The 71113-nt window shown below is 39.5% G+C and overlaps 5 protein-coding genes, 1 long non-coding RNA gene and 1 pseudogene across 7 annotated transcripts in view; all 7 read left to right on the forward strand.

Annotated features, from left to right (window-relative positions):
• Positions 1-1322, forward strand: part of LOC148098851 (uncharacterized) — a 3549-nt gene extending 2227 nt beyond the window's left edge. The window contains exons 5-10 of the mRNA XM_087851505.1: positions 224-322; positions 443-628; positions 726-773; positions 869-931; positions 1042-1071; positions 1162-1322. Of these exons, the coding sequence (XP_087707631.1) occupies positions 224-322; positions 443-628; positions 726-773; positions 869-931; positions 1042-1071; positions 1162-1220 (485 nt within the window). The 3' untranslated portion in view covers positions 1221-1322. The remainder of the gene's footprint in view (positions 1-223; positions 323-442; positions 629-725; positions 774-868; positions 932-1041; positions 1072-1161) is intronic.
• Positions 1323-1706: 384 nt separating this feature from the next.
• Positions 1707-3737, forward strand: LOC148098852 (zona pellucida sperm-binding protein 4-like; annotated as a pseudogene).
• Positions 3738-14626: 10889 nt separating this feature from the next.
• Positions 14627-16173, forward strand: LOC118455300 (uncharacterized). The gene is made up of 3 exons (XR_004844089.2): positions 14627-14922; positions 15065-15172; positions 15425-16173. It is a non-coding gene; the product is annotated as an uncharacterized LOC118455300 (long non-coding RNA).
• Positions 16174-20595: 4422 nt separating this feature from the next.
• On the forward strand, positions 20596-29836 carry dhx40 (DEAH (Asp-Glu-Ala-His) box polypeptide 40). Its single transcript, XM_006804673.3, has 17 exons — positions 20596-20951; positions 21112-21257; positions 21378-21497; positions 24540-24776; positions 24910-24976; positions 25075-25206; positions 25307-25406; positions 25496-25582; positions 25657-25839; positions 25949-26029; positions 27760-27917; positions 28129-28243; positions 28366-28474; positions 28562-28656; positions 28762-28831; positions 28925-29153; positions 29646-29836. Exons 1-17 carry the CDS (start codon positions 20780-20782, stop codon positions 29765-29767), a joined length of 2223 nt encoding a protein of 740 aa, XP_006804736.1. The 5' UTR covers positions 20596-20779; the 3' UTR covers positions 29768-29836.
• A 272-nt stretch (positions 29837-30108) lies between these two features.
• akt2 (AKT serine/threonine kinase 2) lies at positions 30109-37694 on the forward strand. 2 transcript variants are annotated; one of them, XM_006804675.3, is made up of 14 exons: positions 30109-30515; positions 32072-32246; positions 32481-32612; positions 32711-32822; positions 33680-33833; positions 34658-34789; positions 34887-34952; positions 35057-35125; positions 35377-35499; positions 35780-35908; positions 36199-36413; positions 37070-37157; positions 37232-37334; positions 37461-37694. In XM_006804675.3, exons 2-14 carry the CDS (start codon positions 32201-32203, stop codon positions 37538-37540), a joined length of 1449 nt encoding a protein of 482 aa, XP_006804738.1. In that variant the 5' UTR covers positions 30109-30515; positions 32072-32200; the 3' UTR covers positions 37541-37694. The 2 variants fall into 2 exon arrangements, with proteins under 2 accessions (XP_006804738.1, XP_006804739.1); XM_006804676.3 differs by lacking the exon at positions 30109-30515 and adding an exon at positions 30606-30831.
• Positions 37695-41529: 3835 nt separating this feature from the next.
• On the forward strand, positions 41530-45579 carry ccnp (cyclin P). Its single transcript, XM_087851441.1, has 9 exons — positions 41530-41583; positions 42108-42239; positions 42471-42558; positions 42719-42891; positions 43053-43151; positions 43750-43905; positions 44622-44780; positions 44869-45047; positions 45185-45579. The coding sequence occupies exons 1-9, from the start codon at positions 41530-41532 to the stop codon at positions 45342-45344; spliced, it is 1200 nt and encodes a 399-aa protein (XP_087707567.1). The 3' UTR covers positions 45345-45579.
• A 1263-nt stretch (positions 45580-46842) lies between these two features.
• On the forward strand, positions 46843-57557 carry si:ch211-132b12.7 (uncharacterized). Its single transcript, XM_006804677.3, has 5 exons — positions 46843-47162; positions 48149-48287; positions 53868-54050; positions 54651-54841; positions 54966-57557. Exons 3-5 carry the CDS (start codon positions 53876-53878, stop codon positions 56007-56009), a joined length of 1410 nt encoding a protein of 469 aa, XP_006804740.2. The 5' UTR covers positions 46843-47162; positions 48149-48287; positions 53868-53875; the 3' UTR covers positions 56010-57557.
• The last annotated feature ends 13556 nt before the right edge of the window (positions 57558-71113 follow it).

Consider the following 71113-nt stretch of genomic DNA (forward strand, 5'->3'; position numbering starts at 1 on the left):
AGTTTAACAAAATAATTTGATGTTTTTAATCAATATCATTAAGTAACTGTTAGGTCAACTGTTAACCAACGTACTTTAAATGTGCAATTTCAACCATTTATTCACTCTTTGACAGTTATTTACATATTTAATTCATCCCTTTTTGGTTTGTGAATCTGTCTTCATGTTTAGCAGAGCCAAACAGAAGAGATCTTTCAGTTACTCTGCTAATGTTTTACTGCAGGTCCCAGTGCCCCACCCGTAACAACAATCAACATACCAGTAGGTGTGCATGTACATGTACCACAGGCAGTAAGACCCTACACTCATGATCTTGTTTATGGTGAGTTTACTCATCTTTTTCTTCTCTTCCTCACTATTAAACAAACATTTTGAAGTCATTGTATATCAACTGAAAAATGAAAAAAAAAGAAGTTCAGTATATAATGTTCTCAAACAATAGAAAATGATGACCAGTTCCCAACCAGTGCTGACCCCACCACAAGTAATCCACACGGAGCTGTGCAGTATCTGGACAGGACCCAGCCTCAACAGCCCGGTCAAAGCAGCGGTGGAATTTATCCAAATTTGGATCCGTTTCGTTTTGAAAGGGTGGAAAGTCAGAGAACCAAACATAGATTTCATTTAGGTGCTTAGAAAAAGTCAATATGCTTACTGCAGTTTGCATTATTGGTGACTTCTAAATTGTAACAGTGTGAAGTAACCATCTTCTCTTACCCCATTAGAGCTTTTCAGCAGATTACGGCCACCAAGTTTCAGTCAGCATTACTACGGTAGAATGAGCAATTCTAGTCGTCTTTTATTTTTATAATGATGCTATCATCATTTCAGTTCTGTCTGATTTTGACTCATCCATTTTCTTTTACAGTAAACCAACATGATCTCCGCAAGCAACATGCCAAGTCAAAGCAGGCGGAGAATCAAAAGAGAGGTAGTTTGAGTTCACTGAGTTTTCTCCAAATGATCAGAATTATTTGTCACTGTTTGAGAATAAGCACAAAACACTGACTTCTGTTCTTTCCTCACCTGTTTCTTTACCAGCAGGCCGCGAGAAGAAGAAAAGCAAAGACAGTGAGTGCTGACTTCATCTGTGGGCATGTTAGAGATGGAATAATACTGTGCACTGAACTACTCTCCCGATTTCCACTCTTTCCCTCTCAGACTGTGAATACAAAAACCCGATTTACAACATGAGCACCGAACAGCTCAGCCAGCTGTAGAGAATGAAGGAGTTTAAATCTCATTTGAGAATGAGGGCTACGAATTATTTCCTATTTTACTCCTTTAAGGTGATCCATGTCTTCTTGTATTTGTTTGTAAGTGCGCTGCATTCCACTATTCTCTTGAATGCTGTTAGAATAAAGTTCATCAGCGTCTTCACATATAAACTGATTGCATGATGATGATACTAAAAATGTCTTCTATTGATATGTTTACCGCTATGTACAGAGTTGTGTGACTGTAGAGATGTGTGCTGTTTAAACTTACAGATTGTTGTATTGAGCCTGTGTGTATGACATTGAAATAAGACTTTCTAAAAAATAAAAACTGTTTTATTGCCTTTCCATTATTTTAAAGAGAAAAATTCAAGATGTTTTTTCTTAGAAACAAAATCCCCCCCCCCCCACACACACGCACGCAGTGACTATAACTTTAACAAGTTGGGGGGAAACCCATCTTGAAAAACACCAGAGGGTGACCACGCGATGCTCATGTTGTGTGGGCACAGACACCTCACTGTCAACTGGCTGCATCAGTTTGCAGATCACTTTCTGATCTGCTGGGTTGCTTTTACCCTCCTGGTGGGAGAGGTGGCAATTAAAGCTAACAACAACCAGCCCTCGCACTCAGTCTCAGCAACCACGAGTGAAGATCAAGTTTATTCTGGTGACATTTACTTTCTTTTCACTGCCTATTCTGAAATGTGAAACCCTGGCTGTTTCAAAACTATTTCGAAACACTGTGAAAATCAAAAAGGCCACTTTGATTTGCTGTGAGGAGTTCATGTCTCTCTATATATCAAAGATTAAATTCACAGATCTATTTAATGGCCATTTACGTTTATGGTAAGTCATGCGCTGTCAATATATGCACAGGTATGTAGCTTTCAAAGTGCGTGGAGCTTTAAAATGTTTGTTGTGTCTATGCTTCTATTTCTATCGATTCACACTCAGATGACCACAGCGGATATTACCAAGTCACTGCTATAGCAAAGCAGCGCCACTACTTCCTGCAAGAAAGTAACAGCTTGGTTATCTTAACAGTTGCATCCTGGGGATGTTTTGTGAGAAAGAAAAGTAAGATAAACCCATTGTTTATTCTTCTATAATAGTAAAAGGGCTTTTATTTTCAAAACTTTTCTTTAACTCAACATAAATATAACACAAATCTAACCATTTTCATTGAAGCACGTGCCAGCAGTGGCAGAGTTGAGTCAGAAAAGTGTTGAGTCTTTGCCTCTAATCTGTGAAAGGAAGATGAAAGGTAATGCACAGAAATATCACAATATATTTTAGTTTCTGTTTATCAAATAATTCAAGCATGTTTTCCACAGAAGTGTCATCAAAGCAGTTTCTCTGCAGCAAAGATGGCTTCAACATTACCATACACAAGCATGCAACAATGACCCCTCTGAATCTGGATACAGTCTGGATTCATTCTGGCCAAAATCCCAACTGTAAACCCAAGAGAAGATCAGCTGACGCCATCACTTTAATCTTTCTGTTCAATGACTGTGGCACTCGGTCTATGGTAACCATCAGCCTTTAGAATGTAAATAATGTTATATATTTACAGTGTGAGTTATTGCATGTAAATTAAGTACTGCACAGTGGTGGATCAGATTGCAATATTACGTATTGGATCCCCATTGAAGTGAAACACTTCCCCCCGGAAAGGCTTCATAATTCATGACCCTCCTTTCCAGTAAGATTTGGACGATGACACACTTCACACTTTTTTTTTTTAAAGATAGTTGTCACTCATTCTAGTTTCCTTTTCCTTTTGTCTCACTGTGCAGTGCAGCTTTGCACTAACTCAAATGACTCAACTAGGCATCAGGGCTCAGCAAAAAAAAAGTCAAAGCGCCCACTAAAACTGAGGAGCAAAGGAACAAGAACTGAACTGAGGATTGCCAAAAGTTTCATTCCTATTTTTGTATTTGTTAATATGATTAAAATGTGGTGGGTCTTACTCAGATATGTTTATCTGCAGATTCCTCATATAGGTCTTTCTATTCCCATTTTTACCATCCAATAGTAGCTGAGCGTGGCCAGCCCGTGTATGTGGAGCTGTTTGTAGTCAAACGTGAGGACAGGGACTTTGTTCTGCTGCTGGAGGACAGCTGGGCTACACCGACTGAGGACTCAGATGGCCCACAAAGATGGAAACTGCTGCAAGTGACAGCCGCAAAACAGTTATGCTGCAAGTTTCCAGTACAGAACTAGCATAATCCTCCATTCACAAGTGGTTTGTGGTTAGACTTTTCTCTTTTGTGAAATCCCCAACAGCTGAAAAGCTGGTATGTTAAAGAGAATTTGGAGAGAATTTGTATCATTTTATCATTAAGCTTTGCTACAGTACTTTTTCTCCTACAGGTGTATTTCCACTAAAATGTAGAGATCTCTATGGGGCCAGGGTGCCTGCAGCCTTGCAATAGTGGGAAATCGACTTTTAAACTGTTCATCTTTTGTCTTAGAAATCTAAAAATAACACTGATCTCACACATTAACATGTAACACTGTGAACAAAAGATTGTTTTTCTTTGTTTTGGGGGAGTGCATAAATCAGGAAGACCTCCTGGATCACTATATGACAATCAAATCAACCAAGAACTGTACAATTTGTAATGAATATTAAATTGTACCTTGGCTCCCAAAAGAAAACGTCTTTATAATATTTGATCACATATTTAATTCTATAATCCTCCAGTCACTGCACAGCTTTATTGTCACTTTGGGTTGTTTGTGTCAGCGGCTGGACTGGGACAAAAAATAAGCCTGGGTATTTTGACTAAAAACCAGCGCACCAGGTAATATAGGAAAAGCCATAAAGCCTTTAAATGAACACAAACGCTTTTGTGACAGTGATGTACACTTATTGGTATATATATATGATTTCTATATATTTTGCATCAGAGGACCACTTTGATTGTAAGATTCTGATAATTATTTATTAAAAGCTAGACATTCTAAATGAGAATAAGAAAGAAGTATTTCTTTGTGCCCCCCTTTCCCTGTTAATGCCCTACCTGACCCAAAGCAAAACTTTAGACCCGCCCCTGTACAGTTACCAGCTGTCAGCTATACTGTCAGAAACGGTTCGTAACTTCCCTTCAACTCATTCATCACCTAAAAGGTAAACCTGTTTCTTCATCACCTGTTCAGCTCTGATGACTCAGTAAGGACATCTCCCGGTTTCATCTTCATGTTTCCCTCTCACCAGATATCCAAACCGATATCATGACCAGCAGCCTGTATGGCTGTAGCTCCAGCAAACATCAGCTGATAGAAAGTAATATTAAATAATTTCTAACAACAGCTTATCAAGCTTAAACCTGCTAATGTTGTTTAGCGCGACAACCGCTGGTTTCCTCTTTCTGGCGCAAAGTGGGCAATAAACAAACAAGAAAGACGGGACTTGCAACAGAAAAGCTCAGTTTCATGATAGCAACAGGAGAGGGAGACTGCGAGCAGAGACAGCTGCTCAGCGTAAAGACACAGAATAGCGTTCCTTTACGAGTAGTTACGATAAAAGACCAGCAGATGTCGCCCTATGTCAGCTAGCGCATTAACATTTTCAGTGTCTGATTGAAACAAATATAGATTTGCTGCAAATAAAAGGCTCTTTATGCAACTACAAAACAGTGTCAGCTTTTGTTCTGTAAATCTGTTTGACTCATTCAAATTGTATCAGAATTGATATCTAATGAACTACATCCGCTAACAGCTGACATCACGTGGAGCCAAACAAAAAAGTACAATTTGAAAAAATCCATTCAAATTCAATTAAAATTGTGAATCTTCACATTTGTGCACAGGTTTAAACAAACCAGCATTTTTTTGTTAATGGATAAAGTGCTGCTCATAGAGAGAAAGAGAGAGTGAGGGGGTGGGCAGGAAGCAAAAGTCACAGCAAGATACCAGAGATAACATCTTTCAAACAGGAGTCGACCTCAAAAATCATCTAAACATGGATCCCAGTATACTTGCACTTACACGAACACTTAGACAAAGAAAAGATCAGAGACGGAATAAGACTGAACAAACTACACTCAAGAGCTTCAAATTTAGAATTTAAGAGTTTAAGATGAGACACTTAATTGTGTTTACAAGCATTCTAACTCCCTAAACAACAAATGGTAACCAGAACTCAAATAAAGCAAGAGCCCAAACTCCATACCTCACATTGCGCAAAAAAATGAAGCGCAAACCAACACAAAACAAAACACCGGGGGAAAAACAACAACTTCGAAATAACTTTAAAAAATTATGTTGGTTTGATACCATTGATACAGACTCATTAATCAGACATATCATGCAGAATGATGATGTGTTTAAACTATAGTTTTAATTGTATTGTGCAGGGTCAGCGCTAGAGCAGTTGGACTGGATTGGTAACTTGCTTGAACAGGGGAAATTAGATTCAGCACACCTAAAAAATGCAAAAATAAAAACACATTTTATTACCAAATCTACTCAGTTTTACTTATAACTGTAAAAGTAGGTCAGTAGAATTCAGCTGAGGGGGAATAGTGACCTTTTTGGACAGCCTGGACCCCTGGAGCCCATCCATAATGCAGACGCTGGTGTAGATTATTATGATAACACTAATTGTTAAGAGCTCCCTCACCTTAAATTTAACACCACACATCACACACTGAACAAAGTGACAAACTGATGGTCTTTTCTGTCCTGCTAGCAAAAAGTAATTTACTGATTAATGTGTTTCTTCTGCTTTCTGTGTCGCAAAAGCAAGCTTGAATATGATGCATAATGAGATCATAACAGGATACACAAGAGAAAGTTAAGTTTAAAAAAAGAAGTTAAAACCGCCCACTAAAGGCTACACTGCATAACGAGTTCGTCTCTGTTTGGCTGTTTTCTTTGTACACATTGCACCAATGAAAAAATACCTTTATTTTGAAAGTTGTGTTTGAATTAGGCCCACCCACCCGTTTGTTTTGTCAGTGCCAAATATACTTCCGGATGGACCCTTTAAATAGAACCTGTGGTCTTGCGTGTTGTACCCTGATGCTCAAACAGGTTAATACACCATCACCAGGGTGCTGCTCACATTGTACTAGACGCTGAGGAAGATGCACGTTGCCAGGTGGACTCTCCTTTTTGCCCTGTGCTTCACTTGTGTGTCTTCAAATAGTAAGTTTTTTGTTTTTTTAAGAAATCTGAAAATATAATGTTAAAAATGTAAAAAAAATAATAAGTTTTAATGTAATGTTTAGAAAAACATCCAACTGATAAAAGACAATCAAACCTAAATCCAACAGTCACGAAACCTAAAGGAAATACAAAGGAAACTTCTGTGATATGTTTTACTGAAACATAACCAGAGATCTTTCTTGTAAAATACAGTGCTTGTGTCTTTAAAATACCTTTTAAATACCTACTACTTGCTTTGACACTTTCTTGTTTAATGTACTGAAACAGACATATGTTTAATTGTACTTTAGGTCTTTAATTACCTAGATATGATAAAATGATAAAAAAACGATAAATATGTTTAAAACTTCATTTTTTATCACTGTGTAGCTGGGTTGTATAAGATTGTTAGTGTCAAGGTCTGTGCAGGCAGACCATGATGAGTGGAAAGTAGTGGACCCAAATGCAGATTAACAAAACGTGGAAACGGAACTGGATTATAACAAAAGTTGCGCCTTTTATTGAGGCCGGAAAACAGAACATGAACCAAACACTCCTGCTTCTTCTTCCCTGTCATAATCATTCACTTTTATTGAAGAAATGAACATGTCATGAGCTCTGAATACCTGCAGTATGGAGGGGTAAGAGTTTGTTCTGTTGGCTCTTTCATCATCTGACCATGAGATGAGTAACCTAAACTTTCTATTTTGTTTCATTTTTCCCTTTATGATGAAGACTCCTGTGAACATTTAGGAGAAATTGGTGAAGAACACAGACTGAAGGCTCCATTTGGTTCATCTGTGCTTCTACCATGCAACATTCAAACAAGCAAGTTCAAATGGGTGACATGGAACTACAGTGGCTCAGGGCAATTGCTCAATCTCTCATCTGAAGGGCATGTTACATTTTTTGACCCCAGAAAGGGCCGAGTGAAAGCCTTTCCAAACCAGGGCTCAGAGGGGAACTACTCTATCAGAATTGATGATCTTGAAAAGGCTGACATAGGATTTTACCACTGTATACAGGAGGGAAAATGTGTTCGAGTAGTGCTGGATGAAATAGGTAAGTGGATTTTTACTTGTAGATTTTAAATTAATTTAATTTTGAGCTGTTGAGTTTCTTCATTTTGAATAACAAATCTCAAAGCCTGACAGGCAAAAGGACAAATCAATAATCTATTACAATGATGTACTCTGATACATATCTAGTAAAACCGCTGCTCTTCATGCAGGTACACAAAGAATCCTGTGGCTGGTGATTTACATCTGTGCTGGTGTGACTGCTCTATTTGTGATGGGTGTTGGTGGCCACTATGGCTACCAAAAATGCAAAGGTGAGAACTTGCTGTGTCTGACTGGATTGTCAAGTGATTGTTTTGGAGGGTGGATTGGTCACAGAACCACTGTACCAGACAAAAAAATCATTCAACTGCCAAACTGCAAGATAGCACATGTTTATAGTCCTGTAGACTTTGTATCACAGAGAAAATGTTTTGTTATTTTTATTTTTTTAATTAACCTATTGTTTAGTTTAAAAAACAAAGTTCCAAAATTCCAAAATAAATAGGATCTGTTGTCCGACAGCATAATGCTAAGAGCACTTTTAACACAAACAAATAAAACAATAAATGTCAGACTACTGGAATAACAAATGTGAAATCTAAAATAAAATGTATTGTTTGTTTTCATACAGGAGAAGACAGGTGAGAGGCCACAGAATCTTCCTTCTATAATTAATCCTCAGAAGAGGGAAAAGAGAAAAAGAAGAGCAAAAATGAAAATACTGAAAAGTTACTAAATTACAAAATTCTATAAATAAAATTATTCATTAACTAACTGCAATTAACAACATCTAAGGTTGCAAAGCCATTTCTAAAGCTTCAGGATTTCAGAGAACCACAATGAAAGCCTTTATCCACACACGGAGAAAACTTGGAAAAGTGGTGAGCCTTCCCAAGAGTGACCGCCTAACAAGAAGACTCCAAGATCACATTGACCTCATCTAAGAAGTGAAAAAGAAAACAGAACATCATCTCATGAACTGCAGGCCTCACTTGTCTCAGTTAATGTCAGAGGTCATGATTCAATAATAAGAGATATTGCTCCTTATCACAACTGTTTGGTTTGATTGAAAGTTTTGCTGCTGCCGCACAACCAGTTATTAGGTTTAGGAAGCAATTACTTTTTTCACACAGGGCCAGTTAGGTTTGGATCATTTTTTTCCTTTAATGAATGAAATCATCATTTAACGACTACATTTTATACTTACTCAGGCTACCTTTGTGTGATATTGAAGTGTTTGATCTGAAACAGTTTGACAAACATTCGAAAAGAAAAAGAAATCAAGAAGAGGGAAAAACACTTCTTCACAGCACTGTATGTATATATGCTGATTTTTTTTTTTGACACTTCCCTTTCACAACCCACTGTGGCTTATGGTTCTAATTTAAACTCTTACAGAAACCTGACATTTATGCAGTGTGTGCATCCACGTGTAAGTTGCATTGGCTTCTAAAAGAGAAGGTTTGCTTATCTGTTGTTTACTAAAATATAGCAAGTGACAGCAACCACCAAATAAAACTAACAAATAAAAGAAATATGCAAGTTATATATATTTCAAACTTTACTTGACACATGATTATATACTCAATATGTATGTTTTTTTTTGCAACAGATTATCCAGAACAAAGTTTACTGGGTTCTGTCAAGATCCTTCAAAAAAGGAAAAATAAGTTTTGTACACACCTATTTGCAAACCATCTATCAGTTTCTTAATTTGTAGGGGAAGCAGACATATACCAGAAGAGTTTAATCTGAGACATTCCTTAGCTGCTGCTTTTAACCATGTTGAATTACAATATTTCTCGCTCCTTTTTCTCATTGCTCTCCTATTACTATGCAAGATTTAGAAAAAAGGGAGAACTGTATAAGTCAGCTGGGTACATTAAAGTTGCAGGTGATGTTTCTGTGTGTGAGTTTCAGCAGCTTCGTGCAAACCACCAGTTTTTATTCATACACTGTTTTTTACCACAATGAGGACAGTGGTTTCCATCCTCTAGGCCCTGAGGTATTAGTGCTAGCAACAACCACCGTCTGCAACCGAGAGGGCTTCTTACTAGCTGTTGCTCCACCTTTAACCTCTGTTAAAGGTGGAGCTGCTAACATGTGACTTAATTTGACACATTTTGCCTTGATTACTATTTACTATTTCTTTTTCTCTGTCAGCTTTTTAGGTCTCTCTTGTTTTGCTTTTGTTGGTCCATTTTTATCAACCACTACCTTTCCAGTGTGCACAGACATGCAGGGAAGGGGAAGTGCTGATTGTTTTAAGAGATTAGATTGGGCAATCCATTGTCAGTAATGAAAATGAACCAATAGTGCTTGTGGGGCCAGTGGGCAGCAGCCCAGAAGCTGACTTGTAGCCCGCATAAGTATATTGACTTATACTAGATGGTATGCCAGATTACCACTCCAGCCATGGGTGTAAAGTTTTAAGTAAATAGTAAATAAAATTTTATTTATGTAGCACCCTTCTAGACAGAATCAAGTGCGGCACATAAGATAACAATTCATAAAAGGTAAAACAGACAATATAAAACAGGCAAAAATTAACCAAAAGCAATTTTAAAAAGAAGAGTTTTGAGTTGGTTTTTTTTGCTCTTAGTTCTCATAAGCTCCGCTGAATTATTCATGATTTTCATAAATCAAGATCTTCAGTGGATTCAGTCGATTTCTCGTTGAAGTCATGATTGTGTTGCTTCACCAGCAGTTCCCCTCTGTGATCAATGGAGATTCAGTTAACTAACGGTGGGGTCACTGCTCCCCCCATTCATAGCCCTCTATTAATGGTCCATGAATAACTCAGCCCAAAAAGGTTTTAATACCATAAGGACCTTCACCCTTGTTACGTGCCACCTCTTTGGTTCCATTATCTTTGAATCATTTGCTCTAATTATCAGCTCCACCTCAGCGTCAGAATTTCCACGGAGTTTAAGTGTGGCCAAGAATGTAATTCTTCCTGTCGTGGGATGTTATCATGAGTCACTGGCATCCTACAGTTCAGACAATTCCTTATAAGTGTTGCTGTTAAGTGGGGGGGTTGGCCTCCAATTTATAATTGTCTTCACACAGTATAGAAGATACTTTAATTTGCTTCTCAGGCAGATTTCGCTTTGATTTTATTTGAGTTGCAGCTCTAGAATTAACAATAGCCACAGAAGTAGCAAAGGAGTTTCATGCCTTCTGATGCAAACACCTGATGGAAATCAGACACCTACATTGATGATCTCGTTGGGCAGCTTTATAAGGAAGCAGCAGTGAATACGTGGGATCATTACCCTAACAGCAGTCACTAAGGGTCATCGCTTCCATAGAAGTTGTGAAGTAGAAGATTTATGAGTAAAACCAGTTTGTCCCTGTGCACCGGATTGGGAATTTAAAAAACATCCAGTGGTGAGCTGATGTGGTTGTGATTTCTGGAAGAAGGTTGTCATTGGAGAAGGGAGCCGGAGATCGACAGACGGATTGGTGCTGCACCGCTCCGTCATGGTGAAGAGGGAGCTGAGTGTAAAAGCGTAGCTCTCAATTTATCGGTTGATCTACGTCCCTACCCTCACCTGGGCTTCTCTGCTTAGACTGCTGCCCACGCGACCCGGCCCCGGATAAAGCGGAAGAAGATGGATTGATGGGTGTCATTGTCTGAATTAAGTTTTGAGGAGACTGGCCCTTCCTGCTGTTCAGACCTTTTTGAAACTGTGTTTCAGTCTTATTCTCTGTAAATAAAGCACCTTATTCACTTGGAGCCCAGAGTCTTGCCTGTAAATAGGTCTCCATAACAAATGCACACTTGTCTTTTAATGAACTGTAACTCATAAGCAGTTTCTCTCTAACTCTTCCTAAACATATCAGGTAACTTTAAGATTATGGCATTCATATTGGATGGCATAGTCATTTCTGAAAGAAAACCAATGGCATTACAGCATGCATGTCGAAACAAGACAAAAGCCTTCAAGACTTTAATATGCTCAGGCTTAATTGTCAGCCAACCAAGTGTTTTCTTCATATTTGCAGGGCCTTTTTATGCTCATTTCCAAAATATTCTAAAAGCATCTTTGCTCTTTGATATCCCGTATCAGCTGGCATGTGTTGACAACTCTTGAGAAATTCCTTAAGCTGTCTTCGGGTATATTGCTGCAAGAAAAACAAACAATCCACACTGCTTACAGCCGTACCTTCGACACTACTCAAAAATTCTGATATATGTTCTGTACTCAAGGTTTTCATCAAAGATGGGTATGTCTCTGTGCAGCAATGACAATGAAGACTGATGTTAAAATAACAGAGCTGTAATGCTCATTTCCATGATGTTCATTCATTTCATTCATTAAGATTGCTTTGATCAACATTTGGCTGTATAGGCAAAGGCATCCTTACAAAGACCCAAGACTGTAACGACAAGCTGACAAACATGTTTTACCAACAACAATGGAAATGCTGTCATTTGGTCCAACATCATCATTACCCACATTTATAGTTGGCAACCTTATTATCACAACATCCATTGTTATCACTATCATGATTATCATAGGCTTTGTACTGGTTTTTGACATCAAATAGCCACTTTCCTATTTTGCGCAATATCTCTTTATTGCTGTGCATTTGAGTTTCAAACCATTCATTTGTTTCAACATTTTCAGAAAGCTTCAAATGCTTTCTGTTTGGCTGACCTTTACCAGGTTCATTGTCCACTGTGAACAGCAGTTTTCACATCATTATAATAATGAATTACTGCAAAATCCTTTTTTAAAAGTTGTGATAGGATTTAAATGTCCTTGTTGTAAGAAGGTCAATCTCTTCCAAAGATCTTGAAACAACTTTAATCCTACCGTGACTCCGTGACTTCAATGGAAGTTCTAGGGAGTTACCATGTCGGACAGATCCTTCTCAAAGAATACGTTTTTACATTTGTCAGTGACACTTTTTAACTTGATAGATAAAGTTTATACAAAAGTCACTCTGGCAAAAACTGATTGCAGCTTCCATCTTGTCACAGGAATGTTGTTTGTGGCTCATGATGACTTGTTATCATCCATGCATTTGACATATGTTTCGCATATTATGGGCCAAAAAATCATTTACAGCAGTTTAAATACTGGAATTCACTTTCTGGCACAACACCTGTTGTACAGAGATTTTTAAACAGTGTAAAACCCATCTTCACAGTGACACCTGCTGGGCAATTTGGCAATGGGCACATCTTTTAAAAAAAAAAATCATACACAGATTTACATAAAATCTGTGTAAAGGTACAAGATGAAAACAAAAACTAGCAAGTCTCTGGGACGATTTTACCAAAGCGACAAAGGGTATCTATATCGCTCTTATAATTTTGAAAAGAGCTTTTCAAAAGGTGTTGATTGTTATACTCTTTAAATGTAATGAAGGTTAAGGTGTCAAAAAAATAAAAATAAGGGAGAGCGAGCAGCATGATGGGTTGGGGAGAACACACATGGAAGTACGAGGGGAACACGGGAACAGAAATGGGAGACAAGATATGGACATGATGCGACATGACAGACTCAAATAGGAAACAGGGAGTGACATATCTGCAAAAAACATGGAAACAGAAATATAATTAAACATAGAAGCAAAACCAGGACTAAACTCAATACTAAATGACAGAAAACTAAAACATTAACACAAAGAAATCACAAAACAGCATAAACTCAAAATGCCGGGTCAGTTGACCCAGAACAATGACATAAGAAGAGAAACTTTAGTTAGACTTGTATTTTTGACTGATCCACCTCATGTTGTGTAGCCTTCTGAATTTTATACTTATTGGGCTACATGCTTGTTTATTACATAGGATATACAGTACACAGAATCAACATTCACATTTTTTAACTGAAGTGTTTAATTATATGAGCTAAAGTCAATAAGAAAGTTACAAACTTCCCATATATGAAACGTACTTGCTGCATTTATTATATTTAAACCATACATATAACACTTAACGCCTGGATGTGTAAAGAAATGCCTCTGTTTTCCATGCCACTCTAAGCCTCGGGTATGCACAGAATGTTTTTGTTCATTGTGTGGTGGAACTTAGCGCGGTTCTAAGCTTCGTTTCTATTGGTCGCTTCGGAGCGCAGCGCTGCGCCCTTTCACCACGTGAAAGGGCCTTAGGAAGAAATCTAAAGCAAGGAGGCGGTCCAAGCCCAAACTTCGTTGTTTTGTTGTCTAAAGACGTTATACCATCACCAGCTAGATGATTTTATATAACGAGATGCAGATGAAGATGCACGCTGCAAGGTGGATTTTTCTTTTCGCCCTGTGGGTCGTCTGTGTGTCTTCAAATGGCAAGTGCTTCTGTGAAAAGTGTAAAAAAAAAAAAAAAAAAGGTCTAATCAGAAAACGTTTTTGATCAATACACGCTTTTGAAAGTTCTTTTGATTGACTATTTAAACTTGGTGAACAGTTCAGAAATCTGTTGATGAAAGTTACTCTTAATGTATTTACATCGTTAAACTATCAACTTAAATTCTCTACCATTTGATTAACAAAAAGCTCAGAGCAGAACTCTCAGAGCATAGCTTTCATTGAAATAAAGCACATACCATAAACTCAGTGAGAACTTTCCACCCGCTCCAGATGTTGTCACTGATAACATTCGAAGCGGATGAATTTCCAGGATTTTTGCAACCTGTTTATCTTGCGTCTTCCGCCGTTTTGCTTTCAAACATGTCTAAACGTGAATAGAATGTGAACAGACAAAATAAATAGAAACTTTTTTGTCCAATGTTGTGTGATCTTGTTTATTGTAGGAGGAAGTTTGCACTCTGAAGTATGAAGAAGCATTTAGAAAGCAAACTCAAAATCGTGACTATAGTCATGATATCCTGGAGAATCAAACCGAAATCTTACAGATTAGTCAGGAAGCTTGAAGAAAATACAGGAGAAACTTTTATCACTGCTGATACTAAACTAATAATAATACAAATATTTTCTCTGCATTTTTAACTATATATCCGGTACTGTCTTTCAAGATTTTTTTTAATACTGAGCAATACAGATAAATAAGATTTATATTTAATAGATTCACATCCTTTAATGCTTACTTGAAAAATAAAGTCTGGAGATCTACTGTAAGGAGGAGAAATAGGTTCTTCTGCTTGCTCTTTAGTCATTTGAATATGAAATGAGTAACCTGAACTTATTCTCGTATTTAATTTTCCCTTTCAGATGAAGAATCACGTGAAGATTTAGGAGAATTTTGCAGCATGAGCAGACTGAGCATTTCACTTGGCTCATCTGTGTTCCTACCATGCACTGCTCGGCCAGCCAGTTCCAACTGGGTGACATGGAGCCACATTCCCAACATGTTAAGTACCAGGACCCCAGAAATGGCAGAGTTAAAACCTTTCCATTTTGGAGCTTGGAGGGAAACTACTCCATCAGAATTGATGATCTTGGGTTAACAGACCTCGGATGTTACTCCTGTATACAGGGTGAAAACTGTTTTCAAGTGGTGATGGTTGAAATAGGTAAGTGGATTTTTTTATTTGTTTGAGCTAAGTTGAGCAGCACCCTGCAGTTTCTTCCTTTTTATGGTCACAAACCTCAGGCTCAACATACACAAAAGGACAAATGAATAAGCTACTGTTTCCTATGATTAATATGTTGTAGAACCACGTGCAGGTACAAGGAGGGACATGCAGACGATTTACATCTGTGTTAGTGTGGCTGCTCTCCTTCTGCTGTGTGTTGGCGTCTACACCTGCAAGAAATGCATAGGTGAGAACATGACATGTCTGACATTCTCATTCAGTAGAGATGGTAAAAGAATCTGGGTGGTTGAATTGCTAAGTGGGTAAAATTTACCTTACAACATTGATTATAAAGCAATATTGTAAGCTTCCTGTATATAATGATGTGACTGTTGACATATTTATGTGTATTTTAAATAATCTGTGTGACTCAGGCAGAAACATAATGATAATGATTGTGTTTGGGAAGTGTAAAATAAAATCTGTTCTTTGTGTACAGGAACAAAAAGGTAAAGGACAACAGAATTTTCCACTCCTACATGTTCATCTTCAGCAGAGGGGGGAAAACAAACAAAAACTAAAGAAGAAAAGCCTAAAAAGAACGCAAAGAATAATGATAAAATATATTCAACAAATAAATAAATTATTCACAGCTAAAAAGAAAAAATCATTGTTAATTCTGCTCTGTTACTTTTTCGTTTTGTATATAATCCAACTTAATTTGATTTCTTGTGGTTACTTTTTCCTTTAAATTGTTTTTTGGTGAACTGTGTGTTCCATCATTGTAACACAGGTCTATGCCTTACTTTCTGGTTGAATCATTATAATGTTCTGTGAACTGTTTTGGACTATTATTAAATAAATCAAAGAAGAAATTTGCAGGATGATGATCAATGGAGATACAACTTCCATTAAACCATAAATGGAATTTAAGGTTTAATGCATTAAATCATATTTGTATATAGCCTATAGTGTAGCTCCAACACCCTCGAGCTCAGGAGAAAAGTGAATGAGGGCACGCTGTTGAACAAAACATGCTTCAGAATTATTTCCATACCTCACCTGTACTGGCTGGTTAACGGGACAGACAACAACAATCCAAAATAAAGAATGAAATTCACACCTCTTTTGTTACACAGCATTTTGAGATCCCACTCTACTTTCTAGTCTGTCACTTTGGACTGGCTTCAGGTTTTTCTTTATTCAAGGATTAAAATGGGGTTTTGGCAGGCAAACACAGTCCAAACATCAGTGACAGAACCAATCAAAAGCTATTTTATTTTTTATTTTCTCTCTGTACTTGTTGTAAAAAAATAAAATTAAAAATAAAATTAAAAAAGTACTGCCTGAACTCACATCGACATCTGGCAGCTGTTGTGTGAAGGTTAATAGAGCAAAGCATTTTGTTAGATGCATGAAACTGTTGGTTTTGTGGTTTTCTTCTGTGAAGCTTAAAGGGTTTACTAAAGCATTACCAGGTGGCAGCTTACATTGTTAGAGATGCTGATGAAGATGCACGCTGCCGGGTGGAGTTTCGTTTTTGCCCTGTGTTTCATCTGTGTGTCTCTAAATGGTAAGTGATTTTTTCAAACCTTTAAAAAGTGTGAATACATGCTAATAAACTTTCATGTAAAAAATCAGTTTTGCTAAAAAATTAAAAGAAATAAATACTACAACACGAGCAACAACACAAACATCAGCTTTTTAAAAATATATATTGTACATTATTCTTTTGATTGCATATTTTTGGTTATATGTTTCCTGAGCTTCATAGCATCGTCTAACATGTCTAACATATTTTTAGAATTTAAATATATGTTGTCAAAATTAATGGTGACATCCAAAATCATTTCAAATTGTATTTCAAAGCAATAGCAAAATAGAGAACCGCATCTGCTTTGTCTGGTTTTTGATCTGATTTCCATCTTCATCTTCATCTTGTATTCACAGTTGATATACTTTCAAAATTGTCTAAACTTGATAGAAGAATAAACATGTAGAAAGACCAGTGTTTACAATTAGTCTGAAAAACATTTATATTGAGATAGCAGGGGTGTCTGACTTAATTCATATTAATTAATCAATTACTGTATTTTTTTACAGTAATGCATGCAAAGTTTTCTTGAGTCGGTGCACCAGGTGTCTTCATTAGTGTGAGCTCTGAGGTGTGCAGAAATTATTCGAAAATAATTTTTAACTGTATATATATTCCAACATTTTTCCTCAATAAAAAAAAGAAGAAAAAAATCAAAGAACAAAAAATACATTTTTTAAATATAGTATCATAGGGTCAGTTTTTTCCTGTTATGTAGGCAGGTCATATTAATGGCCTAAATCAGCTGTGTCATTGAAACATTTTATTTTAGCTCGCCTGCTGAATTCCTTCTGTCATAATAATTCATACATTTTAAAAATGTACTTTTTTAAAGTTATTTGAAAACATAAGAGTTGCGAATAGCTGCTGTAAGGATGAAAAAGAGGTTCTTGTGTTGGCTTTTTTTCATCAGAATATGAAATGATCATACTTGACTGTATTTCATTTTTCCCTTTAAGATGAAAAATCTTGTGGGCATTTTGAAGACTTCTGTGAGAAGATCAGTATGACCGTTTCAATTGGCACGTCTGTGCTCCTACCATGTAACCTTCAACCACACAGCTCCAACTGGGTGACATGGAGCCACGCTGCCACAAAGCAGGCAGAGATGGTCCAGCTTTCATCTCAAGGGCATGTTAAGTTCCTGGACCCCAGGAATGGCTGAGTTAAAGTCTTTTCAAACGAGCAAAGAGACGGGAACTACTCTATCAGAATTGATGAGCTTGAAATATCTGACCTTGGATGTTACCACTGTGGGCGGCAGTGTTTTCAAGTACAATTGCCAGAAACAGGCCTAAGTAAGTTCATGTCTGTTTGTTTGTTTGTTTTTTAAAAAACTATTCAACATGAAGGAGCAGCCGGGGTCACAAACTTCACAGCCTAACACAGGACAAATGCTGTTTCCTGTTGAAAACGTCTCATTAAACCACAACTTATCATGCAGGTTCAAGCCAAGGCTTCCAGCCACTGATTTCCATTGTTACTCGTGTGGCTGCTGTACTTCTGCTGTGTGTTGGTGGCTACTGCTGCTACAAATGCATTTGTAAGGAAACATTATGTCTGACATTCTCCATCAATAAAGAGGTAAAAGAATCTGGTTAGTTGGGGATTGATTAGTAATTTAACACCTGTCTCATTTATATTTCAGCTCACTGTAACAACAAAACAAAGGACAGTGCAAACAGTCCCACAACTGCAGGTAGTGAGGGTAAGCATTCATTTCAGATCTTGTAATGAAATGAAGGCCAGACAAAAGGAAATGTTCTTTTGTCCGTCCTGCTCTACAGAGAGAAAAATCTTTTTTCCTCAGACTTTTGTACAACAGATACTTAATAATTCATAATATAAATGTATTTTTAAATGAACCCCAACCAGTCTAAAATTTTCATTTTGTATTGTCTAATAGCCTGATGTAAAAAACAAAAAAACAAAAAACACACAAAAAAATGCAGGTGCATCACGGAAGAAAATAGGTTAGACTACTGAAATAATTTTGTTAGGCTGTGGCTTCTTGGGCAATATTGCAAGCCTCCTATATGTAATAGTACTTTTGCTGTGAGTTTCAAATAATCAACAATTATCAGTCAGGCAAGAAAATACAATGTGCTCTATATCTGGGGAATATATGATAAAAAAAAAACTTTTTTTAAATGTACAGGAGCAGAAAAATTAAGGGCTACTGAAAACTTCCTCCTTCTCACTTTCATCTTCATAAGAAGAAAAAAAAAACCCCAAAGAAGATGCAGAAGACAAAAGACAACCACAAAGAATTATTTAGCTAATTGTGCAGATAAAAAAAAAGAAAATTAGATTGTTAACTCTGTTGTAGCATTAAGTTACCCTGATCTCATTTCTTGCAGTTTTTTTCCTTACAAACGTCATTATGTTTATAAAAGAAATAGAAAATAAATCAGTGTAAATTCGCACAGGTATTTGTCTTCCTTTTTCCCAGTATAATTATAAAGTAGGCAAAGGTGAACAGCACTTAATGTCATTTTTTTTTCTATACATGTGTAACAAGTAACATATACTTTTTACTTCTGAAATGAGACATGGGGGTTGGTCTTTTGTTTCACACCTCACTGGTTTATGCATAGCTCTAACTCTTTGATATTATATTGAGACCCAACTTTCTTGCACTGTGTGTGTGTGTGTGTGTGTGTGTGTGTGTGTGTGTGTGTGTGTGTGTGTGTGAATTGATTGCAGTGGTTTCAAAAGAGAAGGTCTGTTGTAAAAATACAGCAATTATAGTTGACACTACAACTACAAAAAGACTAAGGTAAATAAAAGAAATGTATATGTTACATTCAATTAAAACATACACAGACCTTATTAACTTCACTATTCATTCCCAAAAATACCTAATCAAATTTGCAGTTTAGTGTCATCTTTTCACTTTTAGTTTTAAAGACCTCAGCTGCAGCTTGGAAATTGGAGGAGCATATATGTAATTATATACTCAGTATAATGTTAGCAGATAATACAGAAGCCAGTTTACAGGCTTCATTATAAGAAAAAAAGTTCTGCTGCTTATGAACGCAGACGGACATACAATCCTGCTGCTGTAGTATGCTGTTAGTCGTCATTTGTCACATGATGAACATCACACACTGATTTCATACCATCAGTGACTTCCCCATACTGTTTTGACTATTATTATATCAATTAAATAAAAAAAATCTAGTAGCAATAATCAGTGGAGGTACACTTTTCCTTAAGAATAACTCATATCTGTGTTTAGCCAATAATACATCTGAAACACTTTCAGGTTCAGGAGATGAATAGGGAGAGAAAGCAAGCTTTTCTCAAAGGGAGCTGCTGTGCCTGATTCTGATACCCCAGTTTGGGACATTCATGTCAAAGTCACAGTCATGGTATCTCCACCTTAAAGATCATCAGCACAGTAGCAGACTAGTCAATGGATATGTTTTATCCTAAATATTCAGAATTATCTATCAGTATGTGACAAACAATACAAAACAACAGTTCTGTTTTTCACTTCAACAGGTCACGCGAAGAGTAAATCCCAAGAGAAGTCCTGACTTGATCTGTAGATATATTAGTGATGGAATAATTCTGTTTTCTTTCTTCGTTTGTTTTTGACTTCTTTAAAGTGATACATGTTGCATCTACTAAATATATAAATTTTACTTCCCACAGGAAGTAAAATGCACTGTACGTGTGGGAGTTGTTTTTATTAAAGTTCATCAAATCATTGTCTTAGATAGAAATTAGTTACGTCATGATGATATCCAGAAATGGATCCTTAGAGCACTAAGGTAAAAATGTATATTGCTTACATTTAATAAGAGGTTGTTATAATAATGTGGTTTGTAAGAGATCCTGTTACTGCTTTTATAAAGAGTAATGTAAAGAGAAAATATTTTAATACATGGTGGGGTTACGGTTTTATATAGATTTATGGGTGGATTGGCAACTTTCCCTCTCATTAAGTTTTAATTTCAATAAAAGTAAAAATAGAAAAAAAAAAATCCATCTACTTTTATTGTGAAGGTGCCTAGGTCATGTGTCCAAAACAGGACCAATAGAAATAGAGAATGACTTTAGTTTGCGGAAGTCGAGGAAGTAGCGTGTCGCCTTCGAAACGAGAGGACCAAGTTTTTAAATTAGCTGAAGCTCTCTAAAGTTTTATAAAGACTCTGGCTACAAAGATTAATTTCAGTGTGCTCTGCGCTGTTAAGGTCAGTGTTTCACGTGTTTAACTGCTCGCACGGCTCACCACACGCAGTTTTGTCGGTTATGTCCAAATCAGCGAAATGGAGCCCAAAAGAAAACGAGTCAAAACGTCTGCCCATCTACCAGCACAAAAGCAAACTAATTCAAGCTGTCAGAGACTGCAGCTTCCTGGTGGTCACCGGTGAGACTGGCAGCGGGAAAACCACACAACTCCCACAGTACCTGCGTGAAGCAGGTAAGCTGACTTTTACTGTCAAACAGACATACTCAATAATTCTGCACGTAAATTCACCATATAAGTGCAGTGTACCTGAACTGAACCGTCGGAATAGTGCGACGTGTGGCGACCATTAAATGAAAACGATGACCAACTTTCGTCTGTTTGTTGTTTCCAGGTTTTTGTAAAGATGGCAAAATTGGCATCACTCAGCCGCGCAGGGTCGCAGCCATCACTGTGGCCCAGAGGGTAGCCCAGGAGATGCAGTGCACTCTGGGAAAGGAAGTTGGCTATCAGGTCCGCTTTGATGACTGCACGTCACAGGTAAAAATACATAAAAATCCAATAATTATACTACTACTACCAATAATAATAATTTATCCCCTGCAGAAAATAGGTGTTTTCAGTATTTTTTTGACACACACTTGTTTGTGCCTGAGCCAGGACACGGTGGTGAAGTACATGACAGACGGCTGTTTGCTGAGGGAGGTTCTGGCAGACCCTGCACTCTCTCAATACAGTGTTATAATCTTGGATGAAGTCCATGAACGCAGCCTTAACACAGTGAGTCACCCTCCTCACCGAGAGTAATTAACATCATGTTATTGAGACACTGACACACAACAAAGCTTATCAACTCCCTTAAACCAAAAAGCTAAATTACAGGTTTTAAAATATATATATATATATATATATATATATATATATATTTATACACAGACATAGAGGACAGTTACAAGTACCTGGGGATCCCGCAGGCGAATGGGAACCATGAAGAGGCCACTAGAAAAGCTGCTACCACTGAGTACCTGCAGAGGGTCAGGCAAGTCCTGAGGAGTCAGTTGAACGGTAAGAACAAGATCCGGGCCATCAACACGTACGCTCTGCCCGTGATCAGGTACCCTGCTGGGGTAATAGGCTGGCCAAAGGAGGAGATAGAAGCCACTGACATAAAGACAAGAAAACTCCTTACCATGCATGGAGGGTTTCACCCCAAGTCCAGTACGCTAAGCGGAAGGAAGGGGGCCGGGGACTGGTGAGTGTCAGCACCACAGTCCAGGATGAGACAACGAACATCCAAGAATACATCACGAAGATGGCCCCAACTGACAGCGTGCTCAGTGAATACCTCAGGCAGCAGAAACCCAAGAAAGAGGAGGGAGACGAGGAACCATTATGGAAGGACAGGCCCCTGCACGGTATGTACCACCGGCAGATAGAGGAGGTGGCTGATATCCAGAAATCCTACCAGTGGCTGGACAAAGCTGGACTGAAAGATAGCACAGAGGCACTAATCATGGCAGCACAAGAACAAGCTCTGAGTACAAGATCCATAGAGGCTGGGGTCTATCACACCAGGCAAGACCCCAGGTGCAGGCTGTGTAAAAATGCCCCAGAGACAATCCAGCACATAACAGCAGGGTGCAAGATGCTAGCAGGCAAGGCATACATGGAACACCATAACCAAGTGGCCGGCATAGTGTACAGGAACATCTGTGCCGAGTGTAACCTGGAAGTCCCGAGGTCAAAATGGGAAATGCCCCCAAGGGTGGTGGAGAATGACCGAGCTAAGATCCTGTGGGACTTCCAGATACAGACGGACAAAATGGTGGTGGCTAACCAACCAGACATAGTGGTAGTAGACAAACATGAGAAGACGGTCGTAGTGATCGATGTAGCGGTTCCGAATGACAGCAATATCAGGAAGAAGGAACACGAGAAGCTGGAGAAATACCAAGGGCTCAGAGAAGAGCTCGAGAGGATGTGGAGGGTGAAGGTAACGGTGGTCCCCGTGGTAATCGGAGCACTAGGTGCGGTGACTCCCAAGCTAGGCGAGTGGCTCCAGCAGATCCCGGGAATAACATCGGAGATCTCTGTCCAGAAGAGCGCAGTCCTGGGAACAGCTAAGCTACTGCGCAGGACCCTCAAGCTCCCAGGCCTCTGGTAGAGGACCCGAGCTTGAAGGATAAACTGCCCGCAGGGGCGTGCTGGGTGTTTTTTTTATATACATATATACATATATGTGTATATACATATGTGTGTGTATATACATATATATGTGTGTGTGTGTGTGTGTGACGTCATATCTGTGGTGGGCCAAGGTTCACATGCACCCATCATGGGCGCTAGGGCTGCCACAAACAATTATTTTGATAGTCGACTAGTCACCGAACAAGACACCGGAGGACATTCTAGAGCAGGGGTGTCAAACTCAAATACACAGTGGGCCAAAATTCAAAACTGGAACAAAGTCACGGGCTAACATTAATATTTATTGAAAAAAAAATCTTCCTCTAGATATAAGAATGAATCTTTTCTTATGGACTCAAACAAGTTTTGCTGAAAAACTGAATATGGAACAAGCAAAGCTTAATACTAAACAATATATATATTAGCTGTATAATACCAGTAGGCCAGCTCTAATAGTAATTTGGTATGGCTTTGCGGGCCAAATGTAATTAGGCTGCGGGCCAAATTTGGCCCGCGGGCCAGAGTTTGACACCTATGTTCTAGAGCATCTCACTCTTCTGATAATCAGTTGTCTGCTTGATGTTTATTAAGCTGTGTAAAAACTATTACTTTAATTTCAGCCAAACCAATTTCCTTAGGAACAAATAAAATACTGAAAAAATTCAAGTTATCTAAGTGACTTATATATCATGTTTAACCTGAGTAGTGAAAGACGGCGGTGGGTTTGAAAACGATTTGCCGGGAGTCCGGTGTTCTCACGGGCTCTAGTGAGCTTTGCCCCCGGCTAGCTATCGAACTAGTGGGTAACAGACGTCTCCGAAAACGTCGGAGCACTTTTGAAAATATGTGGTGTCTTGATAAACTGAGCAGATATTTGAGGTTTACACAGCTACATTCTTGCCTGAAATATGTTAAATGTTTATTTTGTGACCCAGAAAGAATAATAACAGTAATATTAAAACTAATTAGCTGCTGCCATTGTTGGAAACTGAGCAGGGCCGCGCTATGAATTCTGGGACACAGCTTCTTCTTCTTCGGGGTTTAACGGCAGCTGGCATCCTTGTACATGCAGTGCTGCCATCTCCTGTTTCAGTCCGTTATTACACTCTTAAATTCTACTACTTATTCCTGCGTCTTTTGGGATCTTACAAAGCTTCAAACGACACGTCAGCCATTAAATTAGACGTCGACGATTTTGATTGTTGACGTAATGGTGACTAGTTGACTAATTGTGGCAGCCCTAATGGGCGCTTCACAAAGAACTGTTTTTAATTTGGTCCAGTGAGTCAGTGTGTCACCCAGCCTTCCCCGATTCTAACATGGGATGATTATTCAAATTAGTCTCACCTCAGCATTTCCACAGAAGTCCTGCTACAATCGTACTCTGCAAATGTTTTGGTAGTTAGAGGAGCATGCACTGTGTAGTCTTTAAAACAACATAGAAACATTAGATTAGTTAGAACTCATCTCTCAAGATAGCAAATATACAAAATGATTTAAAAAAACCGCATAGGAGACTGAAACACTGAATGGGGTAAACAGCTGCACTAAAGTTATCCATTCAAATACTGCCACCTTTTGGTGAAAGTTTTGTTTCCCCGTCTAAGTTTGTTTCTCTGTGTGTTTTATTACAAGGACATTCTCCTGGGTTTAATAAAGAAAGTCTTCACTGACCCAGCCAAGGCCACCAAGGGCCGATCCTTCCCTCTGAAGGTGGTGGTGATGTCGGCCACTTTGGAAACGGACAAACTATCAGCTTTTCTTAGTAACTGCCCCGTCTTCGCTATTCCTGGGAGGACGTTTCCTGTAACCTGCACGTTTGGGTCGGCTGTTGGACCTAAAGATCTGGAAAGCACTGGTTATGTAAAAGAGGTACTCAGGGTCATCTGGAAATCAGGCACTGCTTTAGCCAATAATAAATATTAGTGATTAGGTGAGCTTAGATATGTTGTAGATTGATGTGTTTGGCTGGCGTTTATCAGATTTTACACCTTCTGCTCCACAGGTTGTGAAAGTGGCTTTGGACATTCACACTAGTGAAATGGCTGGGGATATTCTGGTGTTTTTGACAGGCAAATAATGATTAGTCTTCATCAAATATCAAGATTGCAATATACCCATTAAAAATAATATTGATAGTCAGCCACATTATTTCCTTTTTTTTTGACAGGTCAGTCTGAGATTGAACACGCCTGTGACATGCTGTTCGAGAAAGCCGAGTGCATAGACTATCGCTATGATGTAACAGACCAATCAGTGGATGGCCTTCTCATTTTGCCCCTTTATGGATCCATGCCGACTGGTAAACACACACAGTTGTGTCAGATTGAAGCCAGTGTCAGCTTTGTGTGGTATTACTGTGATGTCATCTTCTTTTCTTTCTTTCTTTTTTCCTGTCTTAGATCAACAACGGCAGATCTTTCAGCCACCACCTCCAGGAATAAGAAAGTGTGTCGTGGCCACAAACATTGCTGCAACCTCTCTCACCATCAATGGCATAAAGTGAGTAAAGACCGTGGGTCCAGTGGTTTAACAGTCTCTCTCACACCTTTTGGCAAACACATCGCCATGCCATTCTTGTCCACATTTAGGTACATTGTGGACAGCGGCTTCGTGAAGCAGCTCAACCACAATTCGAGGGTGGGCATGGATATCTTGGAGGTTGTGCCTATTTCAAAGTGAGTTTCCGAAAAAATTAAGTCATTTTAGACCTGCGTACAGCTTTAACTTGATGTATCTTATTTGTAATCAGGAGTGAGGCGCAGCAGAGAGCGGGTCGAGCTGGAAGAACTTCAGCTGGGAAATGTTTCAGAATCTATACCAAGGAATTCTGGGAGAAGTGTATGCCTGAATACACAATTCCAGAGATCCAGAGGACGAGTCTGACCGCTGTGATACTCACGCTGAAGTGCCTGGGAATTCATGATGTCATCAGGTATGTTTTTACCTCATTCTGTCTCAGTTTCTTATTCAGTGTAGTTTAACTAACTTTGCCTTCCTGTTGTCACCGATTTATTCATTAACAAGGTTGATTTGTTTTTAAGGTTTCCTTATCTGGACTGTCCAGAGGAAAGGTTCATACTAGAAGCACTAAAGCAGCTCTACCAGTTTGATGCCATCGACAGGTGAGTACAGTGGATTTAAAAGTCTACACACCTCTATAAAAGTTACATTTTTTGCAATGTAAAATAATGACAGCAAGATAAATCACTTCCAAACTTTAATGTTAACTATAAGATGTGCCACCCAATTAAAAAAAACAAACATGAATGCGTAAGTGTGTACACTCTTTTATAATAAGTGATATGACTATGGTCAAAACACATCAATCACCAATCTGCCATCAGTTAAAGTTCAGCTGTTCTTGTAGGATTTTGCTTACATTTACTTTAGTTGCATCTTACAAGCTGGTCCACAAAGAGCTTACAAAGCATCATCGTTGGAAGGACAAAACTTTAGGTCATTAAATACACCACAAAACACAGCAAAGATTATCATCAACAAGTGGAGAAAATATTGTGCAAATGTTACTTCTGTAAATATCCACTCAATGAGCGCTCAAAGTGCTTTCTACCACAAGTTTCATTCATCCAGTCACACGCACTCATACAGTGATTTTATGTATTACTTAAGTGCTTTATAACACTCACATACACTTTACGGATGCACTGAGGGCAACTGAGGGTTAGGCATCTTGCCCAAGGATACTTCGACATCAGGACTGGAGGAGTCGGAGCAATCCACCAACCATCTGATTGGTAGATAACCCACTCTACTGACTGAGCCACAGTGACATTACTGTGAAAAGGACTACAGGAGCATTAAAGGAGCTGCTGGAACTTCTGGCAAGAACTGGTTGTGCACTACATGTGACAGCAGTCCCTGTGGTTAAGGATGGCAAGATGGAAGCCTTTTCTTATAGAGAAAAACATCTGATCCCAGCTAAATCTTGCATACATTGAACAAACATGAAGTCTTCCAAAACTGTGTTGGAAAATATGTTATAGTGTGATGTGGCCAAGGCTGAACGTTTTGGTCATAATTCCAAAAGGTTTGTTTGGCAGAAAAAACAGCATTGCACATCACCAAACAAGCGCCATACCCATGGTGAACCATGGTGGTGGCAGGAACATGCTTTAGAGGCTGTTTTTCTTAAGCTGAGACTGGAATTTTAGTCAAGTGGGAGGAAATTACAAACAGTTCCAAATATCAGTCATTTTTGTCATAAAATCTTCAGGTGTCTGCTAGAAAGATAAAGAGGAATTTCACCTTTCACCACAACAATCCAAAGTATACATCCAAATCATCAAAGTAATGGCTTCACCAGTAGAAGATTGAAGTTTTAGAATGGCCCAGCACGAGCCCAGACCTAAATTCAATGGAAAATCTCTGAAGTGACCCGAAGAGGGCTGTGCACAGGATATGCTCTTGCAATCGGACAGCTTTGGAGCGCTTTTGCAAGGAAGAGTGGGCAAGTTACCAAGTTAACAATTGCTGTGCTGACTCCTACCCAAAAAGGACTCAATTTTGTATTAAAATCAAAAATGTCAACAAAGTGTTAGTGTTCATATTTATGCAACTAGATTATTGTACTTTAAAATTGTTTTTATCTAAGTTTATATTGTTTATCGGTTGAATTATATGTGTTCTAGATCACATTAACCGTGGAAACGATTCTGAAATTATTTATCTTGGTCTTGTGTTTTTTTTACATCACGAAACCATGGCATTTTATCAAGGATGTGTAGACTTTTTAAATCCAGTGTATTGTTGTTTTTCCAGGGGCACTAGTGGCAGTCTTGTGTAAATTTCATAAACTCTTATCCTCTTATCTCTTTGATGTTTGGTTCTGTAGAAGAGGAAATGTGACAAAGCTTGGGGAGCTGATGGTGGAGTTCCCCCTACACCCAGGCCTCACCAGGGCCCTGCTCAAGGCTGCCTCCCTCGGCTGCCAAGACCTGTTGCTTCCTGTGGCGGCCATGCTGTCGGTGGAGAACATCTTCATCAGGCCAGGTCCGCAGTAAATTTTAATGTTGATAATTTAAAGGAAATGTCTTCTAACAGAGACAATAAGCTATACACACAATACAGTCCATTTATTTACTGATATGCTGGTTTATTTGTGTATGTATTTCACATTCTACCAAATGGGGAAGGCAGGTGACATGGTATGAAATAAAGCTTTCGGCTCACAAAGTGTTGTCTGATCTCTTGTTCCCCTCAGGCCACCCTGATAAGCAGAAAGAGGCAGATAAGAAGCACCGAGCGCTGGCTGCAAAGACTGGCAGTATGAACGACTTTGCCACACTTCTCAATGTCTTTCAGTCTTGCAAATCCAGGTGAAGAAAATAATCGATTAGTACTAGAAGATGCATTTCTATTTTCCACGTCTTCCTCTAGAACTTCACATTGCATGACTTTATCTGTGAGCCACTGTGTGAGCCTCTTATTTGCTCTATAGTGATCGACCTTCAGCGTGGTGTAAAGAGAACTGGATCCACTGGAGGGCGCTGAAGTCAGCCTTTAGTGTGGAGACTCAGCTACGAGACATCCTCCACCGACTCCAGCAGGTAAAGCTTTTTGACATCCCTGCGACGCTCTGCTAATTTGTTCATATTGCTTCTCATTGTTTGTGGATCTGCCTGCTTGCTTTCTAGAAAAAAGATTTCCCTGTAGAAACATTTGATGGCAACAAGAGTGAACTCTTTAGGCGATGCCTCTGCACAGGATACTTCACTAACGTTGCAAGAAGGTATCTGAAATGATGCTATGCGGCCTCATTTGGGGATTTATTATATATAAAAGATAATAAAATCATGGTGGTTGTTGATGTATTGCTTTATCCCATCCCACATAGGTCTATTGGAAAGGTGTTTTGTACAATGGATGGCCATGGATCAATGGTTCACATTCATCCATCCTCATCTGTAAATGATTTTTAAAAATGTTTTTGGTTTAAATAATTCTCTGTATTCAAACTGCAACATAAACGTACTCTGAGTTTTTCTTGTGGCTTCAAGGTATTTGACAAGGAGGGAGAGCTGAACTGGGTCATCTTCCATGATGTGCTGGCGACATCACGGGTGTACATCCGGACTGTCTGTCCTATTCGATATGAGTGGGTGAAAGATTTATTACCCAAGCTCCATGAAGTAGACGCCTATGAACTGAGCAGTGTGGCGAGAGAAGAAGTTACAGCCGAGGAAATGACAAAATGGGAGTCCAGGGAAGCCGCCAAAAGACAATCAGGTTGTTAAAAGTAGAGTCTGAGGCAGAGCCTTCAGCTTTCAGGCCCCTCTTCTGTGAAACCAACTCCCAGTTTGGATTTGACTTCTCTCACCTCTTTTCATGTGTTATACACCACTCTAAATGTAATCATTCTGGTTCTGCAAGAGATTTATTCCTCTTAAAAGGGAGTTTTTTCTTTCCACTATGACCAAGTGCTTGCTTATAAGGGGTCATGGGATTTTCTCTGTATTTGTGTAGGGTCCTTACCTTACACTATAAAGCACTTTGAGGCAACTGTTGGTGTGATTTGGTACTATATTAAATTGAAGAGGATAAAACTGAATTGTCAGAATATGTATTTATGATGTATGTATTTATTTATTGTTATAAATATTGTGGTTCTTGGTCTGTACTCACATTACTGACAGATACCATCAAAAATAGCTCAAAGAGGGTGAATTTAAAAGGGTTAACCTGTGCGGTGCTTTTCTGTTTTTTTTTTTAATCTTCCAGAGGTTTCTGATGAGGATGCAATGAAAAAGCTGGAGAAGCGAAACGACGAAACCACAGTGAGCGAAGCTCGTGCTCGCTACTTGCAGCGAAAGCAGCAAAGGCAGCAGAGTAAAGCTCTCTGATGTTTTTAAGGAAGTGATTCATACGCTGGAATACAAAGGAGCAGTTTTAGAAGACATTTAAATAATAAAATGTGGTAATAAAATCGCCTCTGTCTTCTTTAATCCCTCCACTTTACATGCTACACTGCAGCTGTGACTCTGTTTGCTTTTAAAACTCCTAGCTGACTGACTTGAGATCCATTAACATTAATTTGGCTTGTTTCACACGACTGCCTCCCTGTCACTCAGTCCAGCTCTTTCAGGCTAAGGTTACAGCAAAGCACTTGATGTACTTTCACACTGACCGTTCAGGTGCAGTGGACCCCTCTGTGGTCTCGTACGTCACTTCCTTTTAGTGTGAGTCTGCGGGGCCGCTGTACTGTCTGGCTGGGACGGAGGGCTTCAGTGCTAACCTTATTAAACTCCAAAGAGGCGTTTTCTTTTCTCCTGGATTGTTCTTTTTAATTACTTGTCATCGCATTTAACTGCCCGGCACTTCGCACCTTAGTGGAATCTGTTCACTGGTCTGTTCACACACGTTTCAACAGAGCACTGCAGCAGCGACTTGAGCAAGCACGCCGCCGCTACCGCTGTTGTTGTCAGAGAAGAAAACAAGCTCGGCGAGCAGTCCGCTAAGCTGTGTGATCATTGACAGAGTTCAATACACACACGCTTCCAGCGATAACTGAGGGTAGCTCTGCGATAGCGTAGCTCCGAGCCTTTTTAAAGAAGCGACGGCTGGGACTTCTTCGTTGTCACTGAAGCCGAGGTAAGAACAACCAGAGTAACGAGAAATACCGCAAACGGCTAACTAACATGCTAACTAGCTGCTAGCTTGAGGGATATTTTGGCTAGCTGCCTTGTTTGGTCGTAATGCGGTCACGGTCAGTGTCCTCGCTGCTACCTGACGCGCCACTTGGCCTAGCTGCACATCGGCTATAATGTTAGCTGGGAGTGTTGTAACTACTCTACTCATAAGCTAGAGAAGCTTTGAGCCCGCTTTGGACTTGGAGGAGTAGCATTTGTTGACTTTGTTTCAGTTAGCTAGCTACACCACTGGAGGATGTGGACGTGTTAACGTTACGGTAATGTTTACGTTTGGCAGCTTGTGGTCGCGCTGAGTACGGTGCTTAGTTTTAAATTTGAATTAAATGATATTTTCCGACAGAGTAGCAGCATATGTGTCTGCTTGCCTCAGTTTCTTTAAGAGTTGCTGCATTTTAGGGCAAAAAACAACCTTAACGCTTGGCTGGTAGTGTTGGGAGGAGAGGTCACGTCTGTAAAAACAAAGGGGTGTAAGTTTACAAGGAAATGTCCTCCTTGTTTATTATCTCAGAGAGCAATTACCTATTATTCTGGCCAAGCTGTGATAACTAAGGATAGTCATAAAAAAAAAGAAAGTCTGAAGTCGAGGGGAGCTTTATCGGTTTCATCTTTGTAAACAAGGCAGTTCAAACAGTCTTTGTGACTGTACGCACTGTAATATTCAACCCCTTCATTTTCACCGAAACGCTGCGAAATTCCGGTAAACCTATTATCTAACATAAGCTGTTGATTCAGGACTGACCCTGGATCACCAAGGCCTCTCCACAAACATTTAACAAGAGCCGTTGTTGCTTTTTGACATTACACAGCGTTTCAGCCATTTCACTGTTAGATGAGCGGCATTGATTTCCTGATCACTTTCACTTGGCCATTGCTCGAATACGAGGATCTACTACGTTTGGCTATAACGTGACAGGAAAAAAAACAACCAATAAAACAAAACACCGGGGGGTGGTAAAGATTTGTCAGAGAGATTTGCATGAGATAATGATGACGGCACCCGGAGTGGTCATGAGTCAGTTTTCTTTTGTTGTGGAGTTGCTTTTCAAAGCGGCAGAAGGTGGAGAGTTTACTCAGGCACATTGCTGCAATGACAGCAGTCAGATAGGCATCAAGAGCAACACTTTTTTTTTCTTCTTTGTGCATGTGTGTCAGTTTCAGTTTATGTCTTCACCGTTTTGCTTCCTTTAGGCACCTTGTCTTCTCGTGTTCATTTTCGTTCCCCTGCACCTTAGTGAACATTAAAAACAATTACTTGAGGCTATGTGGTCCTATTCAAAGTGAGGAACCGAATTGTCCATTCAGGGAACGTTTTTAGTAGTTATCGATAACTAACATTACACTCTTTCCATAATCCTGTGCAGCTCTGTGTGTTTCTTATTTAAATGAATGTAGATAACCTATTTAACTTGGCTTTTTAACTGGCTTTGTTGTATTTTACCTTTCATGCTCTTCTTGGTTATTCTCAATTTAACTGGTGTGCTTGGTTCTTTCCTCCAGGTATTTCTTTCTTTTTTTATTGTTGTTATCTGAGCCACAGTGAGGCACTTGACCAATAAGAACAGCTTGCACAATTTCCACCAACCTGTCTGCAGCCCCCTCCCTACCCAGACAGTCTTCTGCCCCAGCATGAATGAAGTCAGTGTTGTGAGAGAGGGATGGCTCCACAAGAGAGGTAAGGGGACCTTTGTGTCCATCACCTGAGTCTGCATTAAATGACATAATTTTATATTTTAAGTATTAGCTACTTCTCGTGAGCTTGTCAGGGGTTCCTTTATTGACAGAGAACAGCTGTGACAGCCTTATTGGATTCCCAGTGTAATGATGTTCGAGTACATCTATAGGAAAGTCAGACATCACTGGCCTCTCTCTTTAAAAGATAAAAATAAATAAATAATCTGTTTTTCAGGTGAATATATTAAAACATGGCGTCCTCGTTACTTCATCTTAAAGAGCAATGGCTCCTTCATTGGCTACAAAGAGAAGCCTGAGGTGTCCAGTGACCACAACCTCCCACCACTCAACAACTTCTCTGTCGCAGGTCAGCTTTCCCTTCTGGCTGACAAACTTGAGTCAGTGCAATATCTAAACTCTGTTTTATTGTTGGTGCTTTCAGCTGAAGTGTCTGTGCTTTTGCAGAGTGCCAGCTGATGAAGACGGAGCGCCCCAAGCCCAACACGTTTGTCATTCGATGTCTGCAGTGGACCTCCGTTATTGAGCGGACTTTCCATGTAGACAGCAATGAGGAGAGGTAAGACTTATGCTCTCTGTGGGAAAAGTGTCGTTCACAGTGGCTTTAGGCTGGTGCATCTTAAAATTCAATTTACTTGTGAAAATGGCTTTTGTCTGTAATTTGTCTCTCCATACTACATAAATATCCTAAAAATGAACTTAAATATTGTTCAGAGATGACATAAACTCGGCTTGAGCTCAATCAACCTTGTTTTCTTTATCATCATTAGCAGAGTGCTGTTTCACTAGAGCCAGACTCCAGTTATTTATTATTTATATCCAGTTATTATTTAATTGCTCTGAAGTGGATTTTGCCCTTTCTTTTGTTTCAGATACATAACAATTTTAAATAAGTGAACTGATCATACATGTGCGGTCTTGGAGATTACAGATTTAAAACAACAGGAGAGTTTTATATAGCGTTGCCATGGTATCTAAATGTTGGCAATATGTTTTTTAATTTATATGATACAAAATCCTTTGTGTAACCAAGTTGATTTTAGTATGTAGTTTTGATCACATCTTAAAACAGCTTTAAAAGAATAAAAACGGAAAGACACAGAATGAACCAGAATTAATCCAGAGTCGATAAATGGGTCATTGTTAACCACACTCACTGAAAGCCATTTAGTTTCCAAGTATGAGCAGCCATCATAATCTAAAGAGAATTCAGGCCTGATTATTCACCTCTAACCCAAGCATTCGTCATTGGGCTTTGTTTACATCGTCTCTGCCAAGTAGCAAATCCCAGCAGCCCCTAGATGACTAGTACACGGATTATCCTCTACCTAAACTTAGCATGCTAGACTACAGATTTTCCCACTGAGATTTATTTAAATTTTGACTACTTTGATGCATGTGTGTTGCTCCAATCAGGGAGGAATGGATGCGATCGATCCAGGCGGTAGCAAACAGCCTGAAGAGTCAGCAGCAGGATGAGGAGCCCATGGAGATCAAATTTGGCTCCCCGAGTGACAGCAGTGGCATGGAGGACATGGAGATTGCTGTGTCCAAATCCCACACAAAAGTGGTCAGTATTTGCACAAGCAGTGCCTGGCAGCTGAGTGTATGCTGTGTTTGTCCAGCTAAGCTCATCTTTATTGAGCAAGTTGTTCAAACTTTAAGCCTCTTTCTCAAAGCTTTTTTTTCCCTTGGTTTTGATGAAGCAATCTTTAAATGAGTTCAGGGTAACATTTCATTATATATTTTATCCATTGCTAAGTCACTTCAATTGATTTTGAAGATTGTTGAAAATAACAACCAGTGAGGTTGTTATTGAGTATTAAAAACATATAACATGTATAGCTGTTAATGTGTACTGATCAAATACAAGTTTGTTGTTCTGTAAAGAAGTCTTAATTTATGGGGTAAAAGTGTTCCTATCATTTTATGGTCTTATCCCAGCTGAAGTGTTCTGCTTTACTTTGTGTTTGTGCGATATAATTCAAATTGTGATCTGCCTCCTTGTCACCTCCCTTACATGCTGTACACCAGAGGCCTGTACAAGTCTTTGAAGTAATTCTTTGAAATGAATATGAGTCCATCTTGTTGCTTTTGTTTCTCATGCAATATGAAAAATTAGCAATATTTTGAACTACATCATGGCATAACATGTTGCCTGTCATTAACACGAGAAATCAACATGCTAGGATACATCAGCAGTGTCCAGTGGCTGTTACTTTACATTTTAGATAGAGGTAGTTCTGATGTATTTATACATAAGAACACATCCTTCAGTTCGATCAGAGTTCGAAGAGGAAACATTGGTGGCATCTTTGAGAGTTGAGTTTCGTTCAAGAGCACTCGTAGACCCATTAATTTGTCTCGGCTGATCTTTGACCTCTGTTTTCTCAGACTATGAGTGACTTTGACTACCTGAAGCTTCTGGGCAAAGGGACATTTGGTAAAGTGATCCTGGTGAAGGAGAAGGCCACAGGGATGTACTATGCCATGAAAATCCTGCGCAAAGAAGTTATCATTGCTAAAGTGAGTCCTGTCACATCAATATGTGTAGTAGCAGAATTCTGAGCAGTTAGTTAGGTGTTGTTTACACTCCAAGTACTGAATGTGTGTTTATATTTAGGATGAGGTGGCACACACAGTTACAGAAAGCCGAGTTCTCCAAAACACACGGCATCCTTTTCTAACGGTGGGTAATGGTGCATCTATTGTTGTTTCAGTTTCTGCTTTCCTACAATGACTGGACTTTCATCACCATAACACAGTCAGTAATTCATCTTCCATCTTTTACAGACACTAAAATATGCATTTCAAACACACGACCGGCTATGCTTCGTGATGGAGTATGCAAATGGAGGAGAAGTAAGTCTTCCTCTTTCTCTTACTGTTGTGTCATTTCTTTGTGTGACCTTTTTGGAAAATGGCTAGTTGCAGAAGGGCAAAAACACAGAGGACACTGCAGTATTGGGTCACATTAATGAATAAAAAAGAATAGGTTTGATTTGAGAAATGTATTCCAATGTGCCTTTTTTTTTTTTTTCAGGAAATCCAATGTCTTGAGAGGATTTAAGAATATTTTTTTGAGCTCATTCCTGTTTTTAATTCTCTTGCAGCTCTTCTTTCACTTATCCCGGGACAGAGTATTCACAGAAGACAGGGCTCGATTCTACGGTGCAGAAATAGTGTCAGCACTGGAGTATCTTCATTCACGCAATGTAGTTTACAGGGACCTGAAGGTAGGATGATTTCTGGCTTTGACTGTATAACAGTAATGTATACATATATTAAGGAGGGATATATAGGGATGAGCTAGTAAGGGAGTAATGACTTGATAGCATCATTACTCCATGCAGCATCTCTGATGCAACACATCAAAACATCCAAGTTTTGCAGTCACACTGCAACAGGACAACAAATAAGCACTTTTAATATGTACAATAAGTATGCGATTTTAAATTAGTTTCCCAGCATGGCTGTGGGCTGATTTGCCTCTAATTTGAATTTCTCCCTGCACAGCTGGAGAACCTCATGTTAGACAAGGACGGCCACATAAAGATAACAGACTTCGGCTTGTGTAAAGAAGGGATCACAGACGGCGCCACCATGAAAACCTTCTGTGGAACCCCGGAGTACTTGGCACCAGAGGTAATTCAGTGGTTGCTTTTATTGTCATGTGGGTGGTTTGTGGACAGTATGATGTAAAAAGGCACCAGTGACACAGAGCTGGATGAGACAAGTGGGATAGATGATAAACAATATTACCTTGATAAAAGGACCAGTCACAGTATTCAAAGTGGCCATTTTATCAGAGGATGTCTGTTGCCACCTTGTTCCCAATTTTCTTTTGTGATTGAAAAAATGTTTACTGATATTCCTGCACCGCTATTTTCATTGTTTGGTTTCTTTCTCAACACTTTTCATTTCTATCTTGTCAGGTGCTGGAGGACAACGATTATGGTCGAGCAGTGGACTGGTGGGGATTGGGTGTAGTGATGTATGAGATGATGTGTGGCCGATTGCCTTTTTACAACCAGGACCATGAGCGCCTCTTTGAGCTTATCCTAATGGAGGAGATCCGCTTCCCCAAGAACCTGGCTCCTGAGGCCAAGGCCCTGCTGGCAGGCCTGCTTAAAAAAGATCCCAAACAGAGGCAAGTTGTCCCATCACAATAAGCACTACTTTATGAATATTATGAAGAATAATTAGAGAGAGAATTAAATGGCTAAGTTAAACCTTAAAGATTTTTACAGCCACTTAACCAAAAATAAACCGGCTAAAATATGTTTTTGATTAAAGCTTAAAATTCTTGAATGCATGAATATTTATTCATTGTTTTGAACTTTATCTGCAGCATAATGGATACTTGGCAGCAGTTCAGCTGCACTTGTTGCACTCTGTTAGTTTTCTGAATCGTCCACTGTGCTCAGGGGCACCATGTATTCAGCTATAAAAGGAGTAACCATGTTATTTAAGCCCATGTTCTTTCTTGATTTGTTTTGGCTCAGGATAATGGCCATAAACAGGAATGTGATTAATGTTGTTTTGACCAAGCACTGCGTTTCTGGTAATAGTTGGAGAACTGCTAATATTAGCACATTAAGGACTGCCTGCAGGCTTACTAACACATTGTATATGGTAAGGAAATGAAAAATAAATTTGTCTACAAATTGGTAAATATAAGTCAGTGGAGACCAACACAACAAGTATTTGTTGTGCCCATCTAATGACTGTGTTTTGTACATTTATTTGTAGCTGGTGAGTGTGTGGGTGGTGGTGACGATGATGGTGTTTTTGTTGTGTTTACAGGCTCGGAGGTGGTCCAGACGATGCCAAAGAAGTGATGAGCCACAAGTTCTTCACCTCCATTAACTGGCAGGATGTCATTGACAAAAAGGTGAGATGAAAACAAACGATGGGGGAAACTGGATGACCGGCATGCGAACTGACTGATTTCCTTCCTCTCCTCAGCTTATTCCACCCTTCAAGCCACACGTAACGTCCGAGACGGACACGCGCTACTTTGACGACGAGTTCACAGCACAATCTATTACAATAACTCCTCCAGACAAGTGTAAGTGCACTTAAGTGGCTGCTTTTCTTTGTGCTTGGATTTATTTTTCTAAGCAGCTCTGAGGATTTTGTTTTGTTTTTTTACGTCTAGTTTCATCTTTGTATCATCTTCTTCTCTCCCCTCCAGATGACAGTTTAGACGTAGAGGATTCAGATCAGCGTACTCACTTCCCTCAGTTCTCCTACTCTGCCAGCATACGGGAATGATCCCTCAGACTTTTGAATGAGCAGGCAGGCTGACACACGATCACAATCCCACATACACACTTGCACTGCTGAGGAAATTTGAACGACACCAACAATTTAAAAAAAAAAGAAAAAATAACAAAAAAAAATAAAGGAAAAAGAAAGTGGCACAAGACACATTTTCATTCTGTTTTTAACGCACACATACTGGCAAATCAGACAAGACACAGATCATAGTAGTAGGGAATGAACACACACAGACCCCGAATGACTGACCTCAGCAGGTTGGTGTGGATAGACTGGCAGCTTTGTCTCTGTAAGTCCTCTCAGGGCTTGCGTTAGGCTTCCCTGCGGGACCTCTGCTGCAACACATCAGAGCCTTGATACTTTGAAAACCAGGTTATGCCAGCAAGTAACACCTCTTTACCAGCTGTTCCATGCTTCACACACACAAATAAACACACACCAAAATCTACCAACTCATGCACAGACTGCATAAATGTACTTGATAGAGTTTTACAAAACTAGTATAATCAAGATTGGGAAAATCACAGCAATTTGATGATGGGGGAGACAAATTTTGATTTCATCACTTGTTACGGTTTTAAATGTAAAGCCATATTTCTGCATTTTTTTTTTAAATTTTTTTTTTAACAAGTGCTCTTTCTGGAACTTGCTGTTACAAATCAAGAGTGGGATTTTCCCTACAGTTGGGTTAAAGGGGGGCAATAAGGAAGAGGAGAAGGGTAAGGAGGGGTTGCCATTACTGTTTGCACTGCTTGTGTGTGTGTGTGTGTGTGCGTGTGTGTATGCAAATGGTCGAGCAGATGTGTGAACGTATGTGCATATAGGGTGCAAGAGAATGTATGAACAACCATTTTGAGTCTCAGCCATCCATTCGTGTCTGTTTTTATGCACGATGTTTTGTTTTGTTTTTTAACTCTGAACCTTTGCTGGAATATGGACAAGAGAGGACGCCTCAGAGCACACTAAACACGCTGGGTGTTTTGTTTTTGTTTTTTCTTAAGGGAACAGGCATGTCATTTATGATTGGCTGGCTTACTGCTAAGTTGAATCAGTCTGGATTATAAACTGGGATCGGGTGTATGGCTCACATTTGCTTTAAAATACTGCATTAAATTTATCTTGATGCAGCAGACAAGCTCTTAGCATCCAAAGTGTGCGACTAACTTGTAGCCAGTTGAAAGTCTAAGCAAGTTTTCCTTCAGGCTAGCCGAACTTCCATGTTGAAACAGTAGGAATAGAAAGGAATTCCCCCCCCCCCTTCCGTCTACAGAGACCAATCTAGAGGAGAACAGACATCTACTGCTCTCACTGTCTCACTGGAGAATTTGGCACCAGTCGTTTATTTTCAATCTGTATTATCAATTTTTTTTTTTTTTTTTGTGTGTGTGTGTGCTGTTTTGTTTTTTTAATTTAGCCCGTGGGTGTCTCCCCTGTATTTAGAGAATGAGCGTTCAATCATTGGTAAGAGGCCAAAATTTGACTGAGTTGTTAAACACTTCACATGATTCCACCTTTGATGTTTAGTCTTTGTGTTTTTAGGGTTTTTTTTTTTTTTTCTTAAATTCTGTGTTGAAGCACTTAAATCTGTGTAGCTGTACATCTGGAGCAACAGTCTGCAGGTTTACAATCAGACTAAAGGCTGCGTGAGCTGTTTGACCGACCTTCAGCCTGCGAAAGAGGAGGAACTGATGGAAACGCGAGCGCTGATGTTGAAATGATAAAAGCCCTGAACATGATATTGAAAGAGTACTCAAATTGATGAACGTGTATTCCATAATGCTGGAAGAGGATGCTGGTTGCTCTTTGAACTTAACTAAAGGAACATCAAAACTTTTTTTTTTTTGGATGTCATCATTTTTTGTTTTGTTTTGTTTTTTTTCCATCCCCCCCCTTCCCCCCATCTATTTCTCAAACCTTTGAAGACACATTGTCTTGTTTGAGTATACGTTATATAAGATATATATTAAACTTTTTTTTTAAACCACTTTCTTTTAAGTTCTTCATTTCAAGGGGATTCCTCGTGAGGATTGCTTATGTAGCAATTTGACTTGCATTGTCACATCAGACACATCAAAAAATGAACTTAATTGTTTTATTAATAATAATAATAATAATAATAATAACAATAAGCTGATATTAGAATAGCTTTATTGAGGGGAGGGAAAAAAATGGAAGTTTTTACTTAAAGAGACATTTGCCCCAAAATGGGTTAATTGTGAGCAAGCCAAGAGCAGCATTTGACTGAACTTACTGTGTATATAAATATTTTCTGCAACAAATCAGCATTCTCTGGGACATCCCTCGTGTCATGTCACATCTTTATTTCTTCAATTTTAAGTTTGTGTGAATGTTGTGGTGTGACAGAGCGTGCCTGTGAGTGAAAGTGGTGAAATGGACACGAGAATCTAAAGGCCCCTGCTCCTCAAATGATGATGATTATGTGGTGATCAAATGGCTTTGATTTACAGTTCACAACTCCAGCACCTCTTCTCACTGGCTCAGGCACAGCCATCATACTCTAGCCTAGCGTCCTGCGTTTTGGAAACAGCAGGATCAGATATCAGAACCATTGCACTGATGGACTCCACTGTGGACTTGCCTTCATTGCTATCACGGCCATAAGGGGGTGCTGCTGGACTTCTTTTGATATTGGTTGTGAAGCCATACACTGAACCTCGCTGCTGGCCACGCTTTAAGCAATGCTTCAATGCTAAACATGCAAGTTAATACCCCTGACCTCTCCTGTAGGCGTACACGGGCACAACAAGTGCCTCTTTATTATTTTGTAAATACCAAAAAAAAAGAAGCAGCTAGATGGGGAATGCAGCATTAGTAGAAGGGGAGGCCTGCAGCTTCGTAGTGTTTGATTTGCAGCTTTACTATGGTTATCTTGCTTCTTTGTATATTTGAATGTGATCAGCAGTCAGGAATGTCACACCTGATGCCGGTATAAAAGATTCCCCCCCCCCTTTTTTTTTAATATAGATTTTTTTTTTTTTTTTTGCTTGTTGCTGTTAGTTAAGGCTCAGAGGGCAATGAAAAAAAGCAATCTCTAAGGGGAGGACTTTGTCCTGGAAGGCATTTCCAGCCCCCTTTTGCAAGACTTTACAATGTAACGGGTGATACCTGCTACAGTATGGTAGCTTATAACATTTGCAACTATAATGTGCCAGTAAACATTTTTACTGAAGAAATCTGTGTGTGTTTTTCTTTCATGAACTTGGTCAGTGTAAGCTACATATACATGCACTCCATTTCCTAGATAAGGCTGTCAACTAAAGGGACTGTACGTTTAGATTAATGTTACACAATGAGTGTTATTTATTAGAATTTAAATATAGATGTATATTAGGCCAGAAATAAATTTAACCCAGACCTAGTTGAAACCATGAGATGCTTTGAAATAGCATTTGAGCAATTATTTGAGAAAGGACATTTCCTACAAGCCAATTCTAGCAACTCAATTATTACATCATTTTGTAATTTGACGATTGCACTATGATAGCTTTGTTTGTATTATAAAACTAGTGAAGGAACATGGCCTCTCGTTGACCTTCGTGGGGTTGCATAAAATGCCCCAATTATGAGAGTATAATATAACCGTTAGCATTGTTCGATCTCACTAAAACGTAAGTCGCAGTGGACAAAACATTTCATTTAAGACTTAAAGTTTATCTTTTTTCTTGAACTACGCAGATAAATTTTATGAGCTTTTAAGGACCCATGAATGTCTCCCGGTTTGACGTTTTCACTACAATGTGCATTTTTGCGCAATCTCCATTTGTTTATTTATCCATCTATCTGGCTATCCACCGGAAGTTCTAACCTGCCCATCACACCATTGACCCCGCCCCAATCAGTGGACTCACCTGTCTTTATTAATGGCTGTTCTGGCTGCACGGCTCTGCTCCAGGCCTCCGTCGACGCCCGTGGATAAGTAGCTGCAGCGGCCGTGCATGAGACCTCTGTCTTCGGCTGTGACCATGGCCAGGACTGGGTTCTGCGACACCAAGCCTCTGCTGGACTTACACAAGAAGGTTTGCTCGGTGTGCTCCAGAGACCCAGTCTTAAAAATATGTGATATACTTCTAAAATCAACTGCTAAAATGAAGCATGGAAATTTCTTCAGTTTCCATGCTTCATTTCTTTTCTGCCTTAAACCTTGGTGTGCTTGCTCAAATGCAGTGAGAATTTGGGCAAGCTGATGGAGAAATGAAAAAGAAAAAGTAACCTTTACCTCATTAATCACATTCCTTTGTTATTGCACCCCGTTATCATCTCACAGCAACATAATTAGATGAGTCTGAAACTTTGTTTACTGCACTGCAGTCACCTTTCTCAAAGTCTGTTAGTTTCTGTTATTAGACTGATTGTGTTCACCTGCCATGAGTCCATGTGGCTATAACAGGACCTTGATGTGAGACACACTTTTTGAACAAATCATTGCAGAGATATACTGTCAGCAGATTGTCTCACAAACTGTACTGGGGGGGAGAAATGCTTAGGCATTCAATTTTAATGTCAGAATCAGAAAGTGTGAGTCAGTTACCGTCTGTGATCCCTCCAGGCGGATGAAAGGCGAGCCCCACTAAGAACCTGGGCTAATGCCTCTGGGCCTATAGATCGCTGGCAGCCTGTAGAAGCAGACGAGTCCAGGATAAACTTGCTTAAAATGGAACCAGAACGCAGATGGGTATGCTTTTTGTCTCCCAACACTAAAATGACTTCATGTACTTAAAGTGACTTAATGTATTCTTTTGCCAGCTAAGTATAGAATAGTTGCAGGAAATCTGTGTGGATGTAAAGTTCCTCTCCTTTGGAGTAATAAGTCTGGGTTAGAATTGGTGCTTTTATTTTCCTTGCCATGATCATAAGAATTGCAAATTGAGCAGCATTTTGCAATGATCAAATGTGTTCTCTGCAGGAAAGGAGGCTGTCCTTGCAAACCAGTGATGGCATCATCATGGGGTTTCATGAGGACAGTAGGGCATGGTCACCTGGTAAATTAATTGGTATGTTTTGTTTTGAAAGATCAGAGCCATAAAACCATGTGGTGCCAACATATAGGATGAATGGTTAATAAAATTGAATTGTCACTGCTCATAAGAGGGAATATCGTTTTAAACCTGCTCAAAGTTTATAAACTTGTGCTTCTCTTGCTGTCCTGTATAGCAGAAGGGTGTGTAGAAGATCCTGTGCTGCTTTATCCTTGTGGCCTGCAGGGTCTTCCTAGCCTACAAGTGCTGGTTCCTAGTTTGTTGCGCCATGAAATAGAGAAGGCATTCGAGAAATTAGATGTCACATGGGACCGGACATATGCCTGGGAGATGTTTCTAGACATGATGGTGAGACACCATTAAACCCCTTCATGTCTCATCTGAGTTAACCTTGTCTTTCAAGCGGGCTGTGTGCACAGGTCACTTGTAATGTGACTTCACACACTTATTATTGCACTCTCATCCTTTATTTTTTAATGTGCCTTTTGTCTTCTATTTTCATCCTTTAGCGAACCCAAACACAGAACTCTCTTCCCAGTGCAGACCTCCCCAGGTATTTTACTGATGCCACTCGAGGTATTCTGGTGGATTGGCTCATTCAGGTTCATGTAAGTGCCCTTTAAAGTAGATTAATTTTTAGCTAATCAAAGACTGTATCCCTTTGTTGGGTTGTTTGTAAAAAGTTAAACGGGTAATGGGCACACAGGACACGCATGAAAACACATCATCAAAGTAAGTGGATAATGTTGGGTTAATCTATATCTAAAAAACTATGAGCATCCATATTGTAAGTTGTAAATATGTAAATGGTGTTATTTATATACAGTTCAGGTTATTGCACATAGAATTTGGTATTGCACAGTGGTGGTTTATAGAGGGAAATGGGGAAAGTTGGGGGGCGGGGGTGGGACTGCGTTATCGGTGCGTGTAGAAGTTGAAGAAAACTGTTTTTGAGTCTGTGGGTCTTTGTGCAGATGCATCTTTAGCGTTTCCCTGAGGGAAGCAGGCTTCATACAGCTTGCTCGCATTAGCTGATAAACCTGCACTTCATGTTCAACTCCAAAAAAGCCAAGATAGAAATATGTGAAAAGCTAAACAGCAATGCTTTTAAAATGGTAGTGTACAACTCAATGGATGGCATCACTGTGGTTATGTATGTACATCTTCCATATAGAGTATGAAGGTCCTGTTTTGTTTTTTTCCCAGGAAATTATGCACTTTCAAGATGAGACCCTTTATCTGGCTATACACCTCCTCAACCGCTCACTGCGACTAATCAAGGTGACCACAGCCAATCTGCAGCTCCTTGGCATGGTTTGTCTCTTCATTGCTGCCAAGAAAGAAGAGTGTCTTCTCCCTGAGGTATGCTGCCTCAGCACTCCATGTCTGAACAGATACAGCATCCTTGGATCTCTAAATAAGCCGTGAGCATGTTCAATACAGTGTAATTTGGCATGCCTTCATAAATATATTTTATGTCCTCTTGTTTTTTGTGATTAATTGGCCAGCCTATTCATCTGGCCTGAAGCTCACATAGAATCTGGGTGGTTTTTTTTGTTTTTGTTTGTTTGTTTGTTTGTGTAAGAGAAAGGTGAAAACAAATTACCTAAAGATGATACCCTACCCAAAAACATAGATGACCTGAAAGCGGCTATCAAAGCAGCTTGGCTTCAGTACCAATTCAGCAGTGTCACAAGCTGATCACCCACATGCCATCCAGCACTGATGCATTAGTTTGTGCTAAATAATCCTTATCGAAGTGCTGAGTGTATAAACATACTCTTCAGAAGCTCAACTTTTTTTTTTAATTCTTTTTTTGGTATTCATCTTAAGAAATATTATTTTGAGATACTGGAATTCAGATTTTTCACGAGCTATATGCTATAACAATAAAAAGGAAAAGTGTATGAAATATTTCACATTTTGTAATGAATATATGAAAGTTTACCTTTTGAGTTGAATACAAAAAAAACCATTCACCTTATGATCTTTTGAGATTCGCTACTATTTTTAATCTTTCAAGTTAAGACAACAAACTTTTTTTCTAAAGCTGTTCTATCTTGTGGTGATTGCTCCAGGTGTCTGGACTCTGCTCCCTGATGGATCACACCTATACTAAGCATCAGTTTCTGCGAATGGAACGCAAAGTCCTCTCTGGCCTCAAGTTTGAGCTATCCTACTCTCCACCTCTTCATTTCCTGCTTATTTTTGCCTCCGTTGCTCACTGCAGTGCCATGGTAGATGGACAACATTTTTGTCAAGATGTTTTGTGCACATTGATCAGAAAGATCCAGTGTCACCCCATCCTGTTATTTGTGGCACTAGGTGGTGTGGATGGCTCGTTATCTGCTGGAGTTGTCGCTCCTGGAGGGCCACTGTGTGGTGTTTCTGCCCGCTCAGCTTGCTGGAGCCGCACTCTGTTTGGCCCGCCAAGTTGTGCAGGAGCCTACAACACCAGAGGGAGAGGCTGCCTGGTGTTTAGTCTCCAGCATTCATGTTGGCAGGTCAGCAACACATTTATTCATCACAAATTAATTGGTTACCACATTTACATCTATACAAAGCTTTGTTACTTTCGTAGTGGTTAGTTTAATGTCTTTGCTGCTTTTCTTTCTTTCTTCCTTTCTTTCTTTCTTTTCAGTGAAGCGACTCTCATGAAGATCATGCATATTCTAGCCAGTGCTGCTGCCAAGGCTCACACCTGTGCTACTTTTCTTAAATTTTCATCTCCAGAAACCATGCATGTCAGTAGACACCCAGGACTGAAAAATGCCTCCAGTCTACTGGGTGTATGCAGTTGACATACCTGATTTGAAACAACTTAATTACATTCTTGAGCTTCAAAGGTGCTAAACTTGTACAAACTAGTTTAAACTAGTTATACTACACTAGTATAACTCAAGAATGTTATTCCTTTGACAAAAAGCTTCCAACCAAAGCAGTATCATCTTGACTATGGATCATGAAGTGTTGACATGTAATTGGGTAAAGAAACAAGTAAGATTTGTTGCCAGACACATGTACTGACCAACTTTGCAGCACACCTGTTTTATGAACTTATCTTGTAGCTGATTTAAAAAATATATATTTGAACTGTATTGATGTTTCCTTGTCTTGCCATTTTGTGGAGAGGATGTGGTCTGAATGCCAAGTTATTTGAGAAAGTTTTAATGTAAAAAAAAAATAAAGTGTCTGGTGCTGAGTATTGACATCCGGCCTATTCATTTTTGTATAAATGTGGAATACATTTAAGTCCAGTGGCACCTGGAATGTGTTTCTATTCAATGGCACAGGAATGTTTAATAAAAGTGTAAAAGTCTGAAGCCACCTCTAATTTCTTTATATTTTGCTAGAAAAAGTGGAAATGGGTGCAGAGACGTATCGAGCCATGTGCCAATGTACAGGAAACTGGAACTTGTCTGTCAATATTTGCTTTTACCACATTTATTCTTAAACACAACCTAAACACTCTTAATTTCTTTGAGTCTTCAGGAATAGTTTATTGACGGATATGCAGCGATCTTTGGATATTGGTTGTCTTTTTGTTCTGTCAAGATGATCCCAAACTCTAGGAAGACCAAAACAAACCAACACACACAATGGAACACTATCAATGCTTTCACTGCATTAGCAGAGTGTTTGGGATCATCTGACCTAGGTACTCTGGGTTCATTATTCCATAAATTACACACTTACTTTTGAATCATCCTGACTACATCTGTGTATATATGAATGACCATTTAAGCCAAGAATGTTTAATTTGCATGTATCACTCTATAGAACTGGTTACTAATGTTCAATGCAGTGTAATTTGGCATGCCTTAGCCTTTCTTCCTGTTTCCCTTCCTTAACAATGTCTTCTTCACAGCCACCCTACCCCTGAGACCATTTTTGATGAGGACTCGATGAAGCGAGTACATTGATAAACAGAGTTGCTTCTTTAGGAATCACCTTGTTGGTGGAAAAAAATTCTTATACCAGTCAAAATCATGTTATCTTTGGCATTTTCATCAATTTAACTACAGAAATTGCTTTTGCAAAAGGCTTCCAGTAACTAAGTGAACAGAGATGGAAATTCGGCCCTTTGTTATCATCCATCGCGTAAGTGAGGTGCGTTTTTTATGCTTAAAGGATTCATATCTCAGTCTTAAACATTTTTTACTTTAAGTTTCCCACATTCGTTTATTCTTTCCCACTTTAACGTTTAGACAAGTGTCACCTTTCGCAAATATGTCTTTTGACCCTCTTGGTTTCCTGCGCAAGCGCTGCCTTCCTGCGCACGTGTTTCCTATGATTGGCTCTTGGAGTTGTGTCACGGACCTTAGCTGAAGGAGAGAGCTCGTTTCGTGTGTGTGTGTGGTAGGTGGTCCAACAGGCAGCTGTGGGTTCAGTTAAGGTAAAACAGGCCGAACACACGTTTGTGTCTCCGCTGGGCTGTCCTCCCACCGTGTTGTTCATACTTAAAGGATCGAGTGACAGCGTGCGGACACTGGTTATGGTTTTTTTTTTTCACTTTTTCGGATCGTTTCTGGGATCGGCGACGTCAAGCTAGGAAAAATTTAGCCACTGTAATTTCAAAACAAAAGCGTCGCAGTTTGTCCGGTTGGATAAAAGTACAGGTAAGTAGTGACGGAAGAACCTAAAGTAAACAAACAACTATATATTGCACTGAGTAGTGTATAAAATATGTGATACTATTCACAGAACCGCGTCTTTTTACTTTTTTTTTTTTTCTTTTTAAGCTGTGCGTTTTATTTTGAAATTTATCGCATATGGTGTTCAACTTAAACAGTTTGATGGACGTTGCCTAATTTCAAACCGTTTTAACCCTAGTTTTTTAAAAACCGCAAATTTGACAAAGCACATATAATAAAATATACATACTGGATATACAACAGCTATAACATTTGAGCGTTTATGGACAGTATTAAAAAAAGCAGAGAATCTAGAAAACAAGCCTTAGAATGGTATAATTGGCTGTTTTACGTACAAAGGTTTTACGTTTAGCTTATGTCAACAGATAATCTACACACAGTGTTTATACTGCTACCACCGTGGATACTAAATGTCTTTTTTTATGTTTTTGTTTGTGTGAGAGGAAGTGTATGTAAGAAGAGGGCCGGACTTAAAGTTGGGTATTACATAACACGGGGGGTGGGGGGAAGTGTGGTGTTGTTTAGCTGACAGCGGGCTGTGGTGCCTTCATGGAACCAGCCCGATAATATCATAAATGCTGTGATGATGTCATCAGTCAAGCCCACCCGATTGGTAGGATAATATCTTTAAATTCTTAAAGAGCAGCCATTAAAGTTAAGTCCTTCAACTGCACAACCATGCATGCTGCTGTAGTTAAATCGTTATCATCTTAACTCATCTTTGAGACAGAGAAATCACAGTAGAGAGCACAGAGGGATAATATCAGATTGTAGCTACAGTTTGTGGGCAACATGAGGAGTTCTGTGCATTACAGCCTAATTGTGAGTCATTTTAGTATCTTCATTAAAGCAGAGCTTTATCATGTCAGTTTATTTATATCGGTGCCTGCGTTGTACAGTATAAATTGATATGATTACTTGTTTTTCGTCCTTTACGTTTTGTTTTACAGAACATAATGCAAGGTGACATGCTTGGGGCAATTTAGAAATGGTGCTGGCACATAGTTTTTCCCAGCTGAGTGACTGCCTGCAGCACATGAAGCAGAGTACACATCACAGCTGAGCAGACAGTGGTGTGGGGTCAAGTAGGTAAGCTGCAAACGTGTGGGTGAAATGTGTTGTTGGAAAGTTAGAAAACCAGAAACCCATTTTTCTTTAACTTCCTAATATAATTATATGTATTTGTATGCTGATACATGGTACAGTTGAGTCCTAATTGAATAACAAGATCAGATATTTTGGTCATGCTGGTATGTAATTCTGTTGTCTTTCCTATAATCTTGAACTATTGTTTACACATATACTGCCATGTCAGCAATTGTCTTTCAAACAAACTTATTTTTATTTATTTAGCAAAGATCCATCAACTAACATTTATGTCTGTTTGCTGGCATTTCTCAAAGGCCTTTGGCAGAAATTTTGGTTGTTTGCACCATGGAGTACTGTGGTGCAAACAACAGTACTTTTTTTGTAGAATAACTCCAAAGGCATTGGGCTTTATACAATTAGGTCAGCAATTTACCGGGTAAAGAATTTTTTGTAATTTTCCCACTGTAGAAGTTTCTTATAAATCAAACTGTCAATATGTTGTTGGAGTAAGCTGAAGGCATGCAAAAATTAAATGCAATTTGCATTTACTATTTAGGAATTACAACTATTACAAGAGACTTACAAATAATTTGACAATTTTAAATATAAGAATTGTTATTTGTGTTATTTATTTACCAAAGTCCTTCACACTAAATGACTACCTGAAGTCTAGAACCCGTGGACGTCACCAAATGCTGTTTTTCCTTCATTGAGATGCTCTTCCAGGCCTTTACTGCAGCCATTTTCACCCACTGCTTGTTTGGGGGCCTTTCTGTATTCAGTTTTGCATTAAATGATCGAACATTGCTTTGTTGAGTTGAGCTCAAGCAACAGACTTGGCTATTGAAGAAAATATTTCTTTGCCATTAGAAACTGTTGAGTTGCTTTTGCAGTAGGTTTTGGGTATCCATTTGCATTATGAGGTGCAGAATCTGGACAGACGTTTCCTCTTGCCTCTTCTATCAGCAAACATCTCATCAAGAAATCCTAGTGACCTAGTTCCACTGGAATAATACTCTCTCCACCATATTTGACAGATGATGTAGTATGCTTTGGTTCATGGACTGTTTTTGTCTTTGAGAATACTTTTCTCAACATTGTGGTGCAGACTAACTTTGGTATATTCTTGTAAAGTCTTATCTGGTTTTCCTGTTCTTGAGTGTAATCAGCTCTGTATTTCCATTCTTAAATGTGTCTTTTGATTGTTACCTTGACAATGATTGCCTCACCTATTTCCTATGTTCTTCACCTGGTTAGCTGTTGTCAAGTTCCTATCAACCAAGGAAATAATGTCATCATGGTCTTTAGTCATCTTCTTTTAGCCTTAGTCGTCTTCAATTCAATTCAATTCAATTTTATTTATATAGCGCCAAATCACAACAAAAGTCGCCTCAAGGCGCTTCATAGATACAGAGAAAAAACCAACAATCATATGACCCCCTATGAGCAAGCACTTTGGTGACAGTGGGAAGGAAAAACTCCCTTTTAACAGGAAGAAACCTCCGGCAGAACCAGGCTCAGGGAGGGGCGGCCATCTGCGGCGACCGGTTGGGGTTAGAGAAGGAAGACAGGATAAAAGACATGCTGTGGAAGAGAGACAGAGGTTAATAACAGATATGATTCAATGCAGAGAGGTCTATTAACACATAGTGAGTGAGAAAGGTGACTGGAAAGGAAAAACTCAATGCATCATGGGAATCCCCAGCAGCCTACGTCTATTGCAGCATAAATAAGGAAGGATTCAGGGTCACCTGGTCCAGCCCTAACTATATGCTTTAGCAAAAAGGAAAGTTTTAAGCCTAATCTTGAAAGTAGAGATAGTGTCTGTCTCCCGAATCCAAACTGGAAGCTGGTTCCACAGAAGAGGGGCCTGAAAACTGAAGGCTCTCCCTCCCATTCTACTTTTAAATACTCTAGGAACGACAAGTAGGCCTGCAGTGCGAGAGCGAAGTGCTCTAATATGGTGATATGGTACTACAAGGTCATTAAGATAAGATGGGGCCTGATTATTTAAGACTTTGTATGTGAGGAGCAGGATTTTGAATTCAATTCTGGATTTAACAGGAAGCCAATAAAGGGAAGCCAAAACAGGAGAAATATGCTCTCTCTTTCTAGTCCCTGTCAGTACTCTTGCTGCAGCATTTTGGATTAGCTGAAGGCTTTTCAGGGAGTTTTTAGGACATCCTGATAATAATGAATTGCAGTAGTCCAGCCTGGAAGTAATAAATGCATGAACTGGTTTTTCAGCGTCACTCTGATACAGGATATTTCTAACTTTAGAGATGTTGCGCAAATGGAAGAACGCAGTCTTACATATTTGTTTAATATGTGCGTTGAAGGACATATCCTGGTCAAAAATGACTCCAAGGTTCCTCACAGCGTTACTGGAGGCCAAGGTAATGTCATCCAGAGTAAGAATCTGGTTAGATACCATATTTCTAAGATTTTCAGGGCAGAGTACAATAACCTCAGTTTTATCTGAATTAAGAAGCAGAAAGTTAGCGGCCATCCAGGTCTTTATGTCTTTAAGACATTCCTGCAGTTTAACTAATTGGTGTGTGTTATCTGGCTTCATAGATAGATAGAGCTGGGTGTCATCTGCATAGAAGTGAAAATTTATGCTATGTCTTCTAATGATGCTGCCTAGGGGAAGCATGTATAATGTAAACAGTATTGGTCCTAGCACTGAACCCTGTGGAACTCCATAATTAACCTCAGTGTGTGAAGAGGACTCTCCATTTACATCTACAAATTGGAGTCAATTGACCCTGTGCACGAGAAAAGGCTAACTTCCTGGTTTGAGACCGGATGTGGGGTTGTACATTTCCGGTAGCTTTACTTTGCGGTCAATCACTACTGCGAAGATATACTCCAAAATCATGTCCAAAACTCGAAAACGGAAAGATTGCGTTAAGTTACAAAGAGCAGAAGGTGGGAACACTCACCACTGCTGTGTCATAAAAAATCTAATGATCAATTTTGATGTTTAAAGAGTTTAGATCGATCAGTTGTTTACATCACTCAACACAAGCAGAACTGCATTACTGCATGCAGAAGACACATCGTCCACATTCAGAAGCACATTTCTGTATAGTGACTGCTCTTATCATTTAAACAGGCAAATGTTCAGCATTCAAACTACAGGTGAAGAATAGTCAAACCAGATGTTTCCCCCGTTATATCATATCAGCTAGTCAAGTACACACCTACACAGCATGTTAACAAACCGTGAAAAAAGCCACACAAAAAATGAATGATTGCTGGTAACGGTTTCTATACATTAGTATTTACAAAGGGTATGTTGTGACTTACCTTCAAAATTACAGCGGTCCCTCACTATAACATGGTTCACATTTCAACTCGCTGTTTCGCAGATATTTTTAGTGCAAGTTTGCATGCTTATTTTACATCACATTGTGTCCTGCGTCCTGATCGCTGCAGACAATCTCCTCCCTGACGTCTCTCCTGTACAGTACAGAATCGCTGCATCGATCGCTAGCAGTGTGACTCTGAAGTGCAGTGCTGTATGTCCACGAAACATTTTGCACCATCAAAAAATAAAATTGGCTACTTGATTTCACCTATCGCTGGTTATTTTTAGAACATAACACCCGCGATAAACGAGGGACAGCTGAGAAATATAACATTTGAATCCCTTTTCTCTTTTGCCCTGGGGCGCGGGGGAAAAATATCGACAAGTCGATGAACATCATTTACAGATATATTGGGTAAATGCCCAAGACATCTATAGAAATGTAAATCGCCGCTTGATTCATTCATTTGCTTAACTTGTTTTGGACCGTAAACAAGGCGCGAATAGGACACCGGAAACAAAGCTCCCCACAGGAGTTTCCGCACCGGAAGTAGCATATGCTAACGTGCACATAGTCAATTAGATAGATATGATACAAACCACTGCAGCACAGTACCTGTAATACCTACAGCATGTTCTAATCGCTCTAATAGGATATTATGATCAGCTGTATCGAATGCTGCACTAAGGTCTAGCAGGACAAGCACAGAGATGAGTCCACTGTCAGAGGCCATAAGAAGATCATTTGTAACCTTCACTAAAGCTGTTTCTGTGCTGTGATGAGCTCTGAAACCTGGCTGAAACTCTTCAAATAAGCCATTCCTCTGCAGATGATCAGTTAGCTGTTTGACAACTACTCTTTCAAGGATTTTTGATATGAAAGGAAGGTTGGAGATTGGCCTATAATTAGCTAAGACTGCTGGGTCTAGAGATGCTTTTTGAGTAAAGGTTTAACTACAGCCAGCTTGAAGGCCTGAGGTACATAGCCGATTATTAGAGATAGGTTGATCATATTTAAGATCGAAGAATTAATTAATGGCAGGACTTCTTTGAGCAGTTTTGTAGGAATGGGGTCTAAAAGACACGTTGATGGTTTGGAGGAAGTAATTATTGAATTAATTATTAATTATTTATCCTCTAAACTTGTGACACGCCATTTCCTCTCCAGCTTACGAGTTATCTGCTTTAGGCTCTGTGTTTGAGAATTATACCACGGAGTCAGGTACTTCTGATTTGAGACCTTAGTTTTCACAGGAGCTACAGTATCCAGAGTCGTACGTAGTGAGGAGGTAAAATTATTAACAAGACATTCGGCCTCTGTTGGGGTAGCGTTCAGATCTGCTCTATGTTGGTACAGGGCATTGAAGATGATAACAGTGGGTGGATTATATTCTTAAACTTTGTTACAGCGCTTTCAGAAAGACATCTACTTTGATAAAGTCTACTTTCCACTGCTGTGTAATCAATTATTGTAAATATAAATGTTATCAGGAAATGATCAGACAGGAGAGGGTTTTCAGGAAACACTGACCTGTGCAAGAATCTACCAAATTGTTGGTAAACATTGTATGCTATCCTTCTAATAGTTTTTTTTTTTTTTAAATTTGATTTAATTTTTTCCAGCCTCACTTGCAACACTCTCTCTTTGGACCTTCATTCCAGTGAAAGGACACCCTGTGAAAAACAGCAATTAACCATGGATTTGTTTATCTGTTTAATTTCTCAAGGAAAAAAAAACACAGGGCTGGGACGCACCTGGCATCAGGGATTTGTCCAATTACTTCTGAGCCTCTGAATCTGAATTTGTGCAACATTTTTGTTAAAGTTGAGAGTATGTGCTTCAATCACACTTTGATTGTTTAAAATCCAGTTTTGTGATTTTTTTTTTTTTTAAATGATTACTTAATTAATTAAAAAAACATATGGGCATGTACATGGCTTAATAGAGTCCTAAATATATGTCAAGATCTGGTTTATGGTTAGGACTTAAAAAGTATCTGTCTAACTGTGTCTTAGTGAGTGATGTTAGGACCATCTGTTCAACACTGTGGTTAATGTTGCTGTCTAAGGAATTTTAACCATACATCAACTGAAACAGAGTATTACATTTTAAAAATTAAACTGAAACAGTTACCCTCCTATAGTATGAAGTATGAGGATATTGCTGTTTATTTGTGGATTATATGTATGGTAAACCTGTTTAGGGTTACTATTTCCTACATCTTAGCACAGAGGAGCTATCTAAATTTCTCTGATTTTCTTGATAGGCTCCAGTATGCCAAAGGAACAGCCTCCATTGGATCAGCACAGCCCTTGTGCTGCACCAAGCAAGAAAGTTAAAGATAAGAGCAACAATACAGCTCTACTGGCTATACGTGACATTAAAGACAAAGATGACTCAAGCAGGAGGGGCTCCCACTGCAGCTCCGAGAAGGACTCTGGCTTCTCTGGTGAGTCCAAGCCGATATAGCGAACGCTTCATATTTTATTTCATAGGTTTCACCATGCTTTTTTGATTTATATACAAGCCAGTGCAAGCATTGATACCTTCACTTCAACTTTGCTGGAATAATGTCTAAAGCATCTCCTTGAATTCAAAGTGAAAAGGTTATTACAAATATATAGTTTTAGCTTTTGGGGTTAGATTTTCATCTATGTGACATTCCTAAGGGACACGGTGAAAGTTGAAAATCATAATGCAATAAGTATTGTTGGACGTTCTTGTGTGGCTTGAGTCATTTAAGAGCATCTAATGCACTTTTTTTTTATTTCAAATACAAATAAGAAAATAAATAAAACAGAAATACGAACACTGTGTTACTGATACCACAAAAGAAGTGTTGACTGTAGGAAAGCATGCATGTCGCTCCTGTCTTCCCTTTTGTGAGAATAAAGCAAATGTTTGCCTAGTTTGATTTGGTACTGCCTGATAAGGTAGTGAGGGGAAGAAAAAACATCTCTCTGCTGCTTTGTGTCACAAAAAGTTCAACTATCCTCTTGAATGTGGTGTTCAGCTGTTAGCATTTCTTCCTGTAATAACTTTTCTGCAGATGGTTCAGACTGGCAACAGGCAGATGTGGAGGACCAGAAGAGAAACAAAAGCCAGTTCAGAGCCAGTGAACATGCAGAAACGTCACAAAACCAAGAACGTATGCAAAGGAATCTTGGAAAGCATTCTGTTATGCCTGATGGTCATGACCAGCCACCTGTTTACATGATCAAGAACACGATGCTTAACCAGGTAAAGAAGGATACAACCAACACAGGATAGTCTTTCAGAAAGAAAAATAATGTTCACATCAGATGTACTGTGGAGCTCCTCACCAGTGTGTCATATTGACTTTTCTCTTCCTGTTTTGTTTCAGCAGTCAGATGTGACCCAGAAAAGAGGCCAGCTTCTCTGGAGAAACAGCGTCACTGACATCAACCATTCCGGTTCTCGTCAAATAATCCTTCTCCAGCAACCAGGATTGTTGCCTGCTACCTTCCAGCTATCAAAGCCCTTGTCCCGAAAGTTTAATGTCTCAGAAAGGAAAATACCTGGTTCCTACTTACCCATTCTGAACTCCTACCCACGCATAGCGCCACATCCCAGCAAGAAACCACCGGATAAATATTCGATCCACGAATCCCGGAGTCTCAGCAAGAGGGTGTGCTCAGAACAAAAGAGTGATGGCCCGTCTGTGACCCGAAATCTGCCAGAGCAGCACCTTCATAAACAACCTAAGTTGGCACTCTCAGCGACTGGCATGCCGTGTTCTTCTCCACCCCAAGATCAACTGTCTGCCTCAAGTCCCACCCCTACTTCCATGAGCCAGAGATCCCCATCTGTATCCAGTCAGGACACCAGCTACTCGTTATTCACAACCAGTTCGGCTGGACTTAACAGAGATGCCACCACCAGTATTCGCCACCGACGTTTTCTCAACACAGTAAAAATCCTCAGACAGTCCGGTCTGCTGGACATTACATTGCGCACAAAGGAGTTGATGCGTCAGAGCAACGCCACAGAGCGGAACCTCTCCCAGCTGCGGCAGCACACAGAGCTGCTGTGCCAGGCTGCCAGCAACCCCAGCCTCAATCTAAATGGTATCACTATTTGGGAGCACCTCCATCAAGCTATGGCTGAGTCAGGAAATTATCCCAACCTTAAAATCCTGCAGAATATCCAAATCCCAACTGTGCCAGGTTCTGCCAGTCCATCAGAAAGGATTTCCAAAGGAGACACCAACAGGCCACAAGCTGCTGAGACCACACAAGCCCTGCCAACGTGCCTTCTCAGCACCATGCCAGAGCAACATTGTGCTGTACAACAACAGCCACAGTCAAAACAAGACAGGAAGCTCAAGGCCAGTGAGACATCCTTAGACAAAGCCAGCTTTACACCTCCTGACAGCTCTACTGGTTAGCCCAGTTGGCAGTGCCTTTTTGAAGGGTGAGTTTTAGTTGTGGACATTTAGTTTTATGAATATTTTAAACCCAGCGTTACAGGCGTCATGCAGAAAATCTCTGTAGGTTCATGGAAATCAAACAAAGACGTAGCTTTAGTCCTTACTGTGCATGTCACAGTTTTCGGACTTAACTAATGGCTTAATACACTTGAGTGCAATCAAAGACCAGATTCACCATCTGATGACAGATGATGGTACGATGTCTGCTTGAGATGCACTTAAAGAAGAGGAAAAAAACGTGTTTCCCTGGGAGAAGGGAAGGGGAGTGGCACTTCATGCAGTGGTGACATCTGCAGTATATATTATCAAGTTTGGTTGTTTTGCTGTTGTTTCAAACCAACCCCATTCAGGGAAAGATGAATAGAAACAGTTCTTTTATACCTGTATCACCAACATCAGTGTGATTATTCTGTGCCTTTGATAGCACAGCTGAAGCTAAAGACTCAAAATATAAACTGCACAACACTACACTGGACATGTGGATTTCTGTCCAATCTCTTTTCCACAAAGCCTTAAAGCTTTTTTTCTTTTCTTTTTTTTAAACAGGGGCACATTTACATCACAGGCTGTCATGCTGTTGTTGTTGGTTATAACAATTTTCTTTCTTTTACAAACACAGCACACATCTCATGATAATGGAAGCAATTCTGCAACAAGCTCTATGTATCCAGTCATACCACATCCTCTCATGTAGCTGCTTTATTTTTTTTACTTTGGTCTTACTTTTTTTTTTGATCAAGCCACTAATTGTTGTTTTTATATGGTCATTTGTTTTGCTTGTAGAAAACCACACTTTGGTTTATAAATGTAAAAATTTGAGTATAAATGTATGCTGTTGTTTTTGTTTTGTTTTTTTTAATGCATGGGGTATGTGCAAGATTATTCTCTCTTTCTGCATATGAACACATTTGTGAAACTTAAGGTGGATTTTAATGCTAGGTTTTGATAATTAAGCTATTTAAATAAAACAATATGGGAAAATGGTCTTTATTTCAGTGTGGAGCTTTTCAAGGTGAGTCTCATATTATTGTTGTGTTTTTGTGCCACATGTTTACTTTATGTTGAGTTATTCTAGCTGCTGCTATGGAAACTGACAGGGTGCTTCATGTGGTAGAAGTGCAGCACTGTCTCTGGTTCCTGAAAGCCATGGAAATAGTTTCCTTTCCATTTGCTGGATTGTGTGGATTGTAACCCTTGTCTACACTGTTCTTTTCCTAAAGAAATAACATGCTGACATATGAAAAATACACTATGTACAGAGGTTGTTGGAAAGAGTGAGCAATTTATACTATTGGTCCTTGATATTTAATCAAAGTATAGACCAGATGTGGCACCCCCTTCGATTATTTTACTCCTCTAGGGTCTAAGCACTGTACCAGAATGGGATTTTAGGCATATGCATGGCACTTTCATAAAGCTTAAAATGGTCTCTATGTGGCCTGAATGTTTTAGTTACTTAATCATTTACAAATTATATGAAAACGATATTTACCATCTTATCATAACACATGAAGTCTGTCTCTGTGTGTGATGATTTTTTTTTTTTTTTTTTTTTAATTTTGTTTTGACTGCCAGCTCCTACACAGTCTGGAGTTCAGCGATCATACTTGGCACACAGGAATGGCTTAGACTCCTTAAGGTTATTATCTATATTAAATGGGTGGTTGCTAGGCATCATACTAAAAATGGTTTTTATGGTAGTTTTATTGTAATGGAGAGAAAATATAGGCTGGATCCTATCGAAACCACCATTTGACGAGAGGCAGGCTACATCCTGAACAAGTCACCAGTCTGTTGCTGGGCTAACACAGAGAGACATGTAGGAGCTATTTAGAATCACCAGTTAACTTAACCCTACTAAAAGATAAAGTACAAGTAACCTAAATTGATTTGTATGTCCTCCATTTTGTGCGTGTGAGATGTGTGAGACATCTTCACGAGCTTGGGTCCTCTACCTCTACCTGTTGTCCACAGAGACCTTTGATTTTGTACCTGGAATGTGTTGGAGTCAGTCTTCCAGTTTTGGGGTTACAACTCCTAATGCTCTTATTACCATTGCAACCACTTTGGAATTAAAAATAGCAGCTCGATAGTGTAGTGGCAACACCACAGTCATTCGAACAGTTGGTCAGGGGTTTTGGCCAGAGCATGGATCCAGTAAGGGTCCCCAGGTTGTGCCCCCCATGCTGCCCAAACCTATGAGTGGGATATTTACAGACATCACCTGGCTTAACAAGGTCCATGTCAATATCTCTCATTGAAGATAAATTGGATACTGGAACAAGGCATACATGAAAAAGGACTGATATATAAAAATGAAAACTTAAATTTCTTTATAGGGTCCACATCTGTGGGCCTTTATGTTTTGTTGATTTCTTGCTCTAAATGCTTCAGACAAAACTAAAGTTGTAACTCAATCAGCTCTTTGTATTTTTTACACTTTTCTTGGTGGATACCATTAAAGCAATCTCATTTGCAATTCAAATTTTAACATTTTATCTTTTATACAATCAGTTGTATAAAGGTAAACGGGGAAAGCCACATCACATTCAGCTCCAAATTGTAGCAAAAACCAAAGGACCAGATGACCTTTTTCTCTTAGTTCAGTTTGAACAGTTCAGAAGTTCTTCTCTGATGCTTTGCTCCCCAGTTTCTTTCCTTTGGTTCGCTGAGTTTTCAAGATTTGGCTGGCAAAGATGATGGAAACGCTACAAAATGTAGGAAGTATACATAAACAGGTTTGTTTGTGACAGTATCATACCTAAAAGTTTAATAACAATTCTGAAAGGCTACAACATAACAAGCTGCGATGTGAGTCATTAAAATGTTGTCATAGGCAGCTACATTTAGTTAGCTGGATGGCTGCATATTGTGATTAAAAATTACAGTGTAGGCACGTAAGCTATACATTTTTGTTTAACAATATACAGTGGGGTACATATTTATTTGAATTTTAAAAATTTGCTCACAAAGAAATAAACAGTAAGGTAGGTTACAGGATGACTTCATAGTATTGAGGGGACAATGGCTGGAGCCATGTATCATAAAATCACGGACGGCAACCTCTTTCGTTCAGCCAGAACACTGAAGATGGGTCTTTCAACATGACAGTCACTCAAAACATACTTCCAAGGTAACAAAGTAGCACCTAAATAAGCACATTTTAAATCTAAACGAATTAGGGAGTTTCTGTAAAGAAGAGTGGATTAAAATCCCTCCTGGCAAGTGTGCAAATCTGGTGACTACCAACAAGAAATGTTCAATCACCTTGCTTGCCACGAACAATATACTCCCATTTTTGCTTTGGGATCAAAGACTTATTTAAAACAGTGAGATACAAATCATTTTATTAATTTTGGGGTTGATATTCTGTGTCTTTATTAAAATGAAACAACCATAAAAAATAAAGCCTGTTCATTTCTTTCTAAGTGAACAAACTTTCAAATTCAGAAGGGGATAAAATAATTATTTCCCACACTGTATTTAAAGGGGACGTAGAAGGAAAAGAGACCCGAGGCTGCCGCCGGTCCAAGTGTGAACTGAACTTCAGGTAAGAAGTTATGACCTGCAGTCTATCTGGGTCAGACATAAACCAAGTTTAGGTGGAGTTTATTTTCGTTGTGCTGACTTTTTCCGTACTGCGTACTAGCTAGCATGACGGAGTTTCTATACAGCTGGGTGGGTGCTATGAAGTTAATGATGTTGAACTTTATTTTGTTCATAAGTTATTAGAGTTGCCAATCGTCCCGTCTGGTATTCAGAGAAAATATTACGCGTTTCTTATTGAGGTGAAAAGGAACAGTTTGTCCCGTAATTCAGCTACAATGAAAAGGGCACAAAGCTGGAGTTATTCTGTTTTTGCTGCACAGCTGCCTCTTCTTCTTTCATTCTCCCCCCTCCCTCTCCCGTTTCTACTTCAATCATGAAAACTGATCAATGATCAGCTGATCGGCTCTCTTGTTTGTTTATCGCCCACTTTGCGCCAGAAACAGGAAACCAGCGGATGTTGCGCTAAACAACAGCAGCACGTTTAAGCTTGATCAGCTGTTGTTAGAATTTATTTAATATTAATTTCTAGTATCAGCTGATGTTTGCTGGAGCCACGGCTGCAAAAAAGCTGCTGGTCATGATATCGGTTTGGTTATCTGGTGAGAGGGAAACATGAAGATGAAACCAGGAGATGTTCTTACTGAATCATCAGAGCTGAACAGGTGATGGAGAAACAGGTTTACCTTTTAGGTGACATGAATGAGTTGAAGGGAAGTTATGAACTGTTTCTGAGAGACAGATAACCCCAGGATCATTTTTTAGGTAGCTGACAGCTGGTAATTGTGCAGGTGCGGATCTAGCAAAGTTTTGCCAGGGGGGCCAGGTAGGGCATTAACAGGGAAAGGTGGGCACAAAGAAATACTTTTCTTTCTTATTCTAATTTAAAATGTCTAGCTTTTAAAAAATAATTATCTGAATCTTGCGAACAAACGATTGATAGATTGATGCAAATATACCATCAAAACAGTGTACATCACTGTCACAACAGTGTTTGTTTTCATTCAAAGGCTTTATGATTTTTCCTATAATGGTGGGCCAGTCTCAAGTCAAAATGCCCGAGCCGATTTTTTGTCCCAGTCCAGCCCTGTATGCAGCTCATCTGCAGTCTGGTGTTACCTACATCTTCCTATTCAGAAGGCAGAATTTCTGAGTTCTGAGTACAATCAAAAGTACCACGACTGCAGTTTTTGTGTTGGATGTAAAAGGCGCACATGATGCTGTGACGTAGGCTAGAATCATGGCAGCAGTCAATGATGGTCCGGGTGTGGGATTTCTCTCGTGGAAATATGCACATTATCTTTTCCTTTCTATTGGTAGGTGGCACAGTGCACTTGTGGCAAGTAAGCAAGCTAGAAGACTGGCAAAGTTATGGAAGCAACACATTAACAAGAGAATTCTGAGTAAAACCAAAGTTACTTTCCCTAGTAACTAGTTACTTTGAAAGTAACGAGTAACTTGAAGTAACTGAGTTACTTTTGATAGAAGTAACTAGTAATGTAACTAAGTTACTATTTTAAAGTAACTTACCCAACACTGATCATGTCATCACCACGACATCACTAGGGAATGATATGGAAGAGCACACCTACCAAATATCCAACTCAGTGCCAGAGTTTCAAACACACATACGAAGAGGATGCAGGCTCCATTACAAGCATAGTAGTCCAACAACTGGAACACAAACAATCCTCCCTAGACACAATGACACAGATATTTATTTCATATGTGTTTAGTTTTAAATCTAAAATCAGGAACTTAGGATATATAATTTTTAAATATTTTCTTTCAGACCCCCACACACATTTCTAAAACATTTTTTGGCAGTGATACATTACATACAGACCTCAGTAACCATGATAAGCTGAGAGAAGAAACATATTAAGCAGTAGAGAAGGAGAAAAATCTCCCTTCGGCCGGCTCTCCGCAACACTTTGGGAAACATATCGACAACGGACGTCATCACCACCTCCATGGCAACAAACTGTGCAGAGAATGGACAAAACACAAGTTGTGTGTCTCTTACTTGTGAATCCAGACCCAAGAGAATGAGCATAACAAAGAAACAGATGGACCACAGTTGAGGCAGGGGCATCATGGCTACAGCCTGAGGGTATCCTGGTATGAATGCCAGGCCTGGACCTGAAACACAACAGCATGATGCCAGAAAACTGAGCTCCTTCTATATAAAACATGCCAGCCAGTGTTGAATGTTTGTGTTTTAGTTTGGACAGTTTGTGGTGTGTAATGGCATAAATATGACAGCAGGAATGCAGTAAATTGAACAGCCACCTGTGCCTGCTTATATTAACAAATATTACTTTGCTACTCATGTTTGACTGTCCACAAGATGGTGCAAGAGGCTGAGATTTGATTTGTATGGAATTTTGTTTTCACCATTGTGGGGAAAGAAAACAAGGACACCGTTAACCAGTTCCTAAAATCATCTTTAAAAAAAGAAAAGTAAACATGTCATGTTCATTGTTTCTGCTCTTACTGTCCTTCTTTAATGACAGTGAAACAAAATCAATATACTTATTTAAACATGAAAGGGACACAGATTTATATGTGATGTGTGTTTTGGCTAAACAAGAGTTAAGTTTTTCCAAGTGTTGATGAGCTCTGATGAGAGCCTATTGTTTTATTCCACTCCTCTTGTTTAAGCTCTAGGCAGTTCTTCTCCCTCAGCGCCAGCTCCCATATTTTCAGTCTCTTGCTTTCTACAGCCGAGCAGAGCAGACGGGCTAAAACTTTTTTATTGGTAAGCTGGAGAAAATAACCTCTAACGAGTGAAATACCATTTAAACTGATGTTGTTCACCAAGTATGGTTTTGCATTGGTTGTTGTAGAGTACGCAGTGAAAACGGGAAGTTTACTGAGCCATGGCGTCACGTAAACACTGAGCATTCCACTCGACAGCGGTAAGCTAAATGTGGCTAATTAGACACGTGAGTGGTTGAATTGAATTGAATTGAATTGAATTGAATTGATTGAATTGAATTGAATTGAATTGATACACCTTTATTAGTCCCACAAGGGGAAATTTCATAAGGCTGCCGACCTATTGCACGCAATGGCGGTGCCATCTTACCCTCCGACCATACATACATTACACTAAACATCACATGGGGAAAACAGGTCAGAGAGGTATAACAATGGAAAATGCACCACATGAGGAAAGATAAGGAGAAAAAAATAACTCCCCCCAGACTCCAACAGGGAGATCAGTTTGAGAACAGAAAAAAACACCTCTGTACATAGCACACGAAAAAACTCTTAATACACCAAAGAAACACATGACAAGCAACAGGGGTGGGTAAAGGGTGCAGCATCAGAAGGGAATAAGCGTTGAAGGCGTTTGAAAAGGGAGGGGGGATGAGTGTGTGCATATCAGTGTATATGTATGTGTGTGCATGTCCAGAGTTCAGCTGAGACAGTGTCCTTCGCCCTGCTAGGCTAAGTAAACAGTCTTCCAGCCAACCCAGGTGGCCTTGCATGGAATGGGAAGAAACAGACTAAACACAGTCGTTATCAGGGTGTTGTTGTTCGGCTCCAGCCTTGAGACCGCAGCTGGTGCCGAGAGGGTATCCGCATGAAGTGATGGTGGTTTTTACTTTAGTGCGAACAGCTCATATGAATTTCAAAGCAGTTCTACAGTCCAACACTGGTCTCCCAATCTCCCGCTGGAGAGCCGCGAGCTTCGCCATACTTGCGTTCTGTGATGTTGTCATTTCTTGTGCTCAAGGAGCCGATTCTGAGAACTCACGGCAGTGTGCCTCCCCGAGATGTCATCCAATTTGCGCCCAATTTGCGGAGCCCCGCTCTACTCCTGGCACATCATTTTCAAACCCCCGTGGTCTTTCACTACTCTGGTTTAACGTGATATATAAGTCACTTACATAACTTAAAAATGTTACCGTTTGGCTTTTTTCAGTGTTTTATTTGTTCCTGAGTAAATCGGTTTGGCTGTGATTAAAGTTCAAGTTTTCACACAGCTGAATAAACGTCAAACAGAAAACTGATTAAACAGAAGTGTGAGATGGTCGAGAATTTACTCCAATGTCCTGTTATATATTAGCGAGCGAAGACCAGACGAGTTTATTAAACTCCATCGAGACAGTTGGTGACGCAAATCTGAAGGCTAGACCGTCCCATTTCACAGCCTTGCACTTCCGGCCTTCTCAGTCTTTAAAGGATCCGGCCCACATAGGCCGCAAAGCCTGGGTCCTCCGAAGGATGCGGCCTATGAATTAGGACATAGCTTCTGAAATGCACTATAGTTATGCAAATTAGATCACTAACCAAGTCATTACCCTGTGAAAAGCTGTAGATAGTTAGAGCAGCTGAAAATAATAGTTTTATGGGAGATAATTGTAAGACTTTATGCTGCTTCCTTATACTGTTATGATGTCAATTGGGTATTTTACTATGTTCAGTGATAAATTTGTGTATTTCCACTTGTACTGTTAGGCCTATGGTACAAGTGAGATTAGGCACATCTGTTTTAATGCTCCTACGCATAGACTGAGTTCTTGTGTTTACATGTTATTGAAACTGATTATTTGCACTTTGTTCAGTTTCTGATAAGCATTTGTGTGTAACTCTATTTCTTGAAAGGGGTAACACACTTATTTCTTTGTGATTGATTATATATACAGTGAGTTATTTTTTGATGGATGTAATGAATGTTTACCATGAAAGTGAATTATACGGTGACTATAGATACTTGAAGCCTTCTGGAAAATCTTTAATATTACTGCAGGTTACAACTGAATTTTGAACCTTGATACTGTGAATTTTGAACCTTGACATTTGATGTTGTACAACTTGACTGAGTTGATGATAGCTTATCTGAATAGTAGTTACTGCAGTGTGACACTACTTTAGTTTAATTCATGAGGGTTATCCTTAAATTGGTCGTGACATATATTTGATCTTGTTTATAGGTCAGGTTTTTATATGGGATGAACCTAAGGACCAGTTCAGCGAGTCTGGATCTCAGACTGTTCCAGTGTTCACTGGATGGCGTGCTAACCCAAGATACTAGGAGACAATATACATATACATATACACACACACACACACTCATTTGCACATTGATGGACTACAATCCTCTGTACAAACAGTGCGGTAGGACAGACAATCACACACACTTCTCATTGGACAGAGTCTGTTGCGATGTTGGAACAAGAAGGCATAAGTGGGCAAGAGACAACATGGCACTGTTGGAATGCTACTAAGCAAGTAACCCCAGGAGAAGCGGTTACATGAATAGGATGTGAGACGTATTGGGTCTTTGATACACAGAATCCAGATTGACAACTTGTAGCTTAGTGTTACAACATTCGGAAGAAGGAACTGCTTTATTATGGCTAGAGGTTGACAAGGTAAAACACAAATACTATGGCAAGGGGGAGCCAGCACGACAGGTCAGGGGGGAGATATTGTCATCACCCCTCCCATCCGAGATTGGGTACCAAGCGCCAAGTATGACAGAAGGATTCGTGAGTACAACAGGAACTGACCTTAAAGATAAGATCGTGGCGAAGCTCATAATCTTGGAACCTTGAATAATAGTAATGATAATAATAATAATAATAATGGATTGCATTTATATAGCACTTTTCAGGGCCCTCAAAGTGCTGTACAATTCCACTATTCATTCACTCTCACATTCACACACTGGTGGAGGTAAGCTACAGTTGTAGCCACAGCTGCCTTGGGGCAGACTGACAGAAGCGAGGCTGCCATATCGCGCCATCGGCCCCTCTGGCCAACACCAGTAGGCAGTAGGTGAAGTGTCTTGCCCAAGGACACAACGACCGAGAATGTAACCTTCCGGTTACAAGACGAACTGCCAACTCTTTGAGCCACAATCGCCCCCAACCTGTCACGATCTGCAGTGGGCGGACCGTGTGTGGGAGTGTGAGGCTCCAGGTGCAGACACAGACGAGGAGACAATACTGAACTTGAAACGAAAAGCGAGCCTTTATTTGGGCTGATTAACATGGCAAACAACAGAAAGCACTGAGGCAAAACTAAACTAGAAACTGAACTGGGAAAACTAAGAACTGACACTTAACTCAGACAGCAGGGAAGGCAGCACTACAGCCAATACCTACTGCGACCATTACCGAGACTAACCAGCTGATCTACACCACGGCAGAAGTGATTAGTGAGATGCTTGGCTACAAGATGAACAGCCACAAAGAGCTGTACCCTCCATGGAGAAGGAGACTAGAGGCTAAGATCAAGGTAACATGGAGGTAAGTTAGGCACCTTCTTAACTGTACCTTTCTGCAGCTCTGATAGTTGGCTAAGAAGTACAGCAAGTAACTCTTCAAGTAACTGTACATTCATGAGGTCTTGAAAACTGCCAAAACTCACAGCCTTGGCCAGCTGAGAGGTATACCAGAGAAATAGAAGGCGGGAGAATAAACCAGCTGTTCACCACAGAACCATCCAAGGTGTACTCTCAGTGGCAGTGGAACAATATGAGAACAGTATAACCAAGGCTGCAGACTGAACAACACATAATGGCAATGGTCAGTGGCTAGTGGATCTAAGAGCAGTACACAGCAACCTGCCTGAACAGGGATGGTAAATGGTAAATGGTAAATGGCCTGTATTTATATAGCACTTTACTAGTCCCTACAGACCCCAAAGCGCTTTACATATCCAGTCATCCACCCATTCACACACACATTCACACACTGGTGATGGCAAGCTACATTGTAGCCACAGCCACCCTGGGGCGCACTGACAGAGGCGAGGCTGCCGGACACTGGTGCCACCGGGCCCTCTGACCACCACCAGTAGGCAACGGGTGAAGTATCTTGCCCAAGGACACAACGACCGAGACTGTCCAAGCTGGGGCTCGAACCGGCAACCTTCCAATTACAAGGCGAACTCCCAACTCTTGAGCCACGATCGCCCGCCTGCTACCGTAACCATCACAATAGCAGGCATCCAAGAAAGGGTTGGATATATAATAATAATAATAATAATGGATTGGATTTATATAGCGCTTTTCAAGGCACCCAAAGCGCTTTACAATTCTACTATTCATTCACTCTCGCATTCACACACTGGTGGAGGCAAGCTACAGTTGTAGCCACAGCTGCCCTGGGGCAGACTGACAGAAGCGAGGCTGCCATATCGCGCCATCGGCTCCTCTGGCCAACACCAGTAGGCGGTAGGGTAAAGTGTCTTGCCCAAGGACACAACGACCAGGACAGAGAGCCCGGGGATCGAACCGGCGACCTTCCTGCACTCTGTGAGCATCTGGCAGTGCAAATGAACCAGATTCTAGTCACCCAGAATGGCTAACTGAAGGCCGGACAGACCTGATCCTCAAGGATCCCCAGAAGGGATCATCCAACTACCAGCGTATAACTTGCCTCAGTACCACATGGAAGCTGCCGTCAGACATCATAGTGGCTAAGATGCATAGGCACATGGCTCAGTACATGAGCAGGGCACAAAAAGGAATTGGCAGGAATACTAGAGGAGCTAAACACCATCTATTGGTGGACAGAACAGTCACCCAAGACAGCAAGACCAGACTGACCAACCTGTGCAATGCCTGGATTGACAACAAGAAGGCCTGTGACTCAATGCCCCACACCTGGATCCTGAAATGCCTAGAACTATACAAGATCAACAGGACCCTAAGAGCCTTCACCAGGAACTCAGTGGGGATGGGGCATACAACACTAGAGGCCGACTTCAACCCCATAGCACAAGTCACCATCAAGTGCGGGATCTACCAAGGAGATCCTCTGTCCCCACTGCTGTTATGCATAGGTCTGAACCACCTCAGTCAGATCACTGACAAAACTGGCTATGGATACCGACAAATGACATTTGTGACTATTATAAACATTATTTTTTACGATATAATCAGCAAAAGCTGTCCAAAAGATTAAAAGCAAACCAACAACAAAAAAACCCCAAAAACAGCGAGACCGGATATAAATATTTTAGATAGTAACTAGACTTAAAAGGGATGAGATTAAATTAGTGCTTTTACAAAAATTTAACCCAAACACATTGGATTAATATAATTACTGGCATTTCTAAATTACTCTAACTTATGAAGGTCCTCTGCTATCATTATCATTTTAAAAGTACTCAGGGGCAGACTTGTTTTTTTATGGTTTTGTGTATTCCTCTAAAAGCTAGTTAAGCACAGCAAAAGGGGAGTCCATACCCCATATTTATAAATTGGCTCTGTGTGAAATAGTTTTTTGCCTTATGCATCCCGCATAGGTGCTCTGTCTGATACCTCAGCTTAAACGTATTGGTACCAGAGTGACATTGAGGACATAGAAACAGAACAGGAAGAGGGACAGATTAAAAAACAACCAAGACATAAAGTTGAAAAGTTTTGTAAAAACAGCATAACTATATTCCAGCTTTATTCTAAAGAACTTTCTACAGCTTCAGTACAACTGTTGAACCTTGTTTTTAATGTATGTTTATTTGTTTGTTTTTTAAAATATTATTTATTTTAACTCTTTCCTGCCTGGCAGCTTTGGCAATCAGAATTGCGATCCGAATGCATGGTGGTGCCAAACACATTTTGCTTTTGCAAGAACAGCTATATAGAATCTCTATAGACTCCTTTTGTTCATGTGAATATTTTCTGTTTATTTATTTGTTTCTTTTGTGCTATTTCAGATATCACAATATATGTGGAAAAGCATTTATCCAATTTTAACTTAAAGTTCACTGCAAAAAAACCAAAAATATTATTCTCTTTAATATTGGCTAAAACGGTATAAACATAAATATGCAAGCAACAAACTGTGACAATTGTAACCTCACTTATATGTTTGCATCACCTAAAACTCCTAATGTATTGGTAGATCACCTGGGCAGACCTAAGTCAAGTCAAACTGACTCAAATTTCTACATTTAGATTTTGAGATACCTAACCTGAAAGTTTGAGTTATCCTCCTAAGACCAAACTCTTCCATGGCATTCATTTTATATTTCTCTTTGATATTTGGGCATATTGGGACCCGATGAATGTAAAAACAAAGAATTACCAGATTTTTGTGAATGTGTGATGTCCACATATGTGGATGCCAGGTCCTAGGAGGTAAAGGATAGAAAAATAATTTGTCAAATGCACTCAAATTTAATGAAACACACACAAATAGAAAAATGCCACAAAAGCAAACAAAACACAAACAAAGGTTTTTTGGGGGGAGACAATAACTTTACAGTAAAGGTGTGTCAGAAACTGAAATGAAGGAAGGATTGCACTGGGCCATGCTTAAAAGACACAGAGGATTTATTGGTGTTGTGAGGTACTTAAGCACATGATTCATATAATGCTTAAGATACACTTTTACTACTATTAGCTTGTCACTGCAGCAGGTGGTCTCGAATGTTTTTTCCCAAAGACTTTTATTTTTTTGTGAATGTATTTATTTTTGCTGCACTTTTTTTTAATTTCCATTGTGTTTTATGTCACTTCCATTTGTTGCTTTTGAAACAGTTTTCTATTGCTGTGTTTTCTTGAGTTGCAGTGCATTTGACCTCTCAGGGCCACCATAATATTTTGAACTTGAAATTTCTAAGTTCAAGTTCAAAACTTGAACTTAGAAATTACACTTAAGTAAGTGTAAGTGTAAGTGAACAGTAAAACAGATGTAGGGGATTATAATCTACTACATCCTTGTTTTTATACAGAACTCCTAATGACTTTGACACTTTACCTATACAATATCAAAAGTGAGATTTGGATAGTGAAAGAAGGAGATCACAAATAGAAGCAGTGGAAATGAACCGGTGGGTGGCTCGTTTCTCAATTACAGTAAGGAGTAGGGTAAGAAGTTCAGTCATACGGGTGGGCCTTAGAGCAGAGACACTACTGCTCCACACTGAAAAGAGACAGCGGAGGTTTTACGGGCATTTGACTGCCTCAAGGGAACTTCCTGGGTAAGGTGCTCTGAGCATGTTGTACCTAAGTCTCTTGGCTGGTAAGGGATTTCCACCAGATAAGCCTGAGGCAGTGGCTGAACCTTGATAAGGTTACTCATAAAAATGGCATATAGCAGATGGATTGGGCAGGTATTTCATTCTAACTTTACAGCTAAGAATAGAGGTGCAGCCATTATTATCAAAAAAGGGATCCCCTTCATAGCGTCAAAAGTATTATCGGACCCTCGTGGACGTTATATCATAGTTACAGGGAAACTTTATAACAATCAGGTTACACTAGCAAATATTTATGCCCCTAATGTTGATGATGCAGGTTTTATTAAATCATTTATATCCTCTTTACCTAATATGGACACCCATAAACTGATAATTGGTGGCGATTTTAATTTTGTTTTGGATCCTAGTCTTGATAGATCATCACAAAGATCAGCATTTAAATCAAAATCTGTGAAAACTATCCAGGAATTTATGAAGACATATAAACTGATAGATCCATTTAGAGCTATTTCCCCTAACTCTAAGCAATTTTCATTTTTCTCTTCTGTTCATCATACGTATTCTAGAATAGACTTTTTCTTAATAGATTATAGATTTTTTACACAGATCCAAAGTTGTGACTATAAGGCAATAGTTTTATCTGACCATAGTCCAGTATTGCTACAACTAGCAATAGGAGATAGACCTACTGCACCAAAATGGCGATTTAATAATGGTTTGCTGTTAGATAATATCTTAGTAAATGAAATAAAGGATCAAATCAAGCTATTTATTTCAATAAATGACACACTTGAAGTTATGAGATCCACACTATGGGACACATTAAAAGCCTACTTGAGAGGCCAAATTATCTCATTGAGTAGTTATAGGAATAAGCAACGAAAAGAAAGAGAGTTAAACATAACAATGGAACTTTTAGAAATAGACAAGGAATATGCCATTTCTTCTTCATCTAAACTTTATAAAAAGAAGGTCTCATTGCAGACAGAACTTAAATTGCTTTATACAAATGACACAATTAGATTAAGATTAAGATTAAGATTACTTACACAACTTCGACATAAGTACTATGAACACGGGGAAAAAACAGGTAGTTTACTAGCAAGGCAAATTAAAGAAGTTGCAGCATCAAGACTGATTACAGAAATAACAACTAGTGCAGGGCAATTAACAACTGACCCAAAGAGAATTAATGATATATTCCAAGAATATTATAAAGCACTTTATTCTTCAGACTCTCCAGACATAATCGAAAGTTTTTTCGATTCTATTCAAGTTCCATCTATCAATATAGAACACAAACTATTGTTAGAACAACCAATAACATTAAGGGAGATAAATCAGGCTATTCAAAGTATGCAGTGCTCAAAAAGCCCCGGTCCAGATGGGTATAGTGCTAAATTCTATAAGACCTTTAGCGAACAAATTTCACCCGTTCTTTTGGAGGTATATAACGAAGCTCTAACTAAAGGATGCTTACCTTCAACCATGTATGATAGCACTATCTCTCTAATCCACAAGCCTGGTAAGGATCCTTTGGAACCTGGTTCGTACAGACCAATAAG

Source organism: Neolamprologus brichardi, chromosome 14 (genome assembly GCF_056152115.1).
Source record: "Neolamprologus brichardi isolate AB-2024 chromosome 14, ASM5615211v1, whole genome shotgun sequence".
Taxonomy (NCBI): Eukaryota; Metazoa; Chordata; class Actinopteri; order Cichliformes; family Cichlidae; genus Neolamprologus; species Neolamprologus brichardi.

Coding starts and splice junctions, on each gene's coding strand:
- akt2 (XM_006804675.3), top strand. CDS start 32,201: ATGAATGAAGTCAGTGTTGTGAGAGAGGGATGGCTCCACAAGAGAG. Junction 35,126..35,376: donor AGTATGCAAATGGAGGAGAA/GTAAGTCTTCCT, acceptor ATTCTCTTGCAG/CTCTTCTTTCACTTATCCCG. Junction 37,335..37,460: donor AATAACTCCTCCAGACAAGT/GTAAGTGCACTT, acceptor TCTCCCCTCCAG/ATGACAGTTTAGACGTAGAG.
- si:ch211-132b12.7 (XM_006804677.3), top strand. CDS start 53,876: ATGCCAAAGGAACAGCCTCCATTGGATCAGCACAGCCCTTGTGCTGCA. Junction 54,051..54,650: donor GAAGGACTCTGGCTTCTCTG/GTGAGTCCAAGC, acceptor ACTTTTCTGCAG/ATGGTTCAGACTGGCAACAG. Junction 54,842..54,965: donor AGAACACGATGCTTAACCAG/GTAAAGAAGGAT, acceptor GTTTTGTTTCAG/CAGTCAGATGTGACCCAGAA.
- dhx40 (XM_006804673.3), top strand. CDS start 20,780: ATGTCCAAATCAGCGAAATGGAGCCCAAAAGAAAACGAGTCAAAACGT. Junction 26,030..27,759: donor CAGTTTGATGCCATCGACAG/GTGAGTACAGTG, acceptor TTGGTTCTGTAG/AAGAGGAAATGTGACAAAGC. Junction 29,154..29,645: donor AGCCGCCAAAAGACAATCAG/GTTGTTAAAAGT, acceptor TTAATCTTCCAG/AGGTTTCTGATGAGGATGCA.
- ccnp (XM_087851441.1), top strand. CDS start 41,530: ATGGCCAGGACTGGGTTCTGCGACACCAAGCCTCTGCTGGACTTACAC. Junction 42,240..42,470: donor TGGAACCAGAACGCAGATGG/GTATGCTTTTTG, acceptor TGTTCTCTGCAG/GAAAGGAGGCTGTCCTTGCA. Junction 43,906..44,621: donor AAGAGTGTCTTCTCCCTGAG/GTATGCTGCCTC, acceptor TGATTGCTCCAG/GTGTCTGGACTCTGCTCCCT.